Here is a 71,142-nt window from a genome sequence, read left to right as displayed (position 1 = left end):
GAGAATGAAGAACAACAAAGACACAAGATAATTATGAGCCCAGTTGACAGAAAGGAGCATATAAACCAGAGACTACATCAGCCTGAGACCAGAAGAACTAGAAAGCATCTGGCTACAACCAATGACTGTCCTGACAAGGAACACAAGAGAAAACCCCTGAGGGAGCAGGAGAGCAGTGGGATGCAGACCTCAAGTTCTCGTAAAAAGACCAGACTTAATGGTCTGACTGAGACTAGAAGGACGCTGGAGGTTATGGTCCCCAGACCTTCTGTTAGCCCAAGACTGGAACCATTCCCAAAGCCAACTCTTCAGACAGGGATTGGACTAGACTATAGGATATAAAATGATACTGATGAGGAGTGAGCTTATTAGATCAAATAGACATATGAGACTATGTGGGCAGCTCCTGTCTGGAGGGGAGATGAGAAGGAAGAGGGGGACAGAAGCTGGCTGAATGGACACGGAAATAGAGGGTGGAGAGAAAGAGTGTGCTATGTCATTAGGGGGAGAGCAACTAGGGGTACATAGCCAGGTGTATATAAACTTCATATGAGAGACTGACTTGATTTGTAAACTCTCATTTAAAGCACAATAAAAAAAATTTTTTTTGATGAGGGACTAAAAAACGTAGTCATAGATCTTTCATATGAAGAGGGAGTCAAGGCAATATAAAGAAATAAAAGATTGGTTTAAACTTAGAAACATAGGGGTAAATATTAAGGTAACCACAAAGGAAACTAGCAATCCTACACATCAAAATGAAAAAGAAGAAAAACATAAAGACTCAGCAAACACAAAATCAACAACAATGAAAAAGAGAAAAAAACAATATATAAAGAAAAACAACTCAGCACTGAACATTAAGTGGGACAAAGAAACTGTCACACACACACACACACACACACAAAAGACATCAAAATGACAACACTAAACTCATACCTGTCACTAATCACTCTGAATGTAAATGGACTAAGTGCACAAATAAAGTAACAGAGAGTAGCAAATGGATAAAAAAAAAACACAATCCATCTATATGCAACCTACAAGAGACACACCTTAGATTTAAAGAAAAAAATAAACTAAAACTCAAAGCATGGAAAAAAATATATCAAGCAAACAACAATCAAAAAAGAGCAGGAGTGGCAATATTAATTTCTGACAAAATAAACTTTAAAGTAAAATCCACCACAAAGGATAAGGAAGGACACTATATAATAACTAAAGGGTCAATACACCAGGAGGATATAACCATAATAAATATCTATGCACCCAAAGACAAGGCTCCAAAATACATAAACTCTAACAGCATTGAAAAGAGAGATAGACAGCTCCACAATAATAGTAGGAAACTTCAACACAAAACTTTCAGTGAAGGATAGAACATCCAGAAAGAAGCTCAATAAAGACACAGAAGATCTAAATGCCACAATCAACCAACTTGACCTCATAGACATATACAGAACACTCCACCCAACCCCAACCAAGTATACTTTCTTTTCCAATGCACATGGAATATTCTCCAGAATAGACCACATATTAAACCACAAAGCAAGCCTTAACAGAATCCAAAACATGGAAATATTACAAAGCATCTTTTCTGATCATAAAGCCCTAAAAGTAGAAATCAATAACAGAAAAAGCAAGGGAAAAAAAAAATCAAACATATGGGAACTGAGCAACACCTTGGTCAAAAACTACTGGGTTATGGAAGAAATTAAGAATGAAATAAATAAATTCAAAGAATCAAATGAGAATGAAAATACATCCTACCAGAATCTTTGGGATACGGCGAAAGCAGTGCTCAGAGGTCAGCTTATACCAATAAATGCACACATCCAAAAAGAAGAAAGGGCCAAAATCAAAGAATTAACCCTACAACTTGAACAAACAGAGAGCAGTAAAAGAATCTCTTGGGCACCAGAAGAAAGCAAATAATAAAAATTAGAGGAGAATTAAATGAAATAGAGAATAGAAAAACAATTGAAAGAGTTAAAAAGACCAAAATCTAGTTCTTTAAAAAGATCAACAAAATTGATAAACCATTGGCCAAAGTGACAAAAGAAAAACAGGAGAGGAAGCAAATAACCTGAATAAGAAATGAGATGGACAATATCTCATGCTAGTCAAAACAGCCTGGTACTGGTGCAACAACAGATACATAGACCAACGGAACAGAACTGAGAATCCAGACGTAAATTCATCCACTTATGAGCAGCTGATGTTTGACAAAGGCCCAAAGTCTGTTAATTGGGGAAAAGACAGTCTGTTTAACAAATGGCGCTGGCGTAACTGGATAACCATCTAGAAAAAAATGAAACAAGACCCACACCTCACACCATGCACAAAAACCAACTCAAAATGGATCAAAGACCTAAATCTAAAATGATAAAGATCGTGGAAGAAAAAATAGGGACAATACCAGGAGCCCTAATACATGGCATAAACAGAATATAAAGAGTTACTAACAATGTACAAACACCAGAAGAGAAACTACATAACTGGGAGGCCCTAAAAATCAAACACTTGTGCTCATCCAAAGACTTGACCAAAAGAGTCAAAAGACAATCTACAGACAGGGAAAAAAATTTTGGCTATGACGACTCCGATCAGCATCTAATCTCTAAAATCTACAAGATACTGCAAAACCTCAACAACAAAAAGACAAATAACCCAATTAAAAAATAGGCAAAGGATATGAACAAGCACTTCGCTAAAGACATTCAGGCACCTAACAGATACATGAGGAAATGCTCACAACCATTAGCCATTAGAGAAATGAAAATCAAAACTACAATGAGATACCATCTCACCCCAACAAGGCTGGCATTAATCCAAAAAACACAAAATAACAAATGTCAGAGAGGTTGTAAAGAGACTAGAATACTTATACAGTGTTGATGGGAATGTAAAATGGTACAACCACTTTGAAAATTCGTTTGGCACTTCCTTAAAAAGCTAGAAATAGAAGTACCATACAATCCAGCAATCCCACTCCTTGGAATATATCCTAGAGAAATAAGAGCCTTCACACGAACAGATATATGCACACCCATGTTCATTGCAGCACTGTTCACAATGGCAAAAAAGATGGAAACAACCTAGGTGTCCATCAGCAGATGAATCAATAAACAAATTTTGGTATATTCACACAATGGAATACTATACAACGATAAAGAACAATGATGAATCCTTGAAACATTTCATAACATGGACGAATCTGGAAGTCATTATGCTGAGTGAAATTAGTCAGTCACAAAAGAACAAATATTGTACGAGACCACTATTATAAGAACTCAAGAAAAGGTTTAAACACAGAAGAAAACACTCCTTGATGGTTACGAGGGTGGGGAGGGAGGGAGGGGGCATTCACTAACTACATAAAATAGAGAATAATTACTTCAGATGAAGGGAAGGTCAACACACAGTACAGGGGAAGCCAGCACAACTGGACTAAATCAAAAGCCAAGAAGTTTCCTGAAAACAACCAAACACTTTGAAGGACAGAGTAGCAGGGGTAGGGGTCTGGGGACCATGGCTTCAGGGGACATCTAGGTAAATTGGCATGACAAAGTTTATTAAGAAAATATTCTCCATTCCACTTTGTTAAGTGTCATCTAGGGTTTTAAAAGCTAGCAAGCAGCCGTCTAAGACGCATTAATTGGTCCCAACCCATTTGGAGCAAAGAAGAATGAAGCATACCAAAGACACAAGGAAAATATGAGCCCCAGAGACAGAAAGGGCCACATGAACCAGAGACTCCATCAGCCTGAGATCCAAAGACCTAGACGGTGCCCGGCTACCACCAATGACTACCCTGACAGGGAACACAACAGAGAGTCCCTGATGGAGCAGATGAAAAGTGGGGTGCAGAACTCAAATTCTGGTAAAAACACCGGACTTAATGGTCTGAGACTGGAAGGATTCCAGAGGACATGATCCCCAGACTCTCTGTTAGCCCAAAACTAAAACCATCCCCAAAGCCAACTCTTCAAACATTAGACTGGACTACAAGACAAAATGATACTGGTGAGGAGTGTGCTTCTTAGCTCAAGTAGACACATGACACTAAGTGGGCAGCCACTGTCCAGAGGCAAGGTGAGAAGGCAGAGGGGACAGGAGCTGGTTGAATGGACACGGGGAAATACAGGGCGCAAAGGAGGAGTGTGCTGTCACATTATAAGGATGGCAACTAGGGTCACATAACAATGTGTGTATAAGTTTTTGAATAAGAAACTGACTTGAATTGTAAACTTTCACTTAAAGCACAATGTAAATAAATAAAAAGTATTTGGAATGAAGAAGTCATTACTGTTGTTCTTAGGTGCTGTCGAGTCAGTTCCAAATCATAGGAACCCTATGTACAACCGAATGAAATACTGCCCAGTCCTGCACCATCCTCACAATCATTGTTAGGCTTGAGCCCATTGTCCCAGCCACTGCGTGAGTCCATCTCATTGAGAGTCTTCCTCTTTTTCACTGGCCCTCCACTTTACCAAGCGTGATGTCCTTCTCCAGGGAATGATCCCTCCTGATAAGGTGCCCAAAGTATGTGAGATGTAGCCTTGGCATTCTTGCTTCTATGGAGCATTCTAGTTGAATATACCATGGACTGCCAAAAGAACAAACAGATCTAAGACAGATCTGTTTGTTCTTTTGGCAGTCCATGGTATATTCAATATTCTTTACCAACACAATTCAAAGGCGTCATTTCTTCTTTGATCATGCTTATTCATCATCCAGCTTTCTCACACATACAGGAAATTGAAAACACCATGGCCTGGCTCAGGTGCACCTTGGTCTTCAAGGTGACATCTTTGCTTTTCAATGCTTTAAAGAGGTCTTTTGAAGCAGATTTTCCCAATGCAATGCATTGTTTGATTTCTTGACTGCTGCTTCCATGGCTGTTGATTGTGGATCCAAGTAAATGAAATCCTTGATAACTTCAATATTTTCTCCATTTATCATCATGTTGTTTATTGGTCCAGTTGTGAGGATTTTTGTTTTCTTTATGTTGAGGTGTAATCAATACTGAAGGTTGTGGTCTTTGATCTTCATCAGTAAGGGCTTCGAGTCCTCTTCACTTTCAGTAAGCAAGGTTGTGTCATCTGCATAATGCAGGTTGTTAATGAGACTCCCTCCAATCCTGATACCCCATTCTTCTTCACTGAGTCCAGCTTCTTGGATTATTTGCTCAGCATACAGATTAAATAAGTATGGTGAAAGGATACAAGCCTCACATACACCTTTCTTGGCTTTAAACCAGGCAGTATCCCCTTATTTTGTTCCAATGACTGCCTCTTGGTCTATGTACAGGTTGTTCATGATCACAATTAAGTGCTCTGGAATTCCCATTCTTCCCAGTGTTATCCATTATTTGTTATGATTCACACAGTTGAATGCCTTTGCATAGTCAATAAAACACAGGTGAACATCCTTCTGGTGTTCTCCGCTTTCAGCCAGGGTCCATCTAACATCAGCAATGATATCCCTGGTTTTCTGTCCTCTTCTGGATCTGGCTTGAATTTCTGGCAGTTCCCTGTCAATATACTGCTACAGGCACTTTTGAATGATCTTCAGCAAAATTTTACTTGCGTGTAAAATTAATGATATTGTTTGATGATTTCTGCATTCAGTTGAATCACCTTTCTTGGGAATAGGCATAAATATGGCTCTCTTTAGGGGGCTGGCCATATAGCTATTTTCCATATTTCTTGGCGTAGAAAAGTGAGCACTTCCAGCACTGCATCCGTTTGTTGAAACATCTCAATTGATACTCCGTCAATTCCTGGAGCCTTTTTTCACCAATGCCTTCAGTGCAGCTTGGACCTCTTCCTTCAGTACCATTGGTTCTTGATCATATGCTACCTCCTGAAATGGCTGAATGTCGACCAGTTCTTTTTGGTATAGTGACTCTGTGTATCCCTTCTACGTCGTTGGTCTTGCAAAACTCCATCATGCCATCTCCAGAGTTGTTTCTATCACCAAGGCCATAGTTTCCAACTACCAATTCTTCTTCTTTGTTTCCAACTTCAGAATTCCAAGCAGCAGTAATTATAACACATCCTGATTGCATGTCTGATCAATTTCAGACTGCAGAATCTGATGCAAACCTTTAATTTCTTCATCTTTGGCATTAATGGTTGGTGTGTAAATCTGAATAATAGTCATATTAACTGGTCTTCCTTGCAGGTGTACTAATATTATCCTAATCACTGACACTATATCAGACAACGTTCTGCTGCTACTCATAAGGTTTTACTGGCTAATGTTTTTCAGAAGTAGACTGCCAAGTCCGTCTTCCTAGTCCATCTTAGTCTGGAAGCTCAGCTGAAACCCATCCTCCATGGGTGATCCTGCTGGTATCTGAATACCAGTGGCGTACCTTCCAGCATCACATCACCATGCAAGCCCCCACAGTATGACAAACTGACAGACATAGATCAAGAGGCAGTTAGTTGTTTGGAAAGAACAAGGGGATACTGATTGGTTTAAAGTCAGGAAAGGTGTGTGCTGGGCTGTATCCTTTCACCATACCTATTCAATCTGTATGCCAAACAAATAATCCAAGAAACTGGACTATTATGAAGAAGAACGGGCATCAGGACTGGAGGAAGACTCATTAACAACCTGTGTTATGCAGATAACACAACCTTGCTTGCTGAAAGTGAAGAGGACTTGAAGCACTTACTAATGAAGATCACAGCCTTCAGTATGGATTGCACCTCAACATAAAGAAAACAAAAATCCTCACAACTGGACCAATAAACAACATCATGATGAACGGAGATGAGATGGATGTTGTCAAGGATTTCATTTTACTTGGATCCACAATCAACAGCCATGGAAGCCGCAGTCAAGAAACCAAACAAGGTATTGCATTGGGTAAATCTGCTGCAAACGACCTCTTTAAAGCATTGAAAAGAAAAGATGTCACCTTGAAGACTAAGGTGCACCAGAGCCAAGCCATGGTATTTTCAATCGCATCATATGCATGTGAAAGCTGGACGATGAATAAGGAAGACCAAAGAGTTGACGCCTTTGAATTGTGGTGTTGGCGAAGAATATTGAATATACCATGGACTGCCAAAAGAACAAAAAAGCCTGTCTTGGAAGATGTACAACCAGAATGCTCCTTAGAAGCAAGGATGGCAAGACTGCGTCTTACATACTTTGGACATGTTGTCAGGAGGATCAGTCCCTGGAGAAGGACTTCATGCTTGGCAGAGTACAGCGTCAGCGGAAAAGAGGAAGACCCTTAACGAGGTGGACTGACACAGTGGCTGCAGCAATGAGCTCAAGCATAACAGTGATTGTGAGGATGGCGCAGGACCAGGCAGTGTTTTGTTCTGTTGTGCGTAGGGTCGCTATGAGTCAGAACCATATTGACGGCACCTAACAACAACGACAATCACTGAGAACATTGTACTTCAGAATAGATCTTGAAATGTTCTTTTTGACAATGAATCTCACGCCATTCTTCTTCAATTTGCCGTTACCACCATAGTAGACGATATGATCGTCTAATTCAAGATGGCCAATGCCAGTCTGTTTCAGCTCACTAATGCCCAGGATATTAATCTTTATGCATTCCATTTCATTTTTGACAACTTCCAATTTTCCTAGATACATACATCATACATTCCATTTCATGAATGGATGTTTACAGCTTTTTCTCATTTTGAGTCGTGCCACATCAGCAAACGAAGGTCCTGAAAGCTTGACTCCATCCACATCATTAAGGTCGACTCTACTTTGAGGAGGTAGCTCTTCCCCTCTTGTATTTTGAGTGCCTTCCAACCTGAGGGGTTCATCTTCCAGCACTATTATCAGACAATATTCTGCAGCTATTCATAATGTTATGATTCATAAAACCTATGAATACCTTACAAAAATTATTTATGGATATACAATAAAAAAAAATTCGGAGACCCCACTTCTGGATTCAAAAGACAGTCATTATTTGACTGTGCAGGCAACGCCTACTTCAGCTTCTAGGAGATGCCCCAATAGTGCCCACCCCAGTCCCCGAGTTGACCAGGGATAGGTACATGGCTCAGCCAGGCCAACTAGAACCCTTCTCTGGAATTTCATCACCTCTAATAGAGGCAATCTCCATTTCATTTTTGATGACTTCCAATTTTCCTTGATTTGTATTTCATACATTCCTTGTTCTGATTACTAATGGATGTTTGGAGCTGTTATTTCCCATTTTGAGTCATGCCACATTAGCAAGTAAAGGTTCTGAAGGCTTTAACCCATCAGCATCATTAAGGTCAACTCTACTTTGAGGAGGCAGCTCTTCCCCAGGTATATTTTGAATGCCTTGCAACCTGTTGGTTCATCCCCCAGTACTAAATCAGACAATGCTTTGTTGTTACCCATAAGGTTTTCATTGGCTGATTTTCAGGACTTTCTTCCCAGTCTGTCTTAGTGTAGAAGCACCAATGAAACAGCTTCACCAGGGGTGACCCTGTTGATAAAGTGGAATGTCAGCAAAAAATGAAGAAAACCTTCAATGAGCTAGATTGACACACTAGCAACAATGGTCTCAAACATACCAATGATCATGACGATGGCACAGGACCAGGCAATGTTTCAGCGTGTTATACGTGGGGCTGCTATGAGTCGGAGCTGACTCAACAGCAACTAACGACAACAAATAGAAGCAAGACCTTTCCCCTGCCAGCAGCCATGTCCATCCCCATATGAAGAGTGCAGATCTGAGGGAGGATGCAGACAGATGGAGCCCTGGTGCTGCCCGAGTCCTTGCTGCAGGTCTGCCTCCCCCTCCCATGGTTGTCCCTAGATAATCACGTCTCCTTTTTTGTTTCAGCCAACGCAATTTGGGCTTCTCTCAGCCTGCAATCAATCCATCCCTGCAGGCAGTGTGAGCCTGTGAGGAAGTTGAGTGTATGGCAGACTTCAGAGCAAGGCCCAGGGCTCTCCCCAAGTGGTCAGTGAGGTGTGATGACCCCACTGTATCTCAGCTGTCCGTGAGGTCAGCTGGAAAAGGCAGACCATGCTGCACCAACCAAAAGGACCAACAGAGCCCAGAACCAATGCTGTGCCCACTACAGTATGGACAGGGAAGCTGCCCTGGTGGATAGGTCCTATTCTCTCCAAACTTCTTCATCCTTTGGTGCTGGGCTTCAGGACTGAAGGTCCAATCCCCCTTCCTGGTGAAGACTTCCCGCACCAGGCGGCCTCAGTTTGACTTTATTACAGCAATCAAAGGCTTTACCCAAATGATAAAATAATAGTAACAACAATGCATGCAAGAAATAAAACTAACAAAATCTTGAGCAACTGATAACTCACAATTTCTACCCAGTCATCCTGTAGTTCACTCCTTCTTACACATTTTTAAATGCTGAAAATATTTTCAAGTCCTTTGTAATGTGAATAGCACAGTTCAGCACAGGGCAGCAATTTTTCATCTTATTAATGTTCGTAAATATGCTTTAAAACGGTTGCTCTTGACACCCAGAACACGTCAAGTAACAAATTTTCTGGAGCACTTTTAAAAACTATAGATAGATGATAGATATATTGATTGATAGGGATAGATATAAAAGATAGCCCCCACATGTCTGTCAGTTTGTCTTACTTTGGGGGCTTGCATGTTGCTGTGATGCTGGAAGCTATGCCACCAGTATTCAGATACCACCAGGGTCACCCATGGAGGACAGGTTTCAGCTGAGTGTCCAGACTAAGACAGACTAGGAAGAAGGACCCATCAGTCTACTTCTGAAAAGGATTAGCCAGTGAAAACCTTATGAATAGCAGGGGAACATTGCCTGATATAGTGCTGGAAAATGAGCCCCCCAGGTTGGAAGGCACTCAAAAGATGACCGGGGAAGAGCTGACTCCTCAAAGTACAGTTGACCTTAATGACGTGGATGGAGTAAAGCTTTCGGGACCTTCATTTGCTGATGTGACATGACTCAAATGAGAAGAAACAGCTGCAAACATCCATTAATAATCGGAACCTGGAATGTATGAAGTACGAATCTAAGAAAATTAGAAATCGTCAAAAATGAAATGGAATGCATAAACATCGATATCTTAGGCATTAGTGAACTGAAATGGACTGGTATTGGCCATTTTGAATCGGACAATCACATAGTCTACTATTCTGGGAATGACAACTTGAAGAGGAATGGTGTTGCATTCATCATCAAAAAGAACATTTCAAGATCTATCCTGAAGTACATACAATGCTGTCAGTGATAGGATAATATCCATACGCCTACAAGAAAGACCAGTTAATACGACTATTATTCAAATATATGCACCAACCACTAGGGCCAAAGATGAAGAAATAGGAGATTTTTCTCAGCTGCTGCAGTCTGAAATTGATCAAACATGCAATCAAGGTGCATTGATAATTACTGGAGATTTTAATGCAAAAGTTAGTAACGAAGAAGGATCAGTAGTAGGAAAACATGGCCTTGGTGATAGAAACAATGCTGGAGATCGAATGCTAGAATTTTGCAAGACCAACAACTTCTTCATTGCAAATACCTTCTCTCACCAACATAAATGGCGACTATACACATGGACCTTGCCAGAAGGAACACACAGAAATCAAATTTACTACATCTGTGGAAAGAGACGATGGAAAAGCTCAATATCATCAGCCAGAAAAAGGCCAGGGACTGACTGTGGAACAGACCATCAATTGCTCATATGCAAGTTCAAGCTGAAACTGAAGAAAATCAGAGCAAGCCCATGAAAACCAAAATATGACCTTAAGTATATCCCACCTGAATTTAGAGACCATCTCAAGAATAGATTTGACGAATTGAACACTGGTGACCGAAGACTGCACGAGTTGTGGAATGACATCAAGGACATCATACATGAAGAAAGCAAGAGGTCATTGAAAAGACAGAAAACAAAGAAAAGACCAAGAGGGATGTCGGAGGAGACTCTGACACTTGTTCTCGAACGTCGAGCAGCTAAAGCAAAAGGAAGAATTGATGAAGTAAAAGACGTGAACAAAAGATTTCAAAGGGCAGCTCTAGAAGACAAAGTATTGTAATGACGTGTGCAAAGAGCTGGAAATGGAAAACCAAAAGGGAAAAACACCCTCAGCCTTTCTCAAGCTGAAAGAACTGAAGAAAAAATTCAAGCCTCAAGTTGCAATAGTGAAAGATTCTATGGAGAAAATATTAAATGACGCAGGAAGCATCAAAAGAAGATGGCAGGAATACACTGCATCATTATACCAAAAAGAATTAGTCAATGTTCAAACATTTCAAGAGGTAGCATATGATCAGGAATCAAGGGTACTGAAGGAAGAAGTCCAAGCTGCTCAGAAGGCATTGGCAAAAAACAAGGCTCCAGGAATTGATGGGATATCAATTGCGATGTTTCAACAAACAAATGCAGCGCTGGAGGTGCTCACTCGTCTATGCCAAGAAATACGGAAGACAGCTTCCTGGTCAACTGACTGAAGAGATCCATATTTATGCCTATTCCCAAGAAAGGTGAGCCAACCGAATGCAGAAATTATAGAACAAGATCATTAATATCACACGCAAGCAAAATTCGGCTGAAGATCATTCAAAAACAGCTGCAGCAGTGTATTGGCAGAGAACTGCCAGAAATTCAGGCCGGTTTCAGAAGGAGGACGTGGAACCAGGGATATCATTGATGATGTCAGATGGATCCTGGCTGAAAGCAGAGAATACCAGAAGGATGTTTACCTGTGTTTTATTGACTGTGCAAAGGCATTCGACTGTGTGGATCATAACAAATTATGGATAACATTGCAAAGAATGGGAATTCCAGAACACTTAATTGTGCTCGTGAGGAACCTTTACATAGATCAAGAGGCAGTTGTTCGGACAGAATAAGGGGATACTGCATGGTTTAACGTCAGGAAAGGTGTGCGCCAGGCTTGTATTCTTTCACCATGCCTATTCAATCTGCTGAGCAAATAATCCAAGAAGCTGGACTATATGAAGAAGAACGGGGCATCAGGATTGGAGGAAGACTCATTAACAACCTGTGTTATGCAGATGACACAACCTTGCTTGCTGAAAGTGAAGAGGACTTGAAGCACTTACTAATGAAGATCAAAGACCACAGCCTTCAGTTTGGATTACACCTCAACATAAGGGAAACGAAAATCCTCGCAACTGGACCAATAAGCAACATCATTAATGGAGAAAAGATTGAAGTTGTCAAGGACTTCATCTTGCTTAGATCCACAGTCAACACCCATGGAAGCAGCAGCCAAGAAATCAAAAGATGTATTGCATTGGAACAATCTGTTGCAAAGGACCTCTTTAAAGTGTTGAAAGCCAAAGATGTCACCTTGAAGACTAAGGTGCACCTGACCCAAGCCATGGTGTTTTCAATCACTTCATACGCATGTGAAAGCTAGATGGTGAATAAGCAAGACGGAAGAAGAATTGATGCCTTTGAATTGTGGTGTTGGTGAAGATTATTGAATACACCATGCACTGCCAGAAGAACAAACATATCTGTCTTAGAAGAAATACAACCAGAATGCTCCTTAGAAGCAAGGATGGCGAGACTGCATCTTACATACTTTGGACGTGTTGTCAGGAGGGATCAGTCTCTGGAGAAGGGCATCATGCTTGGCAAAATACAGGGTCAGCGGAAAAGAGGAAGACCTTCAAAGAGGTGGATTGACACAGTAGCTGCAACAATGGGCTCAAGTGTAACAATGATTGTGAGGACGGCGCAGGACTGGGCAGTGTTTCGTTCTGTTGTGCACAGGGTCACTATGGGTCGGAACCGACTCGACGGCACCTAACAACAATGACAACAACAATAGAAGATAGTTTATAGACAGATGATAGATAAATATAGATAGATGATAGATATGGAAGATAGGTGATAGATTGATAGGGATAGATACAGAAGATAGCTAGATGACAGATGGGTATAGATAGATAAATGATAGATATAGATAGATAGGCAAGGATAGATAGATATAGAAGATACACAGATTATAGAGAGATAGGCAGATGATACAAACATACATACATACACACATACATACGTACACAGCTGCCTGAGTCAAACCCAACTCATGACAACCTTATGTACAACAGAACGAAATGTTGCCCAGTCCTGCATGATCGCCAGCCGACATGTTCTAGCCCATTATTGAGGCTATTGTGCTGATTCATCTCACTGAGGGTCTCCCTCACACTGCTGGCCCTCTATTCACCCTCTACTTCACCAAACACGATATCCTCCTCTAGCTGTCGATTCCTCCTGATGATGTATTCAGAGCAAGCAAGTCAGACAACATTCTACTGGGATCCATAAGGTTTTCCATGGCTAATTTTCAGAAGTAGATCACCAGGCTTTTCTTCTTTGTCTTAGTCTGGAAGTTCCACTGAAACCTGTCTACCATGAGTGACCCTGCTGGTATTTGAAATACTGGTGGCATAGCTTCCAGCATCACAACCACTTGAAAGCCACCAGACTATTACAAAATGATGGACGGGGTGGTTGTTAAAAACTGTAATATGATCAAATTACAATTTTGTCATTAAACCTAATGAAAGCAACAAACACTATCTCAACTAAGAGTGACTTTGTCTTCTCCATTGTGTTCCCAAGAGCAAGGGAGGGAGGGAGATGAGAAGGTAGAAACGGTTATGACTGGGGCCAAAAGAGGGGGCCCCAATGGTGGCTGAGAGCAGGAGCCCAGGAGCACCCTACTACTCTGTCCTCCCAGTTATCTGCTCCTGCTCGCTCCCCACCCTGACACACCAGCAGACTCACAGTTTGCCCAGCACTCTCCCTGATCCTGCTCACTTCTGCACCCCCTACCCCACCAGCCCCTTCCCACACCCAACCCAATCTTCAACCCTCCTCTCTTACCCTGACCCCACCCCTTCCTTCTTCCACCTATTCCTACATCCCTCTCCCTATTCCTGCTCACCCCACCTATGCAGCTCCGTGGCTGCAGGAGGCTTGTCCTGAGCTGCACACAGGCTGGGTCTTCTGCTGGGGCCTGGCTCTGGGGCAAGGCAGCTTCTCAGCAGAGGAGGGGATGGGTAGGGGGTCACCTCCCATGGAAACAGCCACGCCCACGCTGCGTCCCTGAGCCTGGAGAGTGACCGAAGTGTCTGGGAAGAAGGCGAATGTCCCCACAGGTCAGGAGCTACCTGTACCTCAGGAGACGGCAGAATTCGCACAACCAGGCAGAGAGGCTGCTGGAAGAGGCAGAAACGCAGAAGGACATGTCCTCACATTCAGGCCAAGTGAACTGAACGCCCCTTAGGCCCCCTTGGGACCTCACAGTGCTCCACCTTTGCCCTCTCAGGGACCCAAACAGCTCACCAACACTCTCTCTGGAACCTGGAGCCCTAGCCCTCCATCACCCCAGCCGTCCCAAGGCCTGCACGCCCTTTCTGTGCAAGGACCACAGCTTCTAACCTGAAAAGCAGACAACTCGAACATGTTGAGCATCTGCAGCGAGGAACTTTGTAGAAAACAGTGAGCTCCTGGGAACCTGCCAAGCACAGGGCTCACACGGGGCTGGGGTGGGCAGCAGCAGCCCCCAGACTTAGTCCTCCGCCTCAGGGCGCCTTGCCACCCCTGTGCAGTGCCTTGTCCCTCCCCTTTCGCACCCACCTCATGCCGCTTTGCCCCCCCAGCCGTGGCCTGCCCACCCCTCTCCTGCCCTGAGGTTTTCCTTCACCAGATCCTCTTGCCTCCGGGGGCTTCCCCAGCCCAGTGCACCCCTGACTCAGCAGGGACCAGAGCTGAAGTCAAGCCTGTGTTGCTCTCAGCCACGGTGATCTGCTGTGTGTCAACCTGGCCCTCCCAAAACCCCTTGCTCAGGGATCCAGGACTGGCCTCTCATGGCCCTAGGCCCCCCACCCCACATCATTGTCCACTCTTCGGGACACAGCTCCACCCCCTGCTCCTCTCATCAGAAGCCGTGACCACCTGAGACTCACCCTGACACCACTTTCCTGGCTGGCGACAGCTTGTGTGGCCACCATATGTGTGCATCTGTGGCACCTGGCTCCGTGCCTGGCTTAGAGCAAAAGACAAATCTCACACTCCAAGCAGTGCCATCATCGAGGACAACACAGGGTGAGAAGCACCAAGCTACCTAACTTGAGAAGGTGCCGAGCCTGGCATCTATCTCAGACTGGGGTGAGAGATTCACCCAGGTACAGAGTGGTGACCAGGCAGGAGGAAGGTGAGTGAGCTGAGGGGGCCGTGGGGCTCAGAGGTAAGGTCAGGAGATGCCCGGTGTGTACAAGGGACAGGAGGCACAGATGCAGGGGGGCCCTGCAGCCAGCAGGGGCCAGGTCCACTTCAGCGTAACCTGGACAGGCTTTGTCCAAAGGCAAGACTCCATCAGTGGTCAGGAACAGCGACAGGGCAGAGCGGAGGGGGCAGACCTGAGCAGTCAGGAGATAGCTGCACCAACAACTTATAAACAATTGGATGTTGCAGGTGGCGGGGACGGAGGTCATGGAGGGTGACGGGGCTCCCGGTGTGGGTGGTGCCATCCACTGAGCTGATGAGAAGAGGGAGAAGTGGTTCTTTGGGAGCTCTGGAGGAGAACCAGGAGGAGCCAGGCCTGAGAGCACAGAGCTCAGGGCAAAGGATAACAGAGAGATCTGAGCGGCAGCACCAGCTCAGGCAACTGGAGCTTCATGTCATGGGTGGGGACTTGTGACCGGGTGAGCGTCTGAGCAACAGCAACAGTGAAAAGAGGGAGGCTAGTGTTCCCAATACCCCCTGAAGCAGGCAATTGAGAAGTAGTTTCATTTCTTATAAATTTATTACATAATAATATTATAATAATTATTATCAATAATATAAGAAACATAGATCTCTGTGGGGTGTATCACAACGTCAGAGTCAGGAGGCCTCAGGGCTGGAGCAGGGGTTAAATCCCCAATGGAACTCCATACAAAAGGAGGGGGGAAGCCGAACTGACCCTGTAAGTTAAAAACCCAAATGGAACGGAACCAAAAACCCACAGGTGAGTGAGACTGAGTGTGTATGTGACAGTCTGTTACAGTGACCGCTGCTGTGCGTGACCTGGTCTATTGGAACGGGGTAACTGGGTGTGACTCTGTGTGCCAGGGACCGGGCAGGGGGGCGGCGTGAGGTGTGCTCCAGAACCAGCACAGACCGGCGTGCCAAGCCCCTGGGCCGTGAAAACTTGTTTTTTTTTTTAAGTTTTTATTAAAAAAAGCTAGAAATACAAACAGAAACTTGTGAGCGACGTGGATGGAGCTGAGTCCAGACTCCAAACCCTAGGTTTAAAAACATCCCAGGGCCCCCCCCACCCCACAGGTCATTGCTGAGTGTGAGGAGTCACAGTAAGGGGGGGCTGGGTGCCCTCAGGGGTCCTGGCCTCACCACAGGGCTTTTGGTGGCCTGACTCTAGGGATCTCTGTACGATCCCCCAGAAGCCCAAGGGGAGACTGCCTCCAAGGGGTCCTTGGGAGCCACCCCTAAGCAGCAGGGCTTCACCAAGTAGCCCAGCTCAGGCTGGGGCAGGTCCCCAGAAGGACAGGCTGGGCAAACGCAGATCCCAGCTGTGGGATAGCCTCTCGACTTTCTTTGGATGAGGAGAGAGGGGCTGCTTTCACAGGCACACACCCCTGCAGGCACTCCCGCACTCACCCCCACACAAACACCTGCGCGCGACCATCCCGCACTCCAGCACACGCACCCTCGAGTGCACCCATGCATACTCCAGTGCGTGCAACCCGGTGAGAACACCCATGCACACCCCACACGCACCCATGCACACACTCAGGTGCACACATCCCTGTGCAAACTCATGCATGCAACCCGCACGCACCCCTGCACACGCTTCTGCAGCCACCGCACGGAGTCCCAGGGCTGCCCCTCTGAGCCACTCGCCAATCCAGCACACACAGGGTCCCACGTGCCCAGTCGCACCCAGAGTTGCACTCTCGCACGGCAGGAACACGAGACTCGGTTCAAGGCAGGGAGGCTTCTCTGCTGTAGTTGCCCAAGAGCATGGGGGCGAGGCTGGACCCCTCCTCAGGAAGAGACCCTGTGAGGGAGATGGCTGGGGGCGGAGGGCCAGGGCATTTGCCCTGCGGCCCTTACCCAGGGCGATGGTCTCCCGGCAGTCCCGACCCAGCAGGACCCGGCTGCCTGCCGCCCCTCCCCCGCGCAGCACCTGAAGGGTCGGTGGGGACACTACAGCTCAGCGGGAGGAGGGAGCTGAGCCCGGGCCCCACGTGGGGGCACTAGGCCCCTGGCCAACCCCAGACCAGCTGGAGCGCCCCCCCCGCCCCCGTTTGGGGTCGCAGTGGCAGTGAGGGGCCCGGCTCGCGGCGGGACCCAGCCGGAGATGGAAGACTTGGCGGCCGCAGCGGGACGGGGAGGCGGGAGAGGGGCGGGGAGGGGGAGCGATTACGGACAGAGATATTTGTTCCTTTTCTCGTTCCAAATATTGAGTGGATTAAAATATGCAGAACAGGGGACTTCTTAGCCCCCAACCGAGAACCCCGGCTCCCCCCTCCCCCCCAGTCACCAAGGCGTGTCCTGACCTCGCATGCTGGACTAGGTCCCCCCTCTGGGAGAGTGGCCACAGGCGCTGAGCGGGAGGGGTCAAGCCGGTTTGGCCCCTCCCGCGGCCCCCCAGCCTCCTGGATCTCTCTCCTGACCGTGTGCGGGATGGGGCTCGGTGGCCGGGGAGGGGCACTAAGCAATGTACAGGGCAAGTCTCTGAGCAACAGTGAACAGGACAATTCATGCAACATTCCTGGCCCGGCGCCGTCGTGGGGGGCGGGCCGAGCCCGCGGCCCGGAGTGGGGGGCCCTGCCGGCAGGGCTCGGCGGGGTGTGGGCGTCAGCTACCGTCCAGCTGTTTGAGCGCGCGCTCGATGTTCATGCGGTGGCCCACGCGCGTGACGCCCAGCTCCACGAAGTCGTCCTTGGTGAGCGCCGGCAGATGCGCACCCTCGATCTCGTGGTCCTCAAAGCGGTCGCGGTGCTCGCCTAGGTGGATGCTCTCCAGCCAGTCGCCCACGTCGAACTTGCTCCAGAGTTGCAGTGGCTTCTGCTGAAACGGCCGGCGTGGGCCGGGGGCGCTGGAGCCGGGCGCGGGCGAGGGCAGCGGTGAGGGTGAGGGCGAACGGCTGCGCGCGCTCACGCTGCGCACCACGAAGCGCACCTCCTTGGGCTCGTGCGGGATGGAGAGGCTGGACGACTTGAGGATGGTGGGGGGCGTGAGGCCAAAGGGCCGCCCAGCGCCCCCCGCGCCCGCCCCCAGCCCCTCCACCCGCTCCAGCGACGCGGGCTTCACCGGGCTCGGGGTGCGCCGCGCCACCGGGTAGCGGCTGCCGGGCCGCACCGTGTAGGAGGCCCCGCCGCCGGGGCCCCCGGGGCTGCGCTGCGCTGAAATGGAGCTCAGCTCACCGAGGCTGCTGAAGAGCCTGCGGAGGGAGAGGGGGTCACGGCGGGTGAGGGACGCAGGCGGAGAAGGGGCGGATGGGGCGGGGGAGGGGCCAGAGGGACGCGAGCGCTGGGGTAGGCTGGGAAAGAAGGGCGGGACCCTATGGTTACCCAGCCCTTTTGTTTGGCCCTGGGGGTGGAAGCCAGCGCCCTGCTCTGGGGGGACTCCTGGACTGAATGGACTATGGGAAGAATAAAGGCTGGCTGCCCCTCTCCACTCCACCTGGCTCAAGAGTAGCCCATCAGAGGAAAAGGCTGGCTGCCCCATCTCAACAGCCTTGGACACTGGAGCTGGGCACTGCACCACCCTGGACATAAGGCTCAGGCAGTACCCCTCCCCACTCCCCCTTCCCCAACACTGCTCTTGGAGGAGACCTGGAGACACCTGGGGCTGGCTGCAGGGCTGGCTGAGTCAGCGGCAAAGGCTGGTGGCAGCAGAGACTGAGCAGGTCCACAAGAGCCACCCACCCAAGACAGGCCCCAGTGCACAGAGAACAGCAGCACGTGCAAGACAAGTGTGAGACAAGTGTGAGACAGGTGTGAGACAGGTGTGAGACAGGTGTTAGGTTCCAGACAGTAGCACACCCACGTCAATGTGAAGCACAGGCCACAGGGCTGCTCACAGGCTCAGCAACACACACGTTGCAAACGTGCATCAGCAGTGGCCTGCTCGTGGCAGGGACGTAGCAGCACCACCATGGGACACACACACTCCCACACAGAGGGCTGATGGCCCTCACATCCTAACCTCTCCAAGCAGAACCCCAGACCTCCTGCCCCACCCCTGCCTGACCTCAGAAGGAGGTCTGTCTACGGGACTGCCCAGAGAAAACCCACTCCTGTAACCCTCCCTCCCCCCGTTTCCATCCCTATGCCCTACTGTGGCTGGGGCAGGCATCAGGGGGCTGTCAGGGGCGCCGAAGCCCCCCCGCAGCCAAGCAGAGCAGATCCTGGAGGCCAAGCGCAGCCACGTGGACGGTGAGAGGCATGGGATGGGTGCTCACTTACACAGCCGGCGCTCGGGGCCACCGCGCAGCTAGACAGCGCAGTCACATGCAGATGGGCGGGAAGAGAGCAATGAGAGAGAATGTTAGCACAGGCGGCCACGTGGCACCCCTGGCCTGACGCCCCGCGGAGGGTGGAACTAGGGGCTGGGATGGGGGGAGGACGCTAGGGGGGGATGGCTGGGAGGGCGTTGGAGGGTGTAGGCTGGGCTTTAGCAGGTCTGAGTAGATGCCGGGTTTGCTTGAGTGACCAAGGCATGTTACTCAGTTCTCTAAATCTAGTGTGTGAAGTGGTGTACCCACCCCGAGCTCACATCGCCTCGATTCAGACCCACCGAGAAGGGTCTCCAGCAACAAACCTGACTCCTTCTCCTTGGACCTGCCCAGGCTAGGGTACGGACACCCCTCTGGGTTCTCCAACCCGCTTCCGTTTCCTTCCCCTTGAAGCATCCCCCACGTCCGTGGTCACCATCTCCCTGCAGCTCCCAGCTCTGTCCCTCCCACTAGACCTTGCTCAGAGGAATCACCCCTCGTTTCCACCTGGTCCCATGGCTCCTTCCCCACAGCCCTAGAGGGCATGGCAGCACCACGTAGCGGGTGCACGGAGGCTCCCAGGGCATCAGCCTCCAGAGAAGAAAGGCATGAATAAGGACCTCTTGCCCTTGACTCCTCACAAAGGGACCCTGGCCTGGAGCCACGGCACTGGGGCTGTCACCTGGGAAGGCCATGGGCTCTCCAGGGACCCTGGCCGTAGCCTTCTGGCCCTACACAGTGAGCCCCTGCCAGAAAGTGGGGCTGGTTCCTGGACAACAAGGACAGAAGACATGTTCCCACTGGGAGGACTAGGAGTTGGAGAGGGCAGTACACTCCTACCATCTCCCAGGCTAGCTGTGCAACGAAGAGACTCTTCCTAGAATGCTGTGCCCACCCCCAGGGCCCAGTAGGGAGTGGCCAGGGCTGGCCCCAGGTCCACTCCTCCTCCCCTTTGTCGGGGAACAGGGACTGCATGGTACCCAAGGCAGGAACCACAGCTGTATCCGGCTCAGAGTTCCAAGTGGCATTACCATCTCTGCCCTCGTCCATCCTTCCATCACTGCTCTCAATTGTCTGATCCCTCCCTCGGCCAGGCTCCGGCCACCAAAGAGCCAAATCTCAGCATCTGCCGGCCTCCCAAAAGGATTCCAAGCCTGGATCCCTCACCAGCACCATCACCCCTGGAACTCCACTGGATCCTCCCTGCCAGAGGACCATCTGGATCACTTCCATCCATCCAAATCATACACCATCTCCCTCCTGGGCTCCACAGCCACTGAGACCTGGCTCCCTCCTTTCACCTCCAGCCTCCCTCTCAGTCTGGACTTTTTCCAGGACCGGGGCTATCCACTCCACCCTGCAGGAGTTGAGGACGTGCCCAGGGACAACCAGATCTGCCAGGGTCCAGGCCTGCCACATGGGCCCATTCCCCTCAGTGAAAAGCACCCATCGTCTATCTCCCATGTCGTCTTCGCTCCCACAGCCTCCCCTGGATCCAGAGGCCAGGGATGGCATGTGGGGATGCACCCCAGTTCCCCCTAGGTGAGCTGTGCGTTTCCACAAGTTAGAAAGCCTCGGTTCATGGGGACCACCTAACTTGCCCAGAGATGTCTCAGGCTACCGAGCACCTCATGGCTAACCAATGTCACAGCCTGGCCAGATTGGGGTACACTCAGCTGACCACCAAGTGGAGCCTTCAGGAGACATGCCTTGGGGCCTCCATCAGACCCCTGCTAGAGGGAAACTGCCCTGCCCAGACTTTGGAACACCCCTCACTTGGGCCTTTATCCAAAAGAGTCACAGTTTCACCACCAAGAGAGGTGGGTGCCAGCCTGGTCTCCTCTATGCTGGTACATGGACTCCACAGGGAGGGTTACCCTCCCTCCTGCGCTGGAAGTCAGGGACTAGGGGTTTGGGGGTGGGGACCACCCAGGTCTGAGAACCAGAAGAAGGCGTAAGAGGGTAGAAGAAGAGTGAAGAGAGCAGAGTGCTGGGCAGAGGGAATGGGGAGACATGGGGGGGTGGGGGTGGTCTGGTGCAGCTGGTCCCAGCCGCACCTGACTTGGGCGCACGAAAAATGTATTATTCGTTTACACGTAACTGCTAGGTCAACGTGGTTCTCCACTATTTCTGCCTGTGAGTCCTGTGGGTGTAGTCACAGGGGGCTTAATGACAGACCACCTCGTGCAGAGGGCTGGTGAGGTCAACAGATGCCCACCATCACTGGCTGAAAGGATCTCTGAGGGACAGCAGTTTCACTGCCCAGAAGTAGAAATGATACCATTGCCATCTAACCCTAACCTTTCCCAGCCCTCATCTGGCACTTACACTTCCCCACAAAGGAACCTGAGAGTTGGCACAGGTGCGTGACCCAGAGCCCAGAGTTAATGCCAGGTTAAATAACAGGGTTAACGTCAAGGAACAAAGCAAATTGCTGAAGTGGGCGAGGGCCATGCCATGTAGACGCCTGCTTGCTGTTTAGACTGTCAGTGACCTCTCCCCTCCACTGGCTGGGTGGTTTTGGCCCCAGGCCCAGCCACTGACCATCCCCTGTCCCCCTGACTTTGGTGAGTGGTTCAGAGTGGAGTAGGGGACCCACACTAGACCAATGAGAGCCAAGGATTTGGCAGGAACAACTGAGGAAAATAAGCTCCCATTCCACTGGGCTGCAGAAGACAGGATGAGAAGGCCACGGCTGCTGGCCTTGCCCTTCTCCATGTGGCCAGACCCTCGCCTGGGGGAGGCCAAGTGCTAGAGAGGATGGTGAGAAGGAGCTGTTCTGGGCAAGTGCCAGCTGTGTGACCATCTTACTCCTGCCCGTGGAACAAGCAGAGTGCAAGATCCAGGCTGCCTGATCGACGTGGGGCCATCTGTCCTCCGCTGCCTTGCCCTGAGCCACCTCTCTAGACCTCAGACCACAAAAGACACCACATGCATCTAGCTTCCTTCTTTCATCCGTTTAACAAGCGTTTATTGAGGAACAGCCACGTGCCAGGCACTGCCACACACATCCAATGGCTCTGAGTTTCCTCAAGGCCACGAGGCAAAGCAACAGGAGGGCTGCAGGGAGAGGGGAAGCAGTCACGGCTCCCTTGAGCCCTAGGCAGGAGCCTGGTCCTAAAGAGAGCTAGCACTCCTGGTTGCCCTGCTTGAAAACACATCCACACCATCAGGCCCACCCTAAGGGCACTTTATACTCTGCACTACTAGGAAAAGGTCTTTGGTGTTTGGCTCAAAGTTGGAAGTGGCTAATGGCAGAAAAAGCCACAGAGCAAACCCTGAAATGACAAGATACGAGGGGGGTCCTGGGACCCCTTGAGAGGCACGTGAACTCCTGAGGCCCCCACATCCTCCTAAGTCCCCAGCAGGAAGACAGCAGCATGGTCAGGATCCTGGGAGCAAGAACTCTGCAAGGTCTTAGAGCTCCAACTCCCCTGACCCTGTGCTCTGCCATCAGAAGAGCACAGGAAAGGGCCTGCGGTTGGTCTTCAGGGCAGCAAGAAGGGGGGCTGGGAGGTGGCATCCCACACATACTCCCAAAAGCCAGAAGGGCAGACCTATGGAGCACAAGCAGCAAAGGGACAGCCTGTAAAAAGGCAAATAAGAAGACCGGCAAGCTCTGCCCTCGGTCAGTGCCCACAGCAGGAACCCCCAACACTGTTCATGCAGCCACAGGCCAGAGAGACTCCGCTAGGGAGGGGGTCTTCAAGGAAAGACCTAGCCCCTGTGCAGCTCCCTCCCTCTGCCAACCCCACCACACGGCCAGGGCACACAGTGTCCTGGGTGGTGGGACAGGGGACATGGGGATGGAAAGTAAGGGATAATGAAATGGAGGAGCAGGGAGTCCCTCTGGCTCCTCGGCGGGTCTTAAAGATGTGGCGGGGGCCCGTGTCCCAGGGCTCCTGGGCAGGTCCCAGAGAAGGAGAAAGGTGCACTTGAAGCCCCCAGGAAGGAAGGCACCAGCACGTGGCAGCCACATAGCCCTGGGGAGGCCACGGAGACGCCAGGCTCTGGGGGCACACCCCAGAGTGGACTTGGAAGAACCCTGGGTGGTGAGGCAACTTTAGTCGGGATTGGGAGCAAGTACCTGAAAGAACCTGGCAGGGAGCCACCAAGTGCTCAGACTGGCCAGGCCTCTGACAGCGCCCAGCTCCTTTGTCCAGCACCGCGGGGGAGTAGAAATATCTCACAGGCCGGCCTCAAAGAACCTTCTATCTCAAAGCCAGGCCAGGTAGTGGACAGGAAATGGAGGGTGGTAGGTAGTGGGGAAGCAGGAGTTTTGGGTGAAAAAAGTGGGCCATGGGGGACAGAGGGTGGACCATAGACGCAGATGGGCCCCCTCCCCACGTATCCCTGCTCACCGAGCTGCCGCGATGGGAGACTTCTTGGCGGGGTCCAGCAGGCCACCCAGGCCGCCGACCGGCTCTTCCCCCAGGGATCGCGTGTCCTTGTTCAGCTGCTGAAGGCGAGAGCTGAGCTCACTGATCACAGTTGGCTTGTCATCTTCGGGCCCAGGGAGCCCCCGGCTCTCCACGGGGTCCCCCCACAGCTTGGACCTTCTCTGGAAGAGGTAGCGAGGGCGGGCAGGCCCGGCGGCAGAGGCCAGCCCAGCGGAGGCGGCGTGGTGCTGCTGGGCCATGAGCTCGCTGTCAGAGGACTGCTTCAGCAGCGGGTCCCTGAAGGTCACCGGCCCCTTCCCCAGCGGGGACTTGAGCTTGGGCTTGGGAGGCACTGGTGGCTTCTCGAGTAGAAAAGTGTGTCCGTCAGCGAAGGAGGTGTGGGTGTCGGCAAGTTCCCCGCTCTCCGAGCTCAGGGTGGACATACTGGACACGGTGGAGATGGTGCTCGTGGTCTCCAGGTGGGGGTCGCTGGAGCTTCGCGTGTCAGCCTCCTCCACGCCAGAATCAGCCGCAGACTCAGGGGCAGGGGGAGGCTCACTGCCTGGCTTCCCTGAGGCCGGGCCAGGCCCCGTGGTGGGCGAGGGGCCTGGACCAGGGAGTGGGGTGGCCACAAGGACCCCATTGGCAAACTCTTCGGGGGGTGGCACCAGCCCAATGCGAGCAAGCTCCTCCCGGGTCTCCTCATCACTGGAGGACAGCTGGGCCGGCGGCAGGTTCACAGCAAACACCAGCTCCGGCTCTTCCTCTGAGCTGCCCTGGCCTGTCCCAGGGTCCGCCGGGGTGCTGCTGGGGGGCTGGGCCCGCGGGCTGGGCAGGGGCTCTGCCACTGCGGCTGCTGACTGAATGGGGGCCGGGGCCAGCTCCGGGGAGCCCGGGTGCTCCTCTTCAGCCCCCAGCTCACCAGGCTCCTGCCCATTGCTGGTGGCGTGCACAACAATGAGGCCAGCCGGGCGCTGTAGGGATGTGTCCAGAACGCTGAGAATCATGGACTTCTTGTCATCAGGTGACTTCCGCTCCTCCCGGGGGGTCTTCTCCTGCTCCCTGCGTGCAGGCACAGGAACCCAGGCTGGGCTCCTCGGAGAGAAGATCGGTGAGGCCAAGGCTCCTCGCTCTGAATCCCGGGACTGGACATCCACGAACAGGGGCCCAGGGCGGTCAGCGTCGGGGCTGTGCACAGGTGTGGGGGACCGGGAGGGTGCCTGAGAAGCCAGAGCCCGCTCGCGAGCAGCCAGGGCAAGAGCAAGGGGAGAGCTGGGGTCCAGCGGTTTGCCGGTTAGCGGGTGGATGAAGGTGGAGCCAGAGGGCCCGATGCTGGGGCCGCTGACCAATGGCTTCAGCGCGGACACGGGAGAGGGCAGCAGCAGGTCGCGGCTAGGGGCTGCTCCTGCGCCTAGGAGGCGCTCGTCGATAGAACGCGAGGGCTGCAGCGAGGGCAGCTCGGCGCTGGGCGGACTGCCCTCGATGGCGCCCACCGACAGAAAGACGGTGGAGCGGCGCCGCTCCTCCAGCCTCCGGTCTTTGGCCGGGCCCGGGCCACCGAACGCCAAGGTGGGGCCGTCACCGGGGCTGTAATCGAGGCCGCCGGGTCGGGGCCCGCGGTGGGTCGGGGAGGGATCGCGGGCGAAGCTGCCGGAGCCGGGGCCGCCGGTGCCGCTAAACGCTAGCGCCGCGCGCTCCTGCGCATCCTCCACCTGCAGCTGCTTCACCAGCGGGCTCTTGCGGCGCTGCGGCTTGGATGGCGCGAAGAGGCTGGCGCTGAAGGCGCCCAAGTTGGCGTAGGGGCTGTCGGGGCCCGGTGGCCGCGGGCGTCGCTTCAGGCGCTCGGGCGGGGTGGCGGCGGGGGGCGGCCGGGCACCATCGGGCCCCTCGGGAGCTGAGTCCTGCAGGATGATCATGGAGCGCGCGCGCTTCTGCCGCTCGGGGTAGGGCAGCGGACCCAGCGGCGCACCCGACTCGTACAGGCCTGCTGCGCCCGCGCCCAGGCGCGCCTCCAGGCCTGGCTTGAAGCTGGAGCGCACGGTGTCGTAGGCGCGGCCCGGCGGTGGCGGCGGCGGCGAGAAGGTGGGCGGCGGCCCCGAGTCATAGTAGTAGGGGCCGGGCGGGGGCGGCGGCGCGGTCTGCGGAGGCGGCGGGATACCGCGGCCCTCGCGAACCGAGTCCTGCATAGACGTGCTGCGCGGGAAGCGCCCTTCCAGTAAGGACGCCAGCTTCTCGTCCTCCCCTGCGGACAGAGGTACCCAAGGACCCGTGAGGCTGGCAGGAAGCCCGGAGCCTGGGCTAGGCCCGAGGTGTCCAGGCACGCCCGAAGCGGGGAGGGCGTCTGCGAAGAGGCCCCATGGCAAAAGCTCCCTGAAAGATCCCGAATTGTTTTCCCATCAGGACAGGGGCCATGACTGTGGGCAGGGGGCACTCAGGAGGGCGGGGCAGCCCCCCAGAGGCACGGACAGGGCTGCAGACTGAGGCCTGCTCTAGGAGATGTGATGAGGGGTTGGCGACAGGCACAGAAGGCCCAGGCTAAGAAGAAACGAAGGTGGCGCCCTGGTGAGGGGTGCCTTGTGGAAGGAGAAGTCCAAACGCTCCAACCCCAGATACCCACGTGGGTGGGACTGGGAGGCTCCAGCCATCAGTGCAGTGTTGGGGGTGGGGTTTGCAAAGATGATGACTAAAGCTACAGACCAAGGAGCCGGAACACACTGCAGGATTTCATTGGGCAGCTGATACATGGACACAGGAAGAGGAAAGCAGTGACTGCCAGGAGCCAGTACAGGGTCACATCCAGAAATCACCTCCTTCCTCACAGGTGTGAGGGGGCCCAGACCCAGCACAAAGGCAGGGACACAGCCTCGGCCACAGCTGCTGCCCAGCAGCTGATGAACAGACAGATGGATGAAGATGACACTGGAGGCTGAGCACCTGACCACAAGGTCAGTCTGACCCAGTAGTGGCTGTGTGTCCCCAGGCCTGAGCCCCTGTGTGCCTCAGCTCCGCCATAGGCAGCACAAGCTTATGGAGAGCCTACTTCACACCTCACTCAGGCTTTGGTAGGGTCCTCATCGTCCCATTGCCAGAAGCTGCAGGACCTCAGCGAGGTCCCTGGGACATGAGACAGACACCTAATTTGTGTGCAAGACTCCATTTGAATTCTAGCTCTGCCAGTCCTGGTAATGCCCCCTAACTGCTTGGAGCTTCGGCTCCCTCACGTCAAAAGAGGACCACCCGTCCCCAGGGGCTCGTGGAGAGAACAGGCCCCCTAAAGCTCCAGCACAGGCACCCACCAGGTGCCATAGGAGGGCAGCTGGAGCTTCAGCCATCACTGGGCCTGCCCTCCCCTCGCCACTGACGTGGGACCTCTGTGAGACTGTCCCCAATCTCCTCCCTGGCTGCACTTCCTGCACCATGGACACACATCCTGAAGAGGGTGGCAATTGGAGATACAGGGAGTGTGCTCAGGGGCCCAGAAGCCAAGGGATGTGTGGAGACAGAAGTGACGTCACGGCAATGGCACCAAGCTCTGACTTGGGGCAAGAGCTGCCCACCAAGGGGGGTCAGGCACCTGTCCTGATCCCACATGCAGTGCAGTGGGGAGGGGCAGTGAGATGCAGGACCCACACCTGCTGGTACTGTCAGCAGCCACAGGACTGTCCCTGCATGCCAGGTTCCCACATGCTGCACAAACCTTTGTGGGCAGTCCCCTGGGGAGGCCTCAGGGCAGCTCTTTGGAGTCCCACTTTTAGGCATCCAGACCCTAAGGCTCCAAGGGTCAAACTGTGTGCCCAGTGCCACAGCCAGGGCACAGAGTAGGGGCTTAGGGAGCGATGCCAACCGGTGCTTATGGGGGTGGCTGGAGGCCAAGGGGCAGGCAGAGGGAGCCCTGTCATTTCACCATCCGAGTGCACATGAGGTCTCCAAGTTCAGGGAGATAGAGTGAGCTCCCTGCTGGGGAGCTCGTGGTCTACAGAGGCGATGCTTAAACCTGGGGCCCCTGCAGATGAAGGATGCATATGCAGCCTCAGGCCCCCCTACACACTATGGTGCCTCTTACACACTGACTCCATGTGTCCCCAGGAAGCCCCACTCATCCTACATGTCTAAGCCCAATGCCCCCAGCCCTATATGCCCAGGTGTGGCTGGAGCCCTGTTCTGCTCCCACAGCACCTAAGCATGTCTTCTGTGGGACCACCAGGCTGCCTGCACACCTGCCACCTCCCCAATTGAGCTGGGTCTCAGCCCCCAGACCCAGGCCAGCACTGGCCCAGAGTGCACATCAGCTGACACAGCCCCGGGTGGGTGAATGGTTGGGAGTTTGGGTGGTTGGCCAGTCAGTGAATGGACAGAAGATGGGTAGGGCTCCTGTGGGACCTTGGGCAGGACACTTTACCCGTCTGTCTCAGTTTCCTGATCTGTAAAACAGGTGCTCATAGTACTTACCCCACAGGGCTTCTGTAAGCAGTCAGCGACCAGTGGGCAACAGCACCCAGCCACAGTGAATGCGGGCGTGGGTGTTCACTAACAGGTGAAGGGCGTGGGGGGTGGGGGGGACAGCACGTGGAGATGAGTGAGCAGGCTGAGGTCCAAAGAAAAGGCTGGCTGGGGGCCCAAGCATTGATGGAACTGGGTGGGTGATGAGGCCACCTGGGAGCCTGGGCAGAGCAGGAAGAGGGTGAGGACAAACCTTGAGGAACACCAACATTCAGGGGGTGAAGCTGAGAAAGGGAGGCCAGGAGTGTCGTCCTGAGACCCTGGGGGGAGAGCTTCATAGAGGAGGGAGCAGAAAGGGGAGCCAACTGTCACAGGGAGGTCAGGAAGACGAGGGCAGTGTGTGTGTAGGGACCAGAGGCCGAAGGCCAGCTGGAGCATCAGTGTGGGTGTGGAGAGCACCAGCCACGTGGCTGAAGGGCGGGAAGGAGTGAGGGGCTGCAGATAGATGGCAAGTGTGGGGATGTTTTTGAAAAAAGTGGTAAAGGGGAGGAGAGAATTTGAGCAACAGCTAGAGGGGGAGGCAGGTTCCCAGGAAGAGTATTTTTAGGATTAGAGACTTAATGTGCACTTAGCCGAGTGGAGAGCAGCCAGGAAATGGAGACACAGACCTGAGGGAAAGAGGTGCTGGTGTCCTTGGGGGACAACAGCACGAAGGAGAGGTGGCGTCCATAAGTCAGGTGCGGTGGACTGAGATGGGGCACAGATCAGCGCAGTGGTTGGAGGGGGGCCAGGGCATGGGCGTGGTAGGTGGAGGACAACCCAGTGGGCAGGGCTGGTGGGTGAAGGGGGACCCAGTGGGCAAGGGGTGGTAGATAATGGGGAGGGAGCCTCGAGGTGTCTTCCAGCAACCTATCTTTGGGGTAGGGTAGGACTGACACCACATATGTCCCACAAACACATTAGGTCCCTTGGTGCCCGGGGAGGGGGAGGATTTGGGTGGAAACTGGAGACTCCACTTGGGAGTGGGGGTTGGGAAAAGACAAAGGAGAGTCAGGTGACGGGGGCCAGGTGACAGAGAGCAGGGAAGACCCAAGAAGCAGATGTCCTCAAGCCCCAGATTCTGTATCCCACCCAGGACCCTGATCCCACCCAGGACCCCGGATCCCACCCCAGGCCCCGATCCACCCTGGGCCCTGGCCCGCCAGCCCCGTGTCCAGCCTGGCCGTACCTACAGACTTGGTCCGTGGAAGCCCCTTCCGCAGTGAGCCAGGCAGCTTCTCTGGGCCCGGGAGGCCCTGGCGTTCAAACAATGACTGTGGGGTCAGGGTGACATGGAGGTTCTAGGGCACTGGTGCCTCAGTTCTCTTCCAGTCCCCACCCATCCCCCCTCTGAGCCTCAGACCAGACACCCCAACCGCTCACTCCAGGGGCACTGGAGCCTTGGGCACCAGGACTCAGGAATCAGACCAGCCTCTGCCCTGGCAGGCGCAAGGGTAGAAGTGTGGGGGGACACGCTGTGCTATGACATCCCCAGCGCTGGGGCCCTGCGTGTGGTACAGTGACCCTGGGGCAGGCTGAGCTGGCCTGAGTGTGCCTGGGAGAGGCCGTGGGCCCTTCTCCTCCGAACGGTGGGGTCGAAGCGATGGACCCTTACCACAGAAAAATGTACAAACACCCGAGAGGGACACAAGTTCCAGGGCACACAGGGTTCCCAACACTCTACAGGTGCCGGGCAGATGTTTGAAGAGGGTCGTCTTGCAGCCAGTGTGCAAGACCCCCCAGGGAACGCCCAACAGCACCGCACATTGCATAAGGTCCCTTGTCCCTGCACCAACCCACGTGGGCCACATGCAGGGGATGGAGTCTTTGGGACCACAGCCACTCACACAGAGTCACAAATCCCACACTACGTGACCCAGGTCCCATCCCATGACCCACACACCCCCAGCAGCCCCCTGCCAGGTGCCGGACTCACACTGATCTCGGCCGGTGTGATCCTCCGGCTGGTGGGCCGCTGCTTGACGGTGGCTGCTCTTGAGTCTGCGTCCGCGATGTCAGGTCTCAGGGTTGGCTCCGCAGCTGCCGCCAGGATCTCATCCAGCTTCTCTGCACAGCCAAAGAGGCCCTGTGTCAGCACCAGACCTAAGGGCCCTCAGCCCCACAACCCCGGGTGCCCCCCAGGCTTCTTACTCCCTCAGAGGTCTGCTGCCCAGACCCTCCAGAGACCCCACCCCACCCCCACTTCTGGGGGCACTCTGGTGACACCAGGGAGAGGACCAGGGTAGGGAGAGCCATCAGCAACCCACACCATCCTGACCTCCCCCGTTCCCCTCTGCCTTTGCCCTTCTCAGCACTCATCAGCACGTGGCCCGGTACTGCCTGTCACCTCCTCTGCTCTGGAATGCAGGCCATGTGTGCTGAGCAGACATTCAGGATGGACGGATGGACAGACAGATGTGGAACAGAACCTGCCAACCTAGGCTAGCCTAAATTGTGGCTCTGTGCAAACCTGGGGCCAAGGAGCCTCCCAGGTGGGAGTGTGGAGAAAATGGAGAGATGGGGGCCGTGCTGGAAAGGACCCTCGGAAAAAAGCACATGGAGCCACAGAGGAGGGTGGAGAATGGCCAGGACTGAGAAGTACCTTTTAAATCTGCTATAAAGCGATGGCTTTGTTTGCTCTTACCAGCAAGACTATTTAAAATTAATGGCTTAAAAAGTGGTATTTTGAATGATTTGGAAATTTCCATATACTACCACATGACTTGAGAATGCTGGTGGAAGACGCCCCCAGGGGTGGGTGGGCAGCAGCTCCTGCCTGGCCAGACCCTGTGAGGGGTGAAGGGCCCTGCCAACTCAGCTCCATCTCAGCCCCTCAGGACCAGCACATGGATGCTAGGTGGGTGTTGGGACAACAGCCATGTGTCCACTGGCAGCTGCGCTGACCCTCACTCCATGACCCCCATAGACTCCAAAGCTCCCCCATCCCCAACTCTGTGGGGCTGTGCCAACAGCAAGGGGCCAGACATCTGGTCACGGTGCTGGGCAAGTTCCGCGGCCAGCCCAAGCCCTCTTGCTTCTCCTCCCAGGCCCAAGCTAGGGCTGTGGGCCAGTGCCCACCAGTTCCTATGCTCCACAGAGCAACCACACAGGCAGCTCCTAAGCTCTCCGCACCCATCCGCATCCAGCCTGGACCAGCTCCAGTTGCTGTGCCCTGGCCGACCCCAGCGACCTCATGGCCTAGTGTCCTTGTCGACGACAGTGCATCAGAACAGCTCTGCACATGGGGAAGTGGAGGGTGGCACACACACTGCAAGGCTCCCACGGCTCAGACCACACACGTAATGTACGCACACTGACCCTTGCATCCACACACCTGGTCCCACACAGCTCAGGGGTTTGCACCCCCAGTGCCCAGTGCTGGGCGGCTCAGGGGGCAAGCTTGGGGACTTGCAGTGTTTGAACTTTCTCTGTGTGTCCTTCCAGCTACCTCGTGAAGAAAATACTGTCATCCCCCTTCTTGCCCATGAGGACACTGGAGCTCAGAGAGAAGAAATGGCCCCAGGTCACAGGCCCAAAAAGTAGAGACCAGATTTAGCCACGCACAGTCCTGAGCCACAGAGCTGAAGACATGAGGGGACAGAGGACATGCTGGGGACACATGGGGCCCTGGCTCACCAGGGGGGCATTGCCACCTGAACCTTTGGTTTGCACTGGCTCCCACAGACCCAAAACAGTGGGTGAGGGCGGCAGCCATCACAAGCAGTGGTGCTGGGCCAGGCGAGAACTGTTGGCACAATGGAAGAAATCGAGGATCCCGCAAACCACAAGCTGCCAGGGCTGACGCCACCCCCAGCAAACTACACAATGAATTTGTAAGTAAGGGATTTTGGAGAAGAAAATGAAGCCTGTCAGGAGCCAGGTCTGGGTGCTGGGGCCTAAACCTCCACCCAGCCTCATTACAGCCATCGGGACCGTTTGAACAACCAGGCCTAAGCAGGTATGATCAAGATTATCACGAGGGGCCTGCGGGGGGAGTTGCCACCACTGTCCCTGCAAGGGGTGATGCAGCACCCTGGGAGCCCACTGGTGAGCTGGGAAATGGAGCCAGAATATTCCAGGAATAGCTCGGGTCTGCCCCAGAGGCTGAGGAAGAGACAGGGATCCCTGGAGGAGGCCTTGGAATCTGCTTTAATATCTGAAGAGACACCTGGAGCTGCGACAGCAAGGAAGCTTCGGAAGGTGAAAGGAGGCAGAAAGACCAGTCACACGGGAGGGCTGGAGGCAGTGCTAAATCCCCAGAGTGAGGGTGATGGAAGGCTGAGCCTGGGAGAGTGAGTGAGGGTGATGGAAGGCTGGGCCTTGGAGCGTGAGCGCGATGAAAGGCTGGGCCTTGGCCTTGGAGAGTGAGTGAGGGCGACGGAAGGCCGGGCCTCGGAGAGTGAGTGAGGATGATGGGAGGCTGGGCCTCGGAGAGGGAATGAGGGTGATGGAAGGCTGGGCCTTGGAGAGTGAGTGAGGGCGATGGAAGGCTGGCCCTCGAGAGTGAGTGAGGACGACGGAAGGCCAGGCCTCGGAGAGTGAGTGAGGATGATGGAAGGCTGGGCCTCGAGAGTGAGTGAGGGCGATGGAAGGCTGGGCCTCGGAGATTGCAGGTGATAGAAGGCGGGAACTTGGAGAGTGAGTGAGGATGATGGAAGGCCAGGCCTTGGAGAGTGTGTGAGGGTGATGGAAGGCTGGGCCTTAGGCAGCCAGTGAGGGTGATGGAAGGCCTGGCCTCAGAGAGTGAATGAGGACGATGGATGGCCTGGCCTCAGAGAGTGAATGAGGGCGATGGAAGGCCAAGCCTCAGAGAGCAAGTGAGGGCGATGGAAGGCCGGGCCTTGGAGAGTGAGTGAAGGCGACGGAAGGCTGGGCCTCGGAAAGTGAGGGCAATGGAAGGCTGGGGCTCGGGGATTGCGGGTGATAGAAGGCCGGGCCTTGGAGAGTGAGTGAGGGCGACGGAAGGCCGGGCCTTGGAGAGTGAGTGAGGGCGACGGAAGGCCGGGCCTTGGAGAGTGAGTGAGGGCGACGGAAGGCCGGGCCTTGGAGAGTGAGTGAGGGTGAGAGAAGGCTGGGCCGTGGAAAGTGAGCGAGCGCAACGGAAGGCTGGGCCTTGGGCAGCGAGTGAGCACACCTATTCCCATGTAGGGAGAGCAGGAAACAGACCCAGCACAGAGGGGCCCTGGCTGGCCCAGGGCCAAGGTCAGCAGATGGCCTAGACGAAGGCCACCTCCAGCCTTGTCTGGGCCCCCCAAATCCCAAGTAGTAGCAAAGGGAGGCACCCTGTCCACCCAGAGAGGCCAAGGGGCCAGTGGAGCCCAGGCCCTGAGACTACTGCAGACCACTCCTGGGTGAGTTGCCTGCGTGGACCCTGCATCCTCTGTGGCCAGGCTGGACATACAGAGAGGAGCCCCAGAGGAAGTAGCAGTGGGAACCGAAGGTCCCTGGGCCTGCAGGGAGGGGGGCTCCCAATGCCGTGGGCCCAGCCAGGCACAGAGAGCCCCCAGGAATTACAGAAATAAAGGGAGCTGGCGCCATCCCTGGGTACTGCCCACTGTGGCCCCAATCACCACTACGTTCTGCATGTGCCACAGCTGGTCTCCCCCCTCCTAGCCCTTCCTCATCAGAATAACCACGCCCCATCCTTCATGCCCGATCTGGGCTTCCCAAGGCCAGGAGCTTCCTTTGCTGCCCGGCTCAGCTCTAAGCCCCAAGATCTACAGCTGTGCCTACCTGGCTGCACCCCTGGGAACATGCCCTTCCCTCTTTCCAGGGCAGATATCCTGCGCCCTCCACCTAGTGCCAGGGGTCTTCTGCCACAACCCCCACCATTTCCAGAAGGAGGCCAGCAGGATGGTGCAGCCCCAGCCTCCAGAACCCACCACGACTTGAAGCGGAAACTCCTGACACCAGCACACCCTCGGATGGGGTCAGGAAAAGCTGGGGCCTGGGACCCTGAGGCCCCACAGCAGGTGACTCACCCCCTTTCCTTCTCCGAATTGAGGCTTGGAATTAAGAAACAGAGCAAAGGGAGTAAGAGGCAGCTTCATCCCCAGCACCTGGGCCCCATCCCCCACACCCATTTCCCAGCCCGCACCTCCCACCCCATTGGCAACCAGGACCCCCATCCCCAGTATCCTAGCCTCTATTCTCATATCAGACTGCAAAAGAGCACATCTTCCAAGATGCCAAGTCATTACACTGCTTGAAACTCAGAGAGACAACTCTACGTGGAAACACACGTATGCACGTGTATGCGCGCACACAGCACCCACATGCACGCACACACATGCAATGCACACACATATACACATACACGCAGTGCACATGCTCATGCATGCACGTACACACATGCATACGCACACACGCACACACACGAACATGCACACACGTGCACTCACGCACATACACAGAGAATTCCCTCATAGTTAAATCATTTTCAGTTTTGCTCAAATTTTTGTTGAGAAAAAAGGAAAAACCCCCTATAAAAGTCAAGTTCGGAGACCACTGCTGCCTAGGGTGGCCACCAGAGCTCTGTGTACAAAGGGCGGCCATGTCTGTTTGGCCAAGAAACCTTTCCCAGAATGAGGCTGGTCACAAGACTGCACAGTTAGTGTGGCGCCTGCCCTGCTTGGCTGTTTTCTGTACTCATCACAAAAGGAAAGAGATCCAGGAAGTGAGGTACGAGGAAATCAAGACTTCTGGGAACCTGGGTGGGCAGCAGGGCTTGGACATGCTGGGACCCTCCCTGGCCTGGTTGTCCACTGAGCCCTGCAGCCCCAGTACATCCCCGCCTCAAGCCAAACAGATGTGCACATGGAGACCAGGGGAGCTCCCCACTGCAGGGACAGGGGATTTGCCTTCCTGTTCTTGTACCAAGTCAGAAGGTGGGTCTTCACCCACCCCTTCTTCTCACCCCAACTCTTCAGCTTCTGCTTACACCATCCCCCCACCTGGACCCCCCCTCCACAGCCCCCTCCTACATCCTCTGACCAGCACACGGTCACCCTGGGGTGCACCTGTACCCTTGCCATCTGCTCTCTCTGTCCCCTCATACTTCCTGACTTTCCAGGTGTCCACTCTCCTTCCTCAAGAGACAGTGGGATCCCGGAAGTGTCCTCAGCTAGACACTGCAACTCATAGGGATGACTTGTTTGTGCTGGGAATGAACCAACAGGTCGATTTTCTATCCTTTAAAAATACAAAAATGGCTGGACTGCAGCCTGATTCTTGAGTACCTGGGGAAACCTTGATGGTGGCCTGGCCTTCCCCACACAAGACATTTCCAGAGGGGCTGGTTGGAAGGTGGGCACATGGTGCTGGCTGCCCAGGATGGCTGCCCTCTGGGGCAGCGGGCTGCCCAGTTCTGTCTGGAGCCAGCTCCACACAAGTCGTGATTTTCACCCAGCAGTGTGGACACAATCTCAGGGAGGAGCTGGTGAAAATGATCCTGACCCAAAGCCACAAGCAGGGTCTTCTGGAAGACAAGTCCATGGAGCAGCCTGGAGCAGCCATGCTGTGAGGCCAATGTACAGGAGAGGGTGGGAACCCAAGTCGGGGAAAAGTAGGGAGGAGGAGGAGCTGCTTCTGCACACTGGTCTCAGCTCTTCAGACAAAAACAGCTCAGAGGGCAGAAGGCAATCCTACTGCTTCCGCAAGGCAGGGTTCCTGGTCCCAGGATTATGAATCTCAGGCTGCTCAAGCCCCTCTCTGTGCAGAATTAGGAGGGTCCCTTCTGAACATGCACCTGAACAGGACCATCTGACATCCTCTGGCAGGAGACTCCAGGGACCTGCCCACCAGAGCCTTGGTCTGATGTCCAGCCAGACCCAGCTGCCTGCTGGTATCTGGTTTGTCAATCTGTCTGGATCCTCATTCAGTGTGACAGGTCAGTTCTCTGTGACTGGCTGACTGGCCCTGGACCCTTGAGGCTCCAGAGCCAGAAGGGTGGCTCCTCTGCCTCACTCTTGAATGAATGGGTTTAGAGAGCTATACAATTCTAGGTGGAGAGTTATCTTGCCTGATATTTGAAGTATTGTTCCATCATTTTCTAGATCTGTTATTGCTGAGAAGTCAGCTATCAACTTAACCATTATGCCTTTAAAAGTAATCTTGCTTTTCTCTCTGGTAATTTTACAATTTTGATTCTGGTATTCTGCAGTTTTACTATCATGGGTCTAGATCAGATTTGTTTTTATTTCCCTGCTCTTGACTTATGCTTCTTCAAACTGGAGAGTCAGGTCTTTATTCAATTCTGGAAAATTCTTACCCATTTATTCTTCAAATATTGACTCTGGAACTCCCATTTAGTAGATTCTGGGATTTCCTCATTTGTCCCCCACATCTCTTAACTGCTCTTTGATATTCTGCATCTACTTATTTTTCCGTGCTGCACTCTCAGTAATTTCGTCAGATTTCTCCTCCAATTCATTGTTTCTTTCTTCACCTACATTATACTGCTTGTTCCTTCCACGGAGTTTTTAATCTCAGTGGCTATATTTTTTGCTTTTGGGATCCTTCTAAAACCTGCTTGTAGCTTTTTTATATCAATCTGTTCTTTTTAAGTTATGAGTTGTATTGTTTCTTTTAATTTTCTTAATATTTTATCTTATTGCCTGTTTCATATTTTTCTATGATTTACTGTCTCTCATTATTCTATGACTTCCACTTCTTTAGACGCTAATTCAGTTCTCAGGCTTGGTTCTAGCTTTCTCATTTCCCATGGGTCCACAGTCATGTCTCCTGCTCTCATGAGGGCATCAGACCCTAACCCCAACCCTTAGGACCTATATCCAGGTTCAAAGGTCTCATGGGCTATGGAAACATTAGCTTCCTCTTACTCCCCTGGCTGACTGGTCTCTTCAACTTTGAAGCCTAGGCATGTCTCTTCCTTTATTGAGTTAGCTCTACATTTTTAATTTAGTTTTATTTTATTTTACCCAGAGTATCTATGGAGAAAAAAATCCTAACCATGTCAGTCCAGCCTATCCTGGTGTTGTTCTCTACATTCAACTTAACTACAGCCAAGAGCACTTATTTGGGGTGGAGGATGGGCTCAGCCTGTGGGTGTGTGTCAGGGCTCAGTTCATGTGTAAGGTCAGGGATCATGTTGGGAGTCAGGGTTCCTTCTATGGCAGTGGCAGAGCTAAGACTGGGGCTAGGATTGGGTTTACACTATGGAAGGCAAGATTGCTATTAATTGTCACGTATGCCAGAATGTGTCCATTACAAGGCTGTTAACAGATATGTCAGTACGTACCCATGACGACGTTAACAATCACATGTCGGGACATGTCCATGATGAGGCTGGTAACAGTCACATATGTCAGGACGTGTCCATAATGAGGCTGTTAACAGTCACATATGTCAGGATACATCCATGATGAGGCTGTTAACAGTCACATGTCAGGACACGTCCATGATGAGGCTGTTAACAGTCACATTTGTCAGGACATGTCCGTGATGAGGCTGTTAACATTCACGTATGTCAGACCATGTCCATGATGAGGCTGTTAACAGTCACACATGTCAGGACACGTCCATGATGAGGCTGTTAACAGTCACATATGTCAGGACATGTCCATGATGAGGCTGTTAACAGTCACATGTCAGGACATGTCCCTAAGGCTGTTAACAGTCACACACAAGTGTCAGGACACGTCCATGAGGTTAACAGTCACGTGTCAGGATACGTCCATGATGAGGTTGTTAACAGTCACATATGTCAAGACATGTCCCTAAAGCTGTTAATAATCACATATGTAAAGACATGTCCTTAAGCTGTTAACAGTCACGTGTCAGGACATGTCCCTAAAGCTGTTAACAGTCACATATTATCAGGACATGTCCATGAGGAAGCTGTTAACAGTCACATAAGTTAGGATATGTCCATGATGAGGTTGTTAACAGTCACATGTCAGGACATGCCCACGAGGCCATTAATAGTCACATATCAGGACACACCCATGATAAGTCCCCATCAAAGTCCGACACCCTCTTGTTCACCCCCCACAAGGTACACACGGCCCTTTCTTGTCATCTACTGTTAGCTTCACAACAGCCCTGTGAGGTGATCAGGCTCAGTGCCATTACCCCACCTGACCAATAAGCAACCAGGTACAGAGAGGGAAAAATAAATGCAAAGGTTACTCAATGCCTGGCAGAGGCAGGAGCAGGACCAAGTTTCCTGATTCCTGTTCCTTCCTCCCTCCAGGACTGCCTTCCCTCAACCAGAGAAGACGCAGGAGTAAAGTCAGAGATGTGGAGAGCACAGACACGGCACATGCACGCACGCACATGCACACACGCACACACACACAAGCATGTACACGCACGCATACATGCACACACACGGAAAACACACCTGGGGACCCAGGCCCTGCTCCCCAAACACATCTGTCCAGGTTGTCCCCCATCCTGCTCCAGCACTGTCCCATCCCCGAGCCCCACCCCACGACAGCCGATTTTCCCCACCACAGCAGTGTGCCATGCATTTGTCCTTTGACCCGTTCATATGTCCATCTGTCCACCCTTGAGCCCATCCCTCCGTGTCTGCACCCAACCACCCATCCCACCTGTGTCCACCTGCCACCGCCCCACCCGCCGCTCACCGAGCTCCTCCAGTTCGGCCGTCATGGACTTGGAGCGGAGTGTCAGTGTGGTGCTGGGGGCCCTCTTGGGGGGAGGCGGGGCTGCAAAGAAGAGGGAGGCTTTGGGCCTCCTGTCCAGCAGCAGGCGGCGCGGCGTGGCCAGGTGCAGGTGCCACTTGCGCTCCACTGCCTGGACCTCCTCGTACTCCCGTGAGGAGGAGTCACACTGTGCGAGGATCTTGTTGAGACTGCGGCTAGACGCAAACTTCTTCATGGCGTGGAAGCTCAGAGGCCCCCAGGGTCGGGACCGTGGGAAGGTGGTCAAGGGCCCCTGTGGGGGTCACTGCACCTGGCTCTGGCCTGGGTACCTGCACTGCAGACTCTGAGGGCTGGGCCTGGGGGCACCAGAGCCATGGAGTGGGGGCTGGGAGGGGTCTCCCCACAGGCCCGGCTCCCACTGTCCCTGAGCACCCCTGGGCCCAGGCAGCCCCCACACTCCCCAGGGACGCAAGTGTGGCCAGCCAGAGCCACGGGGCCTGGGCTGGGCCGGGCCAGCAAGAGCCTCCCGGGCCCGGGCTGCAGCGGCCGCGGCGCGGCAAGAAGACGCTTTTCCTCTTCCCTTCAGGTGCCGCCTCCCCCTTTCCCTCCGACAGTAAGGCAGCAGCACAGCGTCAACCTCACGGTTGCTATGGCAACCCCGGCCTCCAGGCAGCTGCTGCCGGTGTCGGAAGGAGGGCGGCCGCCACACCAGGGGCTGGGGGAGCCAGGAGGAAGGGGGCAGGGGACCCAGGGCAGGACAAGACAGGCGCAAAGGAGCATGAGGGAGGGCCAGGGGCCCCAAGAAGTCAGGTGGACCTGAGGTGGGGCAGCCTGTGTCAGGAGTCAGAGACCAAGGATCAGCAGCCTAACATCAGTGATGGGGTTGAAAACCAGGACCAAATCTGGGCTCCTCATCTAGGTTTAGAAATCCGATGCTAGCAGTCTGGGATCAGGGATGGGGAGAAAAATGAGGGGCTGGAGTCGGTGGCCTGAGCCTGAGCCCTCACCTCGGCGCCGAGCCCCGTCTTCTTCAGGCTTCCTGGTCACCGATACAACCTTCATGACAAGGCGGTTCCCGCCCTGACGGATCAGGGCCACCACCTGCTTATGGCCAACCTTCACCACGTTCACACCATTCACCTGCGGACACAAAGAAGGCTTTCTTTCCCCCTTGGCCAAGAATCAGGATTGGGGTTAGGCAGGTAGGGCCAGGCCTCACCTCGATGAGGAAGTCTCCAGTGCGCAACCCAGCCCTCCAGGCCACGCCCTCCACATCCACAGACTCCAGGTACTGTAGCGCGGGGAAGGCAGGTGTGGGCGTGAACTCCTCGATGGGGGTCTCCGCTGCAAAGGGTTGGGCTCAGCGGGGTGGCACAGTCACCTCCCACAGACAGTTAACAGGGTGAAGGGACAACTGTGAGCACAGGTGGCTGAACAGAACCCGGCAGTAAAGGCCACGCGATGCAGTGTTCTAGAATCTGTGGTCCCTCTCTCTGAGAGTTCCCTGCTCACAGTAAGTGACCCCTGTCCCAGACTCTTAGATAGCAAAGATACGGAAGCTGAAGAGGGATCAGAACCCACACTAGCGTAGGTCCAAAGCCAAACCACAGTCACCACCCTGGCAGAAAACTGGAAGAGGCGGGTAAGGAAGAGGGAAGAGGGGAGCCAAGAGGCACACCCTGAGGGCTTCTGCACCTCCTCCACCTCCTCCACAAGGGCCCGCCCAGGACTTTAGCCCCGCCCCCTCACAAGGGTCCACCCAGCACTTTGGCCCCACCCCTCACAAGGGCCCGCCCAGCGCTTTGGCCCCACCCCTCACAAGGGTCCACCCAGCACTTTTAGCCCCACCCCTCACAAGGCCCCGCCCAGCACTTTTAGCCCCACCCCTCACAAGGGCCTGCCCAGCACTTTGGCCCCACCCTCCCACAAGGGACAACCTAGCACCTTTGGCCCCACCCCTCACAAGGGCCCGCCCAGCACTTTGGCCCCACCCTCCCACAAGGGACAACCTAGCACCTTTGGCCCCACCCCCTCACAAGGGTCCGCCCAGCACATTAGCCCCATCCCTTCACAAGGGTCCACCCAGCACTTTTAGCCCCACCCCTCACAAGGCCCCGCCCAGCACTTTTAGCCCCACCCCTCACAAGGGCCTGCCCAGCACTTTGGCCCCACCCTCCCACAAGGGACAACCTAGCACCTTTGGCCCCACCCCCTCACAAGGGTCCGCCCAGCACATTAGCCCCATCCCCTCACAAGGGTCCACCGAGCACTTTTAGCCCCACCCCTCACAAGGCCCCGCCCAGCACTTTTAGCCCCACCCCCTCACAAGGCCCAGGCCAGCACTTTTAGCCCCACCCCTCACAAGGGCCCACCCAGCACTTTTAGCCCCACCCCTCACAAGGCCCCGCCCAGCACTTTTAGCCCCAACCCCTCACAAGGGTCCACCCAGCACTTTGGCCCCACCCTCCCACAAGGGACAACCTAGCACCTTTGGCCCCACCCCTCACAAGGGCCCGCCCAGCACCTTCGGCCCCACCCCCTCACAAGGGCCCGCCCAGCACCTTCGGCCCCACCCCCTCACAAGGGCCCGCCCAGCACCTTCGGCCCCACCCCCTCACAAGGGCCCGCCCAGCACCTTCGGCCCCACCCCCTCACAAGGGCCCGCCCAGCACCTTCGGCCCCACCCCCTCACAAGGGCCCGCCCAGCACCTTCGGCCCCACCCCCTCACAAGGGCCCGCCCAGCACCTTCGGCCCCACCCCTCACAAGGGCCCGCCCAGCACCTTTAGCTCCTCGGAGAACAAAGCCGAAGCCCTCGTGGTCCCGTTTCTGCAGCACGGCCACCTTGTCCTCGATGACATAATCACTGAGCAGAGAGCAGAGAGGGTGGGGGAGCCAAGCCGACCCTTCCATGCCCCAGATGGGGCCAGGGCACAGCCTGCCCACTCCCCTCACCTTCTGACCTCTGCACCCAGCATCTGTGGATGGCTCCCACCAGCCAATGCCCCCCCTCCCATCAAAATGCCCTCTGCAGCACCCCTGGTGTGTCCACACCCCCTGCCCCCACCACATCCCTGACGTGTCCACACCCCTGCCCCCACCACATCCCTGACGTGTCCACACCCCTGCCCCCACCACATCCGTGGCGTGTCCACACCCCCTGCCCCCACCACATCCCTGGCGTGTCCACACCCCTGCCCCCACCACATCCCTGGCGTGTCCACACCCCCTGCCCCTACCACATCCCTGGCTTGTCCACACCCCCTGCTGCCACCACATTCCCGGCGTGTCCACACCCCCGCCCCTGCAGCACCCCTAGTGTGTCCACACCCCCGCCCCCTGCGCACCCCGGGGTGTCCATACCCCTGCCCCCTGCAGCACCCCTGGTGTGTCCACACCCCCTACAGCACCCCTGATGTGTCCACACACCCCCCACCGCATCCCTGGAGTGTCCACGCCCCCTGCCCCCACCACATCCCTGGCGTGTCCACACCCCCTGCCACCACCACATTCCTGGCGTGTCCACACCCCCGCCCCTGCAGCACCCCTAGTGTGTCCACACCCCCGCCCCCTGCAGCACCCCTGGGGTGTCCATACCCCTGCCCCCTGCAGCACCCCTAATGTGTCCACACCCCCTGCAGCACCCCTGAGGTGTCCACACACCCCCCACCGCATCCCTGGTGTGTCCATGCCCCCTGACCCCACCACATCCCTGGTGCGTCCACACCCCTTACCCCCACCACATCCCTGGCATGTCCACGCCCCCCACCACATCCCTGGCGTATCCACGCCCCCCACCCCACCGTACCTGTGGGACGTGAGGCTGTCATAGGAGCCCACTGTGTAGTGACGGAAAAGCCGCTTGGTCCGATCCTCCCGAGTTTCTGAAGGGAGTTTCAGGAGCTGATGGAGGGGTCATGTCCTGCAACTGGACTGAACTGCCCCTAACCGTGCCAACCACCAGTCTGCCCATGTGCACCCATGCATGCCCAGATGGAAGGGGCCAAAAAACCTGGGCCCTGGAGCCCAGAGGAGCTGGGCAGGAAGGTTGAGGGTCCTGCAAGAATCCTGGGCTCTGGGAGTCCAGGAAGGGCAGCAGCCTGGGCATCCCTCCCTGGAGTACCCGAGACAGAGATGGGATGGGGCAGAGCCTTTCAGAGTGAGGGAGGGGGTCTGTGTGTGTGTCTGTGTGTGAGTGTCTGTGACTCACAGTCGTGCTCATGTGTGTATGTGTCTATGATTATCCACGTCCGTGTGTCCGTGACCCATGGTTGTATGTAAGGGCTATGCTAGTGTGTGCACGTGCATGTGTCTGAGTGGCCGTGGCCCAAAGTCCTATGTAAGTGCTGTCCTCATGTGTGTAGATGTGATGCATAAATGCTATGCGTGCGTTAAGTGCCGTGCTCACGCGTGTACGTGTGCATGTCTGTAAGCATCCGTGACCCTCAGTCGCGCGTAAGTGCTGTGCTCGTGTTTATGCACGTGCGTGTATCTGTGCATCTGCGTGTGTGATGGCTGCGCTCGTATCTACGAGTGCCACGTCTATCCATGACCCTCAGTCACATGTAAGGGATGCGTGTCTGTCTGTGTCTGCGTATCTGTGACCCGTGGTCATTCGTAAGTGCCATGCTCATGTGTGTACGTGTGTGTGTCTGAGTGTCCGTGATGTAGTCACGCGTAAATGCGTGGACATGTCTGTGTCTGTGACTCACAGTCATGTGGAAGGGTTATGCTCACGCATGTGCATGTCTGTGTCTGTGACCGGTGATTGTAAGGGCTGTGCTCAAGAATGTTCATACGCATGTGTCTGTCTTTGAGTGTCTGTGGACCACAGTTGTGTGCAAGGGCTGCGGTTTGCCCCTGTGGGCACTGGTGCAGAGCAGCCTCAAGTTGTCACTGAACCCCTCACCACCACAGCCCCTTGCCCTCAGCCTCACGGGGTCCCGAAGTGGAGCTGGAAGTCCAGGTGTGGAGGGTGGGCCTCTTCCCTGACGTCTCTGCCCCCACAGGACTCCCCCAATCCATCCCCTTGATCTCAGAGCCCCACATGGCACTGCGGGGCTGGCTACTGTCACCTACTCCACCCTGGCTTCATGAGCTCCACCAGCTGCAGTGTCTAACCCACACTCCAGCCACCACCTCTGCCCTGCTCCAGACCTGCCTCCTCGGCGGCCTGACCGGACTCCTCAAAAGACGGAGGCCCTGACCCTCTCCAGACAAGGACCCCGCCTTCTCTCTCTCTCTCCTGTTCTCTCTTATTAGCATTTCTGCAGATCACTTTATTCATTCATCAGGTACTTATTGGGCTCCTCTGTATCCCAGGCCCTGTTTGCTTCTGGTTCTAGGCATACAGCAGAGAACAGAAGTCTCAGTTCTCATGGGTTTTATCAGCTATTTGGGTAAAAGAATAAACTAACCAAAAATAAGTTAAAACGTAACACACTAAGTGCTGACAGAAAACGTCCATAGATGCTTAAAGGAAAATATGCAGAAAAGGGCTGCAGCGACTATCTGCAGTTTCGGGTGGCCATGGAAGGGCTCCTGAGGAAGGCGGGGGGTGGCGTGAATGTTGAAGGACATGTGGGAGCCGTACAGGGAAGGACTTCTAGGGAGGGGGCAGCAAGGCAAAGCCCACAGGCAGGAGTCTGCCTAGGGCCCCGTGGACAGTGAGGGGCCTGTGGGGCTGGGGCAGAGGGAGCAAGACAAGGCAGTAGGAAATGAGATCAAAGCAGCCCCACAACGTTTGATTACCTACCTGCCCCACTAACTGTGAGCTCCTTGAGGATAAAGACCACATCATATTTATAACTCTACTCCTAGTGCCTAACACGGAGCCTGGCACATAGCTGGCACTCAACATTTTAACTAGATGGACAGATGGATAGACAAACTGATGGGCAGATGAGCGGGTGGGTGGATCAAAGGGCAGATGGACATACGATTGATGGAGAGACTAAAAGGAAAATGGGTATGTAAGTGGATGGATTTGGCAGATGGGTCAATGTACGTGTGGATGGGTCAGTCAAAGCATAAATGGACATACGGAAAAACGGATGGATGTTGGACTGATGAAAGAGGGTGGGTGGATGGATGGGTGGTGTGCGGGTAAGTGGATGGATAGCATGGGTTGATGGGTGAGTAGATGGATGGTAGGAGTGTGGGTAGGCCAAAAGATAGATGGAGATAAGAATGGGCAGGTAGATGGATAGAAAGAAGGAAAAGAGAGAGGAAGGGAGGGAGAGAAAAAGGAGGGAGGGAGGAAGGAAGGAGGGAGGAAGGGGGAGGGAGGGATGGAGGAGCAAAGGAGGGGAGGGAGGAACAAAGGGAGGGAGGAGGAAGGGGAGGGAGGGAGGAGGGGAGGGAGGGAGTGAGGGAGGGAGGAGAGGAAGGACAAAAAGAGGGAGGGAGAGAGGAGGGGAGGGAAGGAGGAAGGGGGAGGGAGGAAGGGGGGACGGAGGGAGGGAGAAGAGGGAGAGAGAGAGGGAGCAGGGGGAGGGGGAGGAAGGGAGGGAGGGAAGAAGAAAAGTGGGAAGAGGGGGAGGGAGGAAGGGGAAGAGAAAGGATGGGAGGGATGAAGGAAGAGAGTGAGGAGGGAGGAGGGGAAGGAAGAGAGAAAGGAGGGGGAGGGAAGGAGGGAGGAGGGAGTGAGGAAGGGAGGAGGGAGAAGGGGGAGGGAGGAAGGAGAAGAGAGAGGATGGGAGGGAGGAAGGAGGAGGGGAGGGAGGAGGGGGAGAGAAGGAGGGAGGAGGGGGTGGGAGGAAGGGGGAGGGAGGGAGGGAAGGAGAAAGGACAGGAGAGAGGAAGGAGGAATGAGGACTGGCCTGGATTTCCAGGCCCCGCCACTAACACTGTGGCCCTCAGGAAGCTGACGGTGTCTCTCCTTTGTGAAACAAGAAAACCAGCCGTGGAGGGCCCTGAGTTCTGTATTTTCCCATCCTGAAGTCCTGCCAGCACTCACCCCTCCTCTCTCCTCTCCCCACACACACCATGGTGACTATGCACACCTGCATCCATCCTTGCTGGTCTAGCCACACTGCTCAGGTTGGCATCAGACCCTCATCCCCATCCCTCCACATTGACCCAGACATGGGAGTGCAAGCAGCACCTGCCTGCCCGCAGAAGGACTTCCAAATTTTGCAGCTCACTAGGCTCATGGTCTTAAATTTTGTCGACCAAACAAATTGTATTTATTATGTAACACTTCCCAGCTTTATTAATCAAGCACAGAAAAACCAGCTGAAGCAAAAACACTACCGTGACCTCCAAAACGACAACCAACCATGGTGGAAAGAAAGGAAAGGAAAGAAGGGACGTGGTGGCATCCCGTCCACATCAGCAGCGGGGCCTCACACAGACCATGCTCTGAATCTCCAGTCATCTCACCCCTCCTCTCCCTGAGTCAACTTGGAAGATGCTGCCAGCAGTTCCCTCCCACCAAGTCGGGCTGGGTGAGTGGCAGGACCTGTCTCCAAACCCCAGCACTGCCTGGCCCAGGACTGGCAGGCAGGGCCCCTCCTTGCTTCACAGCCCTTCCCTGTCCCCACTCCTGTCCCCAAAACGAATCTGTTTTGGATTCCGGCCTGTTGGAAGCAGGTTTCTATTCCTGGGCTTCCCTCCGGCCTCTGGCAGAACTTGGCCCTGGACCCCAAGCCAGAGAACGCTCATGACAGCCTCAGCTGAGGATGGAGGGATGGCACCCTTCTCCTGCCCCACTCAGCCCAAAAACGCTTCCTGAGCAGGCACCTCTGACACTCCCCTGGGTGACACACCCCAGTCCTGCTCTCACTAGGCCATCATCACCCAGGCCTCTAGCTATGTCATCCAACCCCCGCTGGGTCTGCGCACCCCGCCCCTACTTACCACTCCTCCCCCTTGCTCATCTGCCCTGCCAGGCCTTTACCCTAACCCTGAACAAGCTGCCCCAGCCTCCCTCCCACCACACTGCCTGGGTGTGTTGCTGTGGTGAAACCTCAGACCAGCTGCCCTCTCCCTCCTCCACGTGGCCTCAGTGCCACAGACGCCGCTCACCCTCACTGCACACGTGAGCTCCACTCACCCCACCAGTGAAGGGCAGAGGCTACACGCACAGACCTTGGAACCACCACTGAGAACAGACCATGGGCGTGCCCTCAGGGCTAGGATTTGACCCCTCTGTGCCTCGACCTCCTAAAAACAAACCACTGACAGACCCACTTCACAGGACCGCTAGGAGAAATCAGTGACTTCTCACGTGCCAAGAGGCCCAGAAAAAGCAGGCACCTGGAGCTGTCACAGCTACCAGGTCTAGCACCCTGCCACACCTGCACACATGGGACTCTGCTGTCCCCACATGCTGACCACCTGAGAGCTCCTTGTCCTCCCCAAGGCTAAACTCAAACCCCATCTCCACTTGGAAACTCTCTCTGCCTCCCTCAGACCAACACAGGTCCCTATGGCATCCATGCACACACATCCACACTCACACACGCATACTGTCATGGCAACTGCACAGCCACGGCCTCATGGCCTGGTACAGCACACCACACGCACACATCCAGACACACCAGCCACACGCACACTCCAGACACACCACACCACACGAACGTGCTCCAGACACAACACGCCACATGAACATGCTCTGGACACACCATACACCACACACACGCTCCAGACGCACACCACACACACACTACAGACACACCACGCCACATGCACACACAACACGCCACAAGAACGTGCTCCAGACACACCATGCCACGTGAACATGCTCCGGACACACCATGCCACACGCACACACTCCAGACACACCACGCCACACGCACATGCTCCAGACACACCACGCCACATGAACGTGCTCCAGACACACCACGCCACACGCACACACTCCAGACACACCACGCCACATGAACGTGCTCCAGACACACCACGCCACATGAACGTGCTCCAGACACACCACGCCACATGCACACGCTCCAGACACACCACGTCACACGCACACACTCTGGACACACCACGCCACATGAACGTGCCCCGGACACAACATGCCACATGCACACACTCCAGACACACCACGCTACATGCACACGCTCCAGACACAACACGCCACATGCACACACTCCAGACACACCACACCACATGCACACTCCAAACACCACATGCACATGTTCCAGATACTTCACACTCATGCGTGCTCACACCTGATGCACCACACACATTTACACACATCCAGACACCCTACACCAGTGCACACACTCCAGACGTATCCCACGTGCACATGCTCTACACTACATACACGTGTTCCAGACACGTGCACACGTCCAGACACCATGAGCACACGTTCCAGGTACACACCACACACATGCCCACATGCCACACGCTGGCTTGTGCCTGTAGGTGCCAGGGTTCCCTTGTCCCACCTACTCAAGAAAGGGAATGACAACCTGCGAAGACCCTGAACGGCCACTCTGGCCTGGGGGCTCAGAAGGATCAGCCTCACCCTCCACCAGCAGGAACCCCGGAGATCCGCAGACACTCTGAGGGACTGGACTAAGGCCTCGCCCAGCCTGGGGGCAGCCCACCGTGGCCTGCATTTGCACCTCCTGTTCCTTACCTGCTGCTTGTCTTACCCCGTCCTGGCCCCGGGGCACCCAGAACAGCCCCTCTGGATCTAACTGGTTTCATTTCCTCTTGGCTGGTCCCTGCTTCCCTGCTCTGCCCACTCGGACAATCTGTCCACCTTGGACAGATGCCTCTTTTCTCACGGTGACCTCCTTTACTTGTCCTCCAGCCGGGCAGGAGTCATGTCTCCAAGCACCTAGTTTCTGTGTGGACCGTGTGGGGCCGGCTCAAGGCCACGGGACTCGTGTGCGTGATCAGATGTCTTCTTGCACCCAAGTGTGCACCCACATATACGTGTGTCCTGCAGGCACGTCACATGTGTTCACTGTGTACAACACGTACATTTCTCACATGTGCACCTATTACCTACACACACGCTCATAAAGGTGTGCACAGGTGCACACCTGTGTGTCTGTGCTGGATACACGAGTTTCCATGTACTTTGAGATGTGTTTGTATTTATTTCTCGTGTCTTCGGTGTGGACACCACATGGACTTAGCTCCACGAGAGACCAAAGGGCCCTGGGAAGGGACATGCCCTCGGGAGCTGCCAGGGCACAGAGGGTCACTCACCGTGCCGCGTGTCATACTGCCTCATCTGCACCTCCTCCACGCAGTCAGCAGGGAACCAGCCCGTGCGGCCTTTCACGGTCCCCTCCCAGAAACCGCCCTCCCCGATGCTGAGCACTGGAGGAACAGAGCCGGACAGGCCGTTAGAGCATGGAGGCCCAGGCCCCCCTCCCTGGGCCCCCACTCCCCCGACCCCAGGCTCAGGTGCCCTCCCTCCCCTCACCCTTTCTCCGCATCCCTTCTCCTCCCTTCCTAAATCTTCTTGGATCCTCCCTGGGAAGACTTTGGGACCAACACAGAGGAGAGGAGGGAACAGATGGGCATGGCACAGGATGGGCATGTGGGGGACAGAAAGGCGCAGATGGACAGACGTAGGGAGACAGGAGAACATGGAGGTGGGACCAGCATCCGCTCCCTTCCCACCCCATAGACCGCTCTCCACCCGCCAAGCCCCATCCTCGCTATCATCCACCCCAGGGGTCACTGCCAAGAGCTCAGGTCCTCATGCTGTGTCCAGAGAGTTCGGCCATGTGACAGACCGAGGAGGGTCCAACCTTACAACTGTGCTGCTTCCTCAGCACCCATGGACAAAGAATAACGCAGAAGACAGGACCCCCAGTAATGAGAGTCCTGACGTAGAGGAGCTGTCATAACTCAGGATCCCTGGGACCCTCAGAACAGGACCCCACATGCTACAGATACCCCCAGCACTGTCACAAATGTACCCCCACAATGAAAAGGGCTTTGCAGTGGCACATGGCACCCCACGTCACAGGACTTCCACTGAAAAACCTCAGAAGTGACAGGAACCCCATAATGCAAAGAGGATCCTCCAAAGACAGTGATCCTAGCGATACAACCACCCCCATGGCACACAAGCACCCCAGGACGAGAGGGGCCTCTGCTGTGACATAGGCACCCCTGAACGACAGACGAGCAGGAAAGACCCACAAGACAGGCGCTCTACAGAGACAGACGCCCCTCCCCGCCTGGAATCCTTCGCAGTGACACAAGGAGTCCCTGGGGCAGGTGCACCTCCTAATGACCACCGTGGCCCGGGGCTCCCAGGGATGCCTCCGTGAGGGAGAGGTCCCCCGGCCTCGGCTGCGCGCCGGCGGCCGTACGCCCCCCACGCCGCGCGGCCCCGCCCCCGCCGGCCCTTACCCTTCACGGCCTCGCCGCGGTGCAGCGGGATCTCGCCCTCGCCCTGCGGGGTGTGCGCCTTCACCGCGATGAACTTGCGGCCGGGGACGGCGCTGTAAAGTTTCCGCTTCGGGCCCCGGGGCGGTGGCGCTGGGGGAGCGGGGGCTGCCGGGCCCGGGCCGGGCGCGGGGCCCGAGCCGCCGGGGCCGCTCGGGCTGTAAACGAACACGTAGGTGACGGAGGCGATGCCGGGGGGCAGCGGGCACGCGAAGCCGGCGCCCGGGGCCTCCATGGCGCGCGGCCCGGCCCCGCCGCCGGCCTCACCGCAGCCGCAGCCGCAGCGCCCGCCGCCCGGGCCCGCCGCCGCCCGCCGCCACCCGCCCGCCCGCCGGGGGCCCGGCCCGGGGCCGCTCCATGGGCCGCGCGCCGCTCCGCGCCCCCCGCGCGCCCCGCTCCGCCGCGCCCGGCCCGCTCCCGCCAGCGCACGAGCCGCCGCCCGCTCAGGGCTCCGGGGCCGCGGGGCTGCGCTCCCGGGCACGCCAGGCTCGCTCCATGCCGCTCGGCTCGCGCGCCCCGCCTCCCGCGGCCGCTGGGGCTCCTCCCTCTGCAGGCGGCGGCGAGGCTCGGCCCCTCGGTCCCCTCGGCCGGCTCGGCCCCTCCCTCCGCCCCTCCCCTCCGCTCCGGCCCCCCCGTGCCCCGCCCCGCCGGGGACCCCTCGGAGAGCGGCCAGAGGGTGGGGGTGCTGCGGTGCACCGGGGAGGGGCGGCGGTCAGACAGTGGCCAGGCTGGAGCTGGGAAGGGGCGCTCGAGCCTGAGCCTCCGCCTCCGTACACCCTCCTGCGGGCCCGCCTCCACACCTGTGTCCTCTCCTGGACACCTGCCCCCGGCTGCCCTGCAGGACTCCTGGAATATGCCCACTCGGTGCTCACCACCTTCCCGGACCACTCCGTGCGCCTGGAACCCAGCCCGAGGCCTTGGCCTCCAGCTCCTCCCTGCTCAGTAACCTGCCCTGGCTCCCTAGTGCCGAGGCCAGGCCCACATTCCCAGCCTGAGCTCACATGGTTGGGTGCCTTCCCCCCTCTGATCCCTTCCCAACACCTGAGCTACTCTAAATCCCACTCCTGGGCCCCTATTAACCCATCCTCTCTCTGGGACCCTGGGCCCGCTGCTCCTGGCAGGCTCTGCCAACACAGGGCGCTGGAGAGCGCCCACTGGCACCTTGCAGCTCAAGTGCCACCTTCTTCTTGTCGCCTTCCTCCTCTGAGGAAAGATGAATCTCCCCCAGGTCCTCTCCTTCCTCCTCAGCTCTTCTGAAGGCTCCAGACCCTCAGCCACTCACCAGGGTGGTTCCCTTACCTGGACAACTGCCCACCTAATTGCTTTAGCCCTTAGGCCCCAGCTGTCAATGTCCTCCCTCCTGAGACCCAGCCAGACCCCTGCTACTGCTCTACCACCTTGGGGCACACACCAGGCACCCCGTACATGCTGCGAAAACAGGAATCCTGCCATCCCCACAGAGCAGGTGAGCCTGGGCCTGCTGAAAGGATGGACACATCTTCAACAAGTGGCTGCAGGAAGAATCCTGGAGGTCGCCCAGCCCCAGGAGGAGCAGCACTGCTGGGAAATGGAAAACTCCAGAGCCTGTCCTTGGGGCCACTGAGGGTCTCACCCCGTCATCTATGCAAAAGCCTCACGGAGGGTCAGGAGATTAGGGGGGACAGCCAGCCTTGGAGTCAGGCAGGCAACAGCCCCTGGTATAGGCACAGACATGGGGAGCGGCAGGGCAGGGTGAGTAGGGATGAGGTCAGGGCAGAGGGCGGAAGGCTTTGTAAAGCTCCTGCTGTGCCCCAAGCCCACTGCTGAACACCCGACTTAGGTCTGGAGTTTGGAGTCAGGCAGGTCTACCTGGGCCAAGTGTTTACTGACTCTGTGACTCTGGTCACTTACCCACCTGAGCTCAGGACCCTCATCTGTAAAATGCCCCATATATCAAGGGTAGGTAAGAATCCATGTGCTGCTCAGCCCAGCAGCAGACATGAAGCGGTAACACCACAAAAGCTTGCTGTCCTCGTGGACGCAACCTGTGGTCTACATAACCAATTCATTCAACAGCGTCTCCTGAGCACCTTCTACATGCCCAGCTCAGGGGAAACACGGAAAGCAGAGAAACAGCTTCCTGCCCTGAGGTAAGGGGAGCCCTGCAGGGCAGAGAGACCCCTTAAGGAGTAAGAGCTAGGCCCAGGCCACGCAGGTGGCCCAAGCGAGAGCCCACACCTACACAGGTGCTCCGGAAAGGAATGACTGGGGCGTGATTAGTCCCATCTTCCTGACGAGCATCAAGGCACAGAGGGGCAGGAGACTTGTCCAAGGTCAGAGGACTAGTGGACGCAAGAGCTGAGCCTGACCCAGCCCACGGAGGCCAGGGTCCCCAGCCCAGGGTATCCTCCTCTGAGTTCTGGAGGTCCCAGGAACCAGGGTGGGGTGGGAGGTAGAGAGTAAACACCACAGTCCTGTGGGAATACAGGGCTTGGATGGCACAGACCAAGATCTCCCCCTTGGGGATCAGGGCTGGTGAGGGTACCATGAGGGCGGCAAGCCCTCATGGAGAGGCAGTTCTGTCCCCAAGTTCCTGCCCTTTCCCAGCTGTCACCGTCAGCACCTACCTGAACCCAGAGCCTTCCAGCCCAGCCTCACCCCAGCCCTGCCTTCCTGCCTGACACTGCAGGGACCCTCACAGCCCAACACTCTCACCAGAGAAGTCCTAGCTCCAACCCGAGATCACAGGTGGGGTAAGCTGTCCTCGACCCAAAGGACCCTGCCTTCTAGCCTTCTCCATCCAGGGAAGCCCATCTGGGGGTCTAGGGCTCCACCCTGAGCCCAAACCCATCAGTTCACAGGTGCTAGACCCCACCAGGCTTCTCCCCACCGCCCCTGCCCTTCCGGGCTAGGCTCCAGCACTTGCTCACTGACCACCCCCTCACCAGGGCCGCTCGACCCCTACCTGATGGTGATCTGGCTGCCCCTGGCCACTGCATGGCCCCCGACGTCCTTCTGCTCAGTACTCCTGTCCCGGTCTTTCTCCTCCTGCAGCCGCTGGAGCAGAAGCTGGTGAGGCAGGCTTCGCAGTGAGGGCCCAGGAGATGCTGCTGGCTGTCCTTCTCCCTTCAGGTTGATGTCGCTGGCCGAGCGCTGCAGAGGTCGTGGGGATGCCAGGCCACTGGGGCCGGCCAGCCGCCGCCGCTTCGCGTAGCTGGGGGTTTCCCTGAACGGTACTGGGGAAGGGGAAATGGATGAAACACCAGGCAGCCAGAGAGGGTACCAACTTGTCCCAGTTTTAACACTGAAAGTCCTATGTCCCAAGACCCCAGGGCTGCTGGTTACCCTACAACAGGAGGGGGCTGCTGAGGGGCCACATCTCAGTCACCCCTGACTCTCTCTTCACCTCTCACCCCCAGGATAGGCGCCCGCACGCCCGGAGCTCTGTCGTCAGCCCACTGAGGCCTTGGAGATACTCAGATCTGCTCAGAACAGCCATCCAGATCAGGCCACCTGTGACAGTCCCCGCCAGGCTGCTGCTGGGTAGGACCATCTGTGGTGACCACAGCCAGGGCAACCACGAAAGATATCAGGACCAGAGGCCTCAAACTTCTTCAGGAAAGGGCCAGACAGTATTAGGCTTTGCAGTCCATTTGGTCTCTGCTGCACACTCAATTCTACCACTGTAGCGTGAAAGCAGCCACAGACAGTGCCTGAGCACATGGGCACAGTGGAGTCCCAATAAAACTTTATTTAAAAAGTATGCAGCGGAAGAAGTAAAACTACTTCTATTCACAGGAGACATGATCCTTTATTAGAAAATCTCAAGGAACCCACAAGAAAGCTACTGGAGCTAATAAACGAATCCAGCAAGAGCAGAGTACACGACCAAGACACAAAAGTCAGTTGTATTTCTATACAGCAGCAATGAGCAATCTGAAAAGGAAATTAAGAAAACAATTCCATTTACAACAGCTTTTAAAATAAAATACTTAGAAATAAACTTAACCAGGGAGATGAAAGACTTGTACACTGAAAACTATAAAACACTGCCAACAGAAATTAAAGAAGACCTAACCAATGGACATCCAGTTTTCATGGATTGGAAGCCTTAAATATTATTAATGTGTCAAGGCTACCCCAGCAATATATAAATACACTGTACATAAATATATCTGAATTCCAACAGCCTTCTTTGCAGAAACAGAAAAACTGATCCTCAAATTCATATGCATCTGCAAGGGGCCCCAACCCCAAAGCAATCCTGAAAAAGAACAAAATAGAAGGACTTACACTTCCCATTTAAAAACTAGAAAGGTACAGCAATCAAAACAGTCTAGTATTGGTATAAAGACAGGCATATGGACCAACAGAATAGATTCAGAGTCCAGAAATAAACCACACATCTATGGCCACTGATTTTTGACAATGGTGCCAAGTCCATTCAATAGGGAAAAAACAGCCTCCAACAAATAGTGCTGGGACAACGGGATCTCCACGTGCAGAAGAACGAAGTTGGACTCCTACCTCACACCACCTACAAAAATTAATTGAAAATGGACCAACAAACCTAAGTATAAGAGCTAAGCCATAAAATTTTTAGAAAAAAACATGGGTAAAGCCTCAGAACCCTGTTTTTTAAAGTGGATTCTTAGATACAATACCAAAAGCATAAGCAACAAAAGAAAAAAGAAACTAGACTTCATTAAAAGTTAAAACTTTTGTGCGTCAAAGAACTTATTAAGAAAATAAAGAGACAAGCTACAGAATGAGATAAAAAATTTGGAAACCATAAAACTGATAAGGGTTTAATATCCAGAATATACAAAGAATTCCTACAATTCAACAACTAAAAGACAGCCCAATGAAAAAGTGGGCAAAGGGCCTGAACAGACATTTCTCCAAAGATGTACAAATGACCAATAAGCACATGAAAAGATGCACATCACTAGGGCAATGCCAATCTAAACTGCAATGAAACCCCACTTCACACTCACCAGAATGGCTATGACCAGAAAATAACAAGTGTTGACAAGGATGTGGAGAAACTGGAACCTTTCCTGCTGGTGGGAACACAAAATGGTGCAGCCACCGTGGAAAAGAGTTTGGCAGTTCCTCAAAAAGTTAAACACAGAATTACCATGACTCAACACTTCCACTCCTGGGTGTACACCCAAAAACTTGAAACCAGGGGCTCAATGAATACTTAAAATGAACTTAGAACGTTCACTGCAGCACTACTCACGATAGCCGAAAGACGAAACGACTCAAGCATCCATCTATCAAGAGGGGAACGGCAAGCAAGATGTGCTATACACACGCTACAGGATGTTACCCAGCCACACAAAGGAACGAAGCCTGACACATTCTGTGACACGGATGAACCCGGAAAACACTACGCTCAAGTAAAATAAACCAGACCCTAAAGGACAAGTACACGCTCCCACTTTCACAAAGTATCCAGAATAAGCAAATCCACAGAGACAGAAAATAAATTAGAGATTACCAGGGACTGTGAGGAGGGGGAATGGGGAGGGACCGCTTAAGGGGTACTTGAGCGTCTGTTTAGGGGTGATGAAACACTTCTGGAAACAGCGGTAATGGTCGCACAACACGGAGAAGGTAGACGATGCCATTGAATCGTGCACTTTAACCAATTATAAAAATGGTTAAAATGGCAACATTTTCATTACACATTTTTTACCACAATTAAAAAAAAAAAAGCCCTCTGCAAGGGCTGGGTGGGCTGCAGGCTGTGGTGTCCCAACTCCTGTTCTAAACTCCGGTTACTCAGTGTGGTCCCTGGTCCTCAGCCTCAGCTCTCCCTTGGAGCTGGTGAGAAGTGCAGCCTCGCCCCACCCAGACCTGCCATCTGTCTGCTTTAACAACATCCTGGTGACAAAACACGCATCATCACTGAGAAACATTCCTGGGCTCTCATCACGAGTGCAGTGGGGTGGCCCCAGAGAATACACACGTACCTGGCGTGTGAGGGAGAGTGGGCCCATACAGCGGAGCAGCCAGAGAGAGCAGAAGGGGGACCTGAAGGGGCCAGGCAGCTGTCCCGTCCCCTGAAGGGTGACCCAGAGTCCCAGCCCACATGACCCCTTGGCGGCCCCCAAGAAAGACAGCAGGCATAGGAGCAGAGCCTCCCCAACCGCTCCCCCAGGTACAGACCCCCAGAGACTGGGTCACGCAATCCACAGCGCCTCATGACCTCGACTGACTCCTGAGCCCCACTCTGCCGCTGACCTACTCTGCGCTTCGGTTTCCCCCTCTGTAAACAGGGCTAATAATGACCAGCTCTCAGGGTTGCTGAGAGAAACTGAGATAATGGGGCCTGCAGTGAGTCCACACAAATGCACAACCCCAGAGCACAGTGACACCTGTCTCGTCTGAGTAAACATGAGTGACTCCTGAGTGGGCAACCAGGGCGCAGGGCCAGGCAGACCAACCACTGTGACCCCAGGACCACCTGACTGTCCAAAAGCCAGTGTCCAGGGTGGCTACACAGCATGCCGTGGGAATGGTGGTCCTGGAATCACCAGGGCTTCTCTCTACGCCACCAGACAAGGACAGCTGGGCCTTCTGAGGCCAGATCAGAGGAACCTAGCTGCCCAGCCCTTCCTCTGGCCAGAACCCAATGCCCCCGACCCCCAGGAGGCCCAAATAGGAAGGGGACACAAGTAACCAAAAAAACCTATTTTACTTCAGAGAAACTGAAGCACAAAGCTCCTAAGCGGCTGTTCCAGGTTGGGCATGTGACAAGCACAAGAGGCCCCATGCTCCACAAACCAGGGTCCTGCCAGGCTCACTGCAGCCTGGACCAGCACCGCAACCTCCGCCCTAATCCAAACCCCAAACCTCACACAGTCTGTCCCGGCCTGAATTTGGACACCCACCCCACACAGCCCCATCAGCTCAGCCATTCCCTCATCAAGACCTGCCGAGCGTACACAGTCTGCCCAAGGGTCCACCACGCCCTGAGTGTGTGTGGCCCATGGACAGCCCAGCCATCCCTGGGCTCATGTACCTGCCTCACTGGAGGAGGGGACTACTCAGGGAATTTGACCTTCACCCTAACACCAGGTCAAAATTCAACCCTAAGCCTAACCTCACACGAGAACCAAGCAGGGCTCTGACCCTAACCCCAGTTTGCCCTCTGCTGCCCCGTCATTTTTTAAAGTGGACCCCTACCCCACCCTCTCCAGCTAGCGCTCGCGGCAGGAAGGGGAGTCTGAGCCTGTTCAAGAAAAAACCAGAGGCAGCGAGGCAAGGATACAAGAGGGATCAGAAAGGGAGTCCCCTGCGTGGTCAGACACAGCCTCTCCCACAGCTCCTCCACCCCACACGTGGGAGAGACTCAGGCACCTGGAGGACAGCCCCGCACCACACTGTTCTTCCTCCTCAGTCCTCACACAGCAGGAGCCCGAGTCCCCACACCCAAGGGCAGGATGGGCAAGTCCAGGCCTGTCCCACCCCCTGCTGTGCTCTTGTCCCTCTGGTGCATGCCTGGACTCTGACTCGCCCCCGCGGCACATGCCTGGACTCTGGCTCTCCCCCGCGGCGCACGCCTGGACTCTGACTCGCCCCCGCGGTGCACGCCTGGACTCTGACTCGCCCCCGCGGTGCACGCCTGGACTCTGGCGCGCCCCAGCGGTGCACGCCCGGACTCTCGCTCGCGCCCGCGGTGCACACCCGGACTCTGGCTCGCCCCCGCGGTGCACGCCCGGACTCTGGCTCGCGCCCGCGGTGCACGCCCGGACTCTCGCTCGCGCCCGCGGTGCACGCCCGGACTCTCGCTCGTCCCCGCGGTGCACGCCCGGACTCTCGCTCGTCCCCGCGGTGCACGCCTGGACTCTGGCTCGCCCCAGCGGTGCACGCCTGGACTCTCGCTCGTCCCCGTGGTGCACGCCTGGACTCTCGCTCGTCCCCGCGGTGCATGCTTGGACTCTCGCTCGTCCCCGTGGTGCACGCCCGGACTCTGGCTCGCGCCCGCGGTGCACGCCCGGACTCTCGCTCGCGCCCGCGGTGCACGCCCGGACTCTTGCTCGTCCCCGCGGTGCACGCCCGGACTCTCGCTCGTCCCCGTGGTGCACGCCTGGACTCTCGCTCGTCCCCGCGGTGCATGCTTGGACTCTCGCTCGTCCCCGCGGTGCATGCTTGGACTCTCGCTCGTCCCCATGGTGCATGCCTGGACTCTGGCTCGCCCGCACGGAGCATGCCTGGACTCTCGCTCGTCCCCGTGGTGCACGCCTGGACTCTCGCTCGTCCCCGCGGTGCATGCTTGGACTCTCGCTCGTCCCCGTGGTGCATGCCTGGACTCTGGCTCGCCCGCACGGAGCATGCCTGGACTCTCGCTCGTCCCCGTGGTGCACGCCTGGACTCTCGCTCGTCCCCGCGGTGCATGCCTGGACTCTCGCTCGTCCCCGCGGTGCATGCCTGGACTCTCGCTCGTCCCCGCGGTGCATGCCTGGACTCTCGCTCGTCCCCGCGGTGCATGCCTGGACTCTCGCTCGTCCCCGCGGTGCATGCCTGGACTCTGGCTCGCCCGCACGGAGCATGCCTGGACTCTGGCTCGCCCCCGCGGTGCATGCTTGGACTCTCGCTCGTCCCCGTGGTGCATGCCTGGACTCTGGCTCGCCCGCACGGAGCATGCCTGGACTCTCGCTCGTCCCCGTGGTGCACGCCTGGACTCTCGCTCGTCCCCGCGGTGCATGCTTGGACTCTCGCTCGTCCCCGCGGTGCATGCCTGGACTCTCGCTCGTCCCCGCGGTGCATGCTTGGACTCTCGCTCGTCCCCGCGGTGCATGCCTGGACTCTGGCTCGCCCGCACGGAGCATGCCTGGACTCTCGCTCGTCCCCGTGGTGCACGCCTGGACTCTCGCTCGTCCCCGTGGTGCATGCCTGGACTCTCGCTCGTCCCCGTGGTGCATGCCTGGACTCTCGCTCGTCCCCGCGGTGCATGCTTGGACTCTCGCTCGTCCCCGCGGTGCATGCCTGGACTCTCGCTCGTCCCCGCGGTGCATGCCTGGACTCTGGCTCGCCCGCACGGAGCATGCCTGGACTCTCGCTCGTCCCCGCGGTGCATGCCTGGACTCTCGCTCGTCCCCGCGGTGCATGCCTGGACTCTCGCTCGTCCCCGCGGTGCATGCCTGGACTCTCGCTCGTCCCCGCGGTGCATGCCTGGGCTCTCGCTCGTCCCCGCGGTGCATGCCTGGACTCTCGCTCGTCCCCGCGGTGCACGCCTGGACTCTCGCTCGTCCCCGTGGTGCACGCCTGGACTCTCGCTCGTCCCCGCGGTGCATGCCCGGACTCTGGCTCGCCCCCGCGGTGCACGCCTGGACTCTGGCTCGCCCCAGCGGTGCACGCTTGGACTCTCGCTCATCCCCACGGTGCACGCCTGGACTCTGGCTTGCCCCCGCGGTGCATGCCTGGACTCTGGCTCGCCCCCACGGTGCATGCTTGGACTCTGGCTCGCCCCCACAGAGCATGCTTGGACTCTCGCTTGTCCCCGTGGTGCATGCTTGGTCTCCGACTTGCCCCTGTGGTGCCCTGGGGGCTGCTGGCGTGCATACAAGGGCCAGTGGCTGAGAGCCACAGCCTTGACCCCTGCTGGCCCCGACACGATGCATCGGCCCTGACACTAAACCCGTCTACCCCGCACATGCCCCATCCCATCCATCTGCACCCTGCAGGACCACTGACCACCAACCTCACAGACTGGTGGAAGTAAGCAAGGCTGCAGGAACCCAGTGACCACATAGTCCAGGCTCAACAGCCATGGGAGGGACTCACCAACATCTGAGTCTTTGTGGGTCTTGATGACCTCGGCAAGCTCAAAGTTCCCGGCAATGATGGCAACCTGGGGGGCAGGGTGGGTGTTGAGACAGAGAGAGGAATGCGGACACGTCACACCACTCATTCCGCGAGCACTGGCCTACTGTGTGCCACAGGGGACAGAGGTGCACGGCAGACACAGCAGGTGGGTGGGCCAGAGCAGGGACCCGCAGAGGCCGGCTGGGGTGAACCACTGACGTCGAGGTAAGATAAGAGGGGTGGCGGAAGAAGGACGCAGGCCAGAGTCTGGCCCCGAGACAAACCCGCCTCTCTCGGGGTACAGAGGGAACAGGAGCTGATCTTTCCCAATTGGGGCTACAAGGTCCGTGAGGGGGTAATTGATGTCCCAGCAAGAAGCTCAGAGGCCTCCAGCCCCCCACCTCACCCCATCCTTCTCAGGCTCTTCTGGAGGCCTTCCTCAGCCCTCGAGCTCCTCCTCCTCCTCCTCCCCAGCTGCACACGCCCTCTTCTAACTCCCCTACACCTGGGATGACCACTGCGCAGTCTGCCTGGATTGAGGAGGCTTCAAGGACATGGGCCCTCCAGGACTGAGCCGGGGCGTCGACCACCCAGCCTGGAACTCTTAACTTGCCCCTGGGCCCTCCCCTGAGCCCCCAGCCCAACCCAGCTCAGCAGACAACCCCACCACACCACACCCTCACACTCCCTTGCCTACATCCACCTTGCGACATGCACATGCCGGTTCACACCAGCCACCACCCAGCTGGCCCCCGACACGGACTCCACTGCAGCCTCAAAGACTCCTCACATCTCCTCTTATGACACTGGTCCTTTTGAGACCTAACTCAAGCCAGGTCCCTCTCGCTCAGAGGCCTCTCAAGGTTCCCCACCACAGAGAACAGAGTCCACCCCCAGATGGCCTATGACATGGCCCCACTTAGCAAACTCCAGGCCCCACCATCAGGGACCTTGTCCCCAGTTCATCCCCCAGCAAGAGCCTGGCTGACCTGAGAAGGGACTCAGGAAACATGGCCAGGACTGCACCAGTGACAGCTCACAACATCCCCGCTTGGTCCCTGTGCCAGCCCACACTTCATCTCCTTGTCACCTTCCCCAGAGCCTCCTGCCCTTTCTGGCCCTCCTCTCTCCCTGGAAGGGGATCAGGGAACTGTCCCCAGGGACACCTCCTTACACACCCCTCTGGCCTCCTGCCTGCACTCCGCCTGGTGCAATCTAGAGGTAGGGCCCCCTGATCGCTTTCCAGGGGAGAACCAACGTTCAGAGAGAGCATCCCAGGCGCAGCCTCCCGGGGTCAGGAACACGTGTACCTGGAAGGCTGTCTGGCTGTTGTAATTGCGAACATCCTTGTTGGCACCACGAAAGAGGAGGACACGGGCACAGCTCTCCTAGGGAGTCGGCAAGAGAGAGAACAGAGGTGGTCAGGACGGTGCAGGCCAGAGATGTGCTCAGGGCTGGATGCTGTGCCTCAGGCCAAGCACACACCCACACAGTAACAGGCACCAAGTCTGCAGTGAGGTGCACGTACACTTACCACACCCACGTCAGGGCATGAGTGTGTACAGGTGACACGGACAAGCAGAACTGGGTGTACACAAAGAATTCCACCTGGCCCACATATGTACAATTCAGCCCTGGTTCTTCAGAACACAGGTGTGCATGTGACACAGGCGTGTGCCCAGAAACAAGTGTTGTACACAGGTTTACAAAGCTATAGTGCAGCCACAACACTGCAGGACACAGACATCATACACAGCAAATAACACACAGCACACAAGTCTCCAATATGGTACAGAAATAATCACACCTCACCGTATAGAATACACGCCTGAGTCATGCCTATAAGGGGGCTCAATGCTGCACACACACCTAAATGTACACAACAATCCCTCACCGTACGCATGTATGGTGAATGAGGCACACGTGCACACATACGTACATACAGTCACACTTCACTACACGTAGAGGATGACGCACACATGCAGACATACATACATGCAGTCACACCTCACTACACGTACATGGAAAATGAGGCACACGTGCACACACATACATGCAGTCACACCTCACTACACGTACATGGAAGATGAGGCACACGCACACACACATATATGCAGTCACACCTCACTACACCTACATGGAAGATGAGGCATACACACAAACACACATACATGCAGTCACACCTCACTACACCTACATGGAGAATGAGGCACACATATACACACATGTACACGTGTAATCATGCCTCACCATACAGGTACACAAAGAATTAACACACATATATACACATGCAATCCCACCTTATAATACGTGTAAAGAATGAGGCACACACACACGTGTCGTCATGCCTCACTAAACACATACACACAGGATGCACACACATGCACATGTGTGTACCCACACAGTCACATCTCGCTGACATGCACACAGCTCGTGCAGCACACACAGCTGCGGTGACTGCAGAGGGCACCAGGGGTGCTCCCACGAAGGCACACCTGGTTGTAGAGAGCACAGATGTGCAGGGCTGTATTCCCCGAGGCATTCTGGGCCCCCATGTCGGCTCCATAGAACAAAAGGTGCTCCAGGTGCTGGACGTGGCCAAAGCGGCAGGCCTGCAGGAGAGAGGAGGTCCTGGACGGGCCGGGAGCCCTCCACCCACAAACAGGGGCCAGGATTCCCAGCCCCAGACAGCAGCCGGGCCCCCCACCCATAGCCCTGGGCCTACCTGGTGGATCTCCTGCCAGCCGTTCTCATCGGTGGCCCCCAGCTGGGCATGGTCATGGAGAAGCAGCTCACAGCACAGGGCGTCCCCACCCCCCAGGGCGCTGTGGTACAGGGGTGTCAGGCCACGGCTGTCCTTGTAGTTGGGAGACGCCCCCAGGTCCAGCAGGGTCTGGGGACAAGCAGCCTCAGCATCCATGTGGGAGCCCCAGCTTCCCACCACCCACATGCCCGCCAGGCTTGAGCCCCACTGACCGTCAGGGCTGCCGCGTTCCGCTGCCGTGCGGCACAGTGCACAGCTGTCAGCCCATCCCGGGTGCGGAAGTCCAGGTGGGCACCGCCATTCCTCAGAACCTTCAGCAGGTCTGTGGCATTGTCCAGCTGGGCAGCGAGGCTCAGGGGGCACTCTGGGGCCAGGGCAGGGGACAGGGGACAGCAAAGGTTATACCCAGCCCCTCCTAGGCCTGGAGCCGAGAGGTCATCCCACACCCCTCCCTGCTTGGCACCTTACCTCCTGAGTCAGGGTCGTGGAAGTTGGGGTCCAGCCCCTTGTCCAGCAGGCGGGCCACCTTGTCTGTGCTATGGAGCTGGACATAGTCCATGAACTTCTTCAGGTTTGCCTGGAGCACACATTGGCCTGTCAGCTCACACCCCCGCCTGCCCTCCTGCCGCACCTGCCTGCCTCCAGACAGTCTTGGGACCACCATTCGGTCTGCCATCAGCCCATGTCACCCTCAGTCAGGACTGCCACCCGCCCATATCACCCCAAACCCAGCTCAACTCAGTCCATACACCACCAAGCCCTCCCTGCAGCCCAGTCTCCAAACCCACACATTGTCGACCTAGGCCTGGCCAGCTGGCCCACACCAAGACCAGGGTGCCCTGGCTGTGCCCCCCGAGTGAGTCACACCCAATCTCACCACTACCCCAGGCCCCCCTCCCTGGCCCAGCACCCCGACCTACCCTGCCCAGAAGAACCTAAAGTCACCCAGGCAGGAGCTAGCTCAGCCCCGAGCCCCCTCCTGCATTCAGTACTGCAGTGAAGTGCCCACGAAGAGCATGGGTGCTGGGGTCAGCCCCAGCCAGAGGTAGCACCCAGCAGTAGACACCCCCACAGGTGTGACTGCAGGGAAAGCACAGAGATAAAGACCAGGGTCCCAGAGCAAGGCAGGTCAGGATCAACCCAGCCCCACTTGCTGCACAACTGTGAGCAAGCCCTTCACTTCTCTGTGACTCAGTTTCCTCTTCTGCAAAAGGGGGCAGGAACAGTACCTCCCAAAGAGAATTAATGGGATGACCCAGCACTGGACCCCTCCCACACCTGAGCCAGAACCCACAACAGAGCTTGCCAACTAGTCTCCCATCCAGGTTCCTGCTAGGGCCCTGGTATACTCCATCCCCAATACCAGCCCATTGCTGTCGCCCTAAGCCGCAGGACGCGCCTGGGGGATCCACTGACACCCATCACAGGACCACCCTCAGCCCGACCACGGGGCCCTCCAGCCACCCCCAGCCAGGCAACCTGAGCCCCTGAATGCAGGAAAAGCAGACCAAGCAGAGGCTGCAGGGATAGTGGCCAGCACCCAGCTGGGGTGGGGGATGCTGGGGGTAGGGATGTCTCCAGAAGGAAGCTAGTAAAAAGCAGTGGTGGGGGACACCGGCCATGTGGAGGCAGGAGGAGGGACAGGATGGCCTCCAGGGTCCTCTCCCCGTGACTGCCCCTTTACCTTTGTGTGAAGCTTTGCAAACTGCTTATCATCAACGAGGTTCTGGGCATAAACACGTCGCTTGTATCGGAACTGCTCAGGTAAAGAGAAGAGAAAAAAAGTGTCCGTTGGCTGAGTGAGGAGGAGACAGCACAGCCTTCAAGGCCACCAGCCCTCACCCCACAGCGCCCCACAAACTCAGTGCACGCCCAGAACCATGGTCACGTCTCCCCGCTCTCCGTATGGAACCCCCAACAGCCCTACTGTGCACCCCTTCAACGCCCGGACCACACACAGCACCCGACACACAACCTACCATGGTGGCCACAGAGCCAACAGCCATAGGTAGGGCCCACCATGCTCAGGCACAGCAAGGGGCAAAGAATGCTTGGCTCGCTGTTTTGAGCCTGGTGAGCCCTTCCTGTCTCATCCCCATGCCCGGGGTCCCCTAAAAAATCCTACTTTTCCAAGAGCCAGTTTCAGGCTCACCTTCTTAGACATCCCCTCCCTGGTATGGAACAGACCCTACCCCCTGTGCCACTATGGAGACAAGGCAACTTCAAGTTCAGCGACCATAATGCCATTTCAATGCTTACTGTGCTTGCCCGGCACCGTGACCGTCAGGACCATCTGATTCAGTCTATGAGCCCACCGTCGTGAAGGTAAGGCAAGGAGGTCTGCCTTCAGAAAACTTGGGTGTCCACACAGAAGCCACGCTCACACCACACATCCCTCCAACCACTCGCACCATTCACATTCACCCGACACACAGCCATGCTCACGCTCACGGCACACCCTGCTCATGGCACACCCTGCTCATACCGCACCCTGGTCACGGCACACCTGGTCACGGCACACCTGGTCACGGCACTCCCTGCTCATACCTCACCCTTGTCACGGCACACCTGGTCACGGCACACCCTGCTCACACTGCACCCTGCTCACGGCACACCCTGCTCATACCGCGCCCTGCTCACACCACACCCTGCTCACGGCACACCCTGCTCATACCGCGCCCTGCTCACACCACACCCTGCTCACGGCACACCCTGCTCATACCGCGCCCTGCTCACACCACACCCTGCTCACGGCACACCCGGCTCACGGCATACCCGGCTCACACCACACCCTGCTCACGGCACACCCTGCTCACACCACACCCTGCTCACGGCACACCCTGCTCACACCGCACCCTGCTCACACCGCACCCTGCTCACACCACACACTGCTCACGGCACACCCTGCTCACACCGCACACTGCTCACACCACACACTGCTCACGGCACACCCTGCTCACACCGCACCCTGCTCACACCACACACTGCTCACGGCACACCCTGCTCACACCACACCCTGCTCACACCGCACACTGCTCACAGCACACCCTGCTCACTGCACACCCGGCTCATGGCACACCCGGCTCACGGCACACACTGTTCACACCACTTACACAGCTTGCTCACATTACGCACATGCCTTATGCACACATTGCTTACTGCACACACTATACACACTGCTCACACCGAGCACAGCTCACACTACACACGACTCACAACGCACACAGCTCATACTACACACAGCTCACACCACACACAGTTCACACCACTTACACTGCTTGCTGACACTGTGGCATGCCTTATGCACATCTTGCTCACTGCACACACTATACACACTGCTCACACCACACAAAGCCCTCCTGGGTCCCACTCTAATGCCTCCTGTGCCTGTTCCTCAAGCACCCGCCCCCCGCCCCGCCGCTCGCCCCCCAGCCCCGCAGCCGCTTCCCCTTCCCCTCCCCCCCACCCCACGCACCTCCAGGTAGGGCAGGGGCGTGTCCAGGTTGGGCGGGTACTCCCGCAGAAGCCGCTCCTCGTCCAGGAACTTGCCGGCGCGGCCCTGGGAGGGTGGCTGGAAGAGCCCGTAGTTGAGCGCGTCCTGCAGGCTGTGGTTGAGGGCGCAGAGCACGCGCTGCTTGGAGGCCCACACGGGCGCGTCCGGGTCCAGGCGCAGGCACTTCTGCGGCGAAGCAGGCTCGTGAGCCCGGACCCGGCGCCCCGGGCGCCCAGCGCAGGGCGCCGAGCCCCGAGCCCCGAGCCCGCCGGAGTCCGGCCCGCCCGAGCCGCAGCCGCGGACCCGCGCCGCCGCGTCCTGCGACCGAGGCCCCGCCCCGGGGGCCGGACTTCCCGGGCCCCGCCCGGGCGGTGGGGAGGGTCCCGGCGGAGGCGGCGGGGGAGGGGTGAGTGGCCGCGGTCCGGGGGCCGGGCGGGCGGGCGGCGCGGGGGGCGGGGGACGGCGGGCCGAGACGCGCCGGGCGGCGGGGCTCACCGTCTGCTGCAGGTCCGGGATGCCGATGCGCACGACCACGGCGCCGGGGCCGGGGCCGTCCATCCCCGCGCCCGGGCCGGGGCCGCCCGAGGCCGGGAGCGGGGCGCGCGGGGGCTCGGCGCGGCGCCCCGGCCCCCCCTTCCCCCCCGCCGGGGCCCCGTCGGCCGCGCTGCGCGGGAGGGGGCTGGGGGGGGCCGGGGCCGGGGCCGGCGCGGGGGACGGCGGCGCCGGGGGCTCCGCAGGGGCGGCGGCGGCGGAGCGGCTCAGCGGCATGGGCTCCGGCTCGCGCGGCGCTGCCTTCCCCGGGGGCGGGGGCGGCGGGGGGAGGGGGCCGAGCCGGGAGGGAAGCGGGGGTGGCGAGGGGGCTGCGCCGGAGGTGGGGGCCCGGAGAGCCCTGGGCCGGCTGGGGGTGCGGCGTGGGGTCCCGGGGAGCGGGGGTAGGAGGGCCGGGGCCGCGCCACGGGGCGGGGGGCTGGGCCGGGGGGGTGGTAGGTCCGGGAGGCTCAGCTGGAGGGGCCGCGCCGCCCTTCCGCAGCTGGCGAGCCTCGGCGGACCACCCGGAAGGTGCGACCGAGGCGGGGGTCCTGGAGCTGGGGAGGGGGCCGCGTTGGGGCACGAAGACCGAAGCCAGGGGCAGGAAGGGGAAAGAAAAAAGGAGAATTAATTTCCGGGGGTGGCGGCTTCTCCCCCACTCTACCGACCCCCACCCCCTCCAGACCCGGGGAGGTGGCAGGGACCAGCCCTGCCCCCGTCCTGGGGTTCGGACGCGGGGATCCCCCGGCCGGGTTGGGGGCGGGGGCTTTCCCCGCCGGACTGAAGGACCCTCCAAATTAATCCTTTCAACCACGCCGAGCTCGGCGTGGGTCCCCCAGCCCTAGCCGAGTTCCGGGAGTTCGCTCCGGACTCCCAGGCCCGGCCTCCGCCTCCCCTGCACCGCCTCTGTCCACCCAGATCCAAGGCCTGTCGCCCCCTCCCCGTCACCTTAGCGACGGCAGGATGGGGGCGCGACCTACGAGGAAGGGCTTAGGGGAGGGGGCGCTACTAGTCCCCACCTGCGTTGGGGAAGTGAATTTTAGTTTTACGCGTTGTCGTGGCAACGCGGGAGGGGGTATGAGTGGGCGGAGGAGGGGGAGCGCAGTAAAGAAACTAGCTCAGGCACTGCCGCCCCATTGGAGCGAACCAGGCACCTCCAACCCTGATAAACCTCCGGAACTACCCAAGCCCTGGGAACCCCTGGACCGCGAACGTCCCCGAGGGCAAAGAGTGGCCCCCAAACGTCGAGATACCCCTCATCCGCGAAAAGCACCTCCTGCCCCTCTCACAATCTCCCAACTTGCCTTGGTCCCCCAATGAACGACCCCTACCTAACCCCCAGGAAGAAATCCTGCCCCCTCACAAAACAGCCCCTCACGCAACACCCCTGGCAACCTTCTCAGAACAAGCCAGCGTGGGAGACCCTGCCCCAGGTTCCCGACCCTCTCAACAGCAGATCCCTGGCAAAACAACCGCTGAGTTTTCCAAGAATAACCTTGAACTCACTCCCATAGGTACAAAAGCCCCTGACCCCTCCCCATGAAGCCACCTGGAAAGTCCCTGAAACACTTAGACCCCACACAGAACAGTTCTGAACCCGCCTCCATGAGCAGTCCCCTACTCCCCATAAAACGCCCCCTGAAGAGACTCTGGCCACTCTTTCTACCCACAGAGCAGCCTCTGGTCAAGCCAAGAGCAAAGCAACCTTCCCAGGACCCGCCCTGATCCCTGGCTCAGTCCCATACCCTCCACCTCTTGAAGAGGGGCCTTGGCCTCCCCAGGGTTCCACTGACCCCTCAGAGCCCGGCTGCGCGTGGCCTGGATTCCAGGGTCTGGGCGTCTGTCCTGCTCTCTCCCCAGGCCTGGGTGGATGCTCCCTGACCAGGAAGTGGGCCCCGAGGGTGCCCCGGGACCTCCTAGCCCCCTCCCAGGCTCCTCCCAAGGCTGGTGACTACTGGCTGGCCTGAGTGGGGGGGGGGGGGGGTCTCCTGGGACCAGGGTAGAATGGGAGGGGCGGGGGAGGGAGAGAGCAGGATGGGGCTGGCTGAGGACCCCTTATCACCAGGAAGCAGCTTGGGGAGCACAAGGATTGGATTTCCTGCGGCCCAGCCCTGGGTGGAGGAAATGATTGCTTCCTGGCTCTCTCTTGTCTCCACTGTCTTCCTGCCTGGTCTCTGTCCCCTCCTTATCACCCATGGGCTGACCCCCTACTTACCGCGAAGCCCCCCACCCGTCTCAGCCCTGCCTCCCTCTGTCTCACCTGCCACTCCCACCCCGACCTTCACCTGCCTTCCCTCCCAGCTTCCTGCTTGTTGCCCACTGTAGTCCCTGGAGTTCCTGATTTCCTGATGGGGCTGGAAGTCGGGGGAGTGGAGTGCGGTCACACCCCTCCTTCCTGATCAGAGCTGTAGATCATCAGCTCTCCAGCCTCTGTACAACCCTGCCTTGGCCTCAGTGGACGTAGAGGTTGGGCGCACCCCTGCCCTCTCAGCCCCACCCACAGGGCCTCCCTGCCATCCGGGTGAACTCAGGGACCCCACTCTGTTCCTGGTCATGGCTGCGAGCCTTTCTGGGGATCCATGGTGTCTAGGCCTGGCGCCGCCCGGGTCCCACCCCAGCGAATGGTGCTTCACGAGCATTGCGTTCATCCTGGAGCCAGCGGGGTCAGGACGAAGCAAGGCCAGAGGTGTCCACGCCCCTTCTTTCCTGGAGAATAAGGGGCCACCAGACTCCCCACTGCCGGCCCTGGCACCTCCCTGAGCAGTGCCTAGCCTGACCACCCCTGGGGGGAGCACTAACCTCCCCTTCCGGCAGGCCACCCTTTGCAAGGTTGTCTCCATCTCTGCTGGCCTGACCCTACAGCCTCTCTGCTCTCCCCCTTCTACCCATCAGGGCCAAGATCTGGGAAAGAACTATGGTTCTAGCCACCGAGCCTTCTCTCTCATCCTCGAATGCACACACACTTACAAACAGGCCTCATGGGTCCTGCGGCAAAGCACCCACAGTAGTGCCTGGAGGGAGGCAGACCCCCCCCGCCCTTCCACCCCCCCACCCCCCGACCCCTGGTCCCCTGTCCCTCCTCCTGTGCACTACAAAGGCTGGCTCACTGCCTGTGGCTCTTCCTCTCCTCGTGGCCAGCATGTTACCCCAGCGAAAGCACCCTCCCCCACTCACAGGGGCCAGAGAGCGCCCCCAGCTCAATAGTCCCCAGCCCATCTCCTGGTCTCACTGTATCAACCGTGGCCTCTCTCCTGGTAGTCACTGGCCTCAGGGGTCTCGTGGGCCTGCGACCCCTCTCATCCTCGCTCTGTGGCGCTCTTACACCCACAGTCCCGGTCCTCGCCTGACCCACAGTGGCTTGACCCCAAAGCAGTTGCTTCCCTGGAAACGTGCCCCGAAAGGCCATCATTTGTTCGTGTCTCACCTAGCATCTCTGCTGACCCCTGACCTCGGCTGACCTGCCCTGGTCTCTGTGACAGCTCATGGTCAGGGGGAGGGTCCCTGCCTGCTCCCCCACCTTTCTTCCCAGGCCACAGCACTTCTCCTCCGTTCTCAGTCCCTAAGTGAGCCCCTCACTAGGCGACCCACTCACCCCTCACCTGACCTACTTCTCTCTCCTATAGTACTTCTGCCATCTAAGCGGTGTGGTCCCTGGCTTGTGGTCAGTCATTCCCTTTTTGTCCTTCCCCACAGCCTGTAGGATCCCTGAGGCAGGGCCTTGGCCTGTTTTGTCCACTGATACATCCACTCACCTGCAGCCATGTCCATGCGGATCAGCCTGTTTGTCGAGTAGATGCTTTAGGTCAGCCCTTTCCCAGACTCCTGAGTGGTTTGTGTAAGGTTCCAGAATCCCTTGACGGGTTACTGGAACTTCACGGTAAACTCTGGTTCTGGTGTATTGTTTGTGGGTAGATTTTTTTTATTGTTTCTAGTTCTTTAATATTTGTATGTGTATTCAGGATATCTATTTCATTTTGAGGTTGATTTGTTAAGTTTTCTCTTTCTATTGTGTGTTTTCTACTTATTCTTTATCATTTGTCTTTTTCCAAAGAATCAGATTTTCATTGCATTGATCCTCTGTTGTTGTTTCTGTTCTTATTTTTACTTGTTTCCACCATTTAAAAATTTTGTTATGGCTCTTTTTCTAATTTCTTGAACTGGATATTTAGCTCATTGAATTTTTAGTTTTTTTTTCCTGGTAAAAGCATTTAA

At 56.2% G+C, this 71,142-nt stretch overlaps 1 protein-coding gene across 5 annotated transcripts; it reads right to left on the bottom strand.

Annotated features, from left to right (window-relative positions):
* Positions 1-15,819: 15,819 nt before the first annotated feature.
* SHANK3 (SH3 and multiple ankyrin repeat domains 3) lies at positions 15,820-67,170 on the bottom strand. 5 transcript variants are annotated; one of them, XM_049884797.1, is made up of 23 exons: positions 66,898-67,170; positions 66,385-66,588; positions 64,594-64,665; positions 63,378-63,486; positions 63,122-63,273; positions 62,871-63,038; positions 62,641-62,757; positions 61,456-61,533; positions 60,125-60,191; positions 53,292-53,562; positions 50,312-50,505; positions 49,151-49,264; positions 42,789-42,864; positions 41,764-41,846; positions 40,201-40,325; positions 39,989-40,121; positions 38,964-39,044; positions 34,335-34,358; positions 30,290-30,420; positions 29,543-29,627; positions 23,857-26,116; positions 19,467-19,494; positions 18,337-18,439 (listed from the first exon to the last, which is right to left on the bottom strand). In XM_049884797.1, exons 1-23 carry the CDS (start codon positions 67,168-67,170, stop codon positions 18,419-18,421), a joined length of 4,866 nt encoding a protein of 1,621 aa, XP_049740754.1. In that variant the 3' UTR covers positions 18,337-18,418. The 5 variants fall into 5 exon arrangements, with proteins under 5 accessions (XP_049740750.1, XP_049740751.1, XP_049740754.1 ...); XM_049884796.1 differs by having other exon boundaries at positions 18,351-18,439; positions 19,339-19,494; XM_049884793.1 differs by lacking the exon at positions 19,467-19,494 and having other exon boundaries at positions 15,820-18,439.
* Positions 67,171-71,142: the final 3,972 nt, after the last annotated feature.

This window comes from Elephas maximus, chromosome 4 (genome assembly GCF_024166365.1).
Source record: "Elephas maximus indicus isolate mEleMax1 chromosome 4, mEleMax1 primary haplotype, whole genome shotgun sequence".
NCBI lineage: Eukaryota > Metazoa > Chordata > Mammalia > Proboscidea > Elephantidae > Elephas > Elephas maximus.
This window is presented reverse-complemented; position numbering and strand designations above follow the sequence as displayed.

Bases quoted from the DNA above. Each gene is read 5' to 3' on its own strand.
- SHANK3 (XM_049884793.1), bottom strand. From the start codon at position 67,170: ATGCCGCTGAGCCGCTCCGCCGCCGCCGCCCCTGCGGAGCCCCCGGCG. The intron at 60,192-61,455 runs GTACACGTGTTC...CCTGCCCCCCAG, and splicing joins ACAGCCAGACAGCCTTCCAG to GTTGCCATCATTGCCGGGAA. The intron at 18,440-23,856 runs GTGAGCAGGGAT...CTCCCTCCGCAG, and splicing joins TCTCCCATCGCGGCAGCTCG to GCTCTTCAGCAGCCTCGGTG.